This window comes from Sinohyriopsis cumingii, chromosome 1, assembly GCF_028554795.1.
Source record: "Sinohyriopsis cumingii isolate HCF-2022 chromosome 1, ASM2855479v2, whole genome shotgun sequence".
NCBI classification, from domain to species: domain Eukaryota; kingdom Metazoa; phylum Mollusca; class Bivalvia; order Unionida; family Unionidae; genus Sinohyriopsis; species Sinohyriopsis cumingii.
Window position 1 is genome coordinate 21,373,063 of NC_142961.1, and position 72,089 is coordinate 21,445,151.

General features: G+C 37.5%; 2 protein-coding genes across 2 annotated transcripts; one reads left to right on the plus strand and one right to left on the minus strand.

The window, feature by feature from the left end:
* Positions 1–9,739: 9,739 nt before the first annotated feature.
* LOC149806530 (uncharacterized) lies at positions 9,740–22,054 on the minus strand. Its single transcript, XM_089975494.1, has 3 exons — positions 21,610–22,054; positions 12,361–12,496; positions 9,740–10,191 (listed from the first exon to the last, which is right to left on the minus strand). The coding sequence occupies exons 1-2, from the start codon at positions 21,836–21,838 to the stop codon at positions 12,399–12,401; spliced, it is 327 nt and encodes a 108-aa protein (XP_089831620.1). The 5' UTR covers positions 21,839–22,054; the 3' UTR covers positions 9,740–10,191; positions 12,361–12,398.
* A 34,528-nt stretch (positions 22,055–56,582) lies between these two features.
* Positions 56,583–68,394, plus strand: LOC149806531 (uncharacterized). The gene is made up of 2 exons (XM_089979901.1): positions 56,583–57,861; positions 68,339–68,394. Exons 1-2 carry the CDS (start codon positions 56,583–56,585, stop codon positions 68,392–68,394), a joined length of 1,335 nt encoding a protein of 444 aa, XP_089836027.1.
* Positions 68,395–72,089: the final 3,695 nt, after the last annotated feature.

The window sequence follows — 72,089 nt, forward strand, 5'->3', positions numbered from 1 at the left end:
GACTCTCTCTCTTTTTGAAGCAATTTCCGAATCTCCTGGACTATGGAAATTCGATAGGTAGCAACCTAATTATTCTTGGAGATTTCAGCTTTCACTTTGACTGTCCCGGAAACTCAAATACATCAAAACTCATAGATTCCATTAATGTTTTCAACCTCAAACAGTCAGTCCACCAACCCACCCATAAACATGGTCACATTTTAGACTGGATTCTTCATATACCTGATGATAACATTCTACGGTCCTCCCTGGTATCCCATGACCTTGCATCAGATCACCTCTGCATTATATGCCATCTTGACGTATCAGTCCCTAACCCTGCACCTTTATCTACTACTAAGAGAAACCTCCGTATGATAAATAGAACCAAACTAATGCACGACATCCAAGCTAACCTAACAACTTGCTTTCCTCCTACCGCAGAATAACTCGATAACTGTCTGCGTTCATTACTTGACAAACATGCCCCAGCTACCAAGTGCAGAGTATCAGTTCAAAAGTGTTCTCCATGGTATAGCAGTGTTAGGGACCAGCTTCGCACTGCTAAAAGAGACCGCCGTAAAGCTGAGAGGCTCTGGCTTTCCACCAAACTCACTATTCATAAGCAAATCTATGAAGTCGCTAAAAAGAATGTCACAAATATAGTCCATGCAGCGAAATCAACCCACTACACTTCTAAGATCATGGAAAGTTCCAGCTGCAAAGAGCTCTTCGAGATTACTAACAAGCTAATGTCACGGAACAAATCAACACCACTTCCAACTACCTTCTCTCTCTTCTCTAAAGGATATATAATAATAATAATAGTAATAATAATAATAATAATAATAATGAGGACTTTGTATAGCGCCTAATCTTTAGAAGCTCTAAGCGCTTTACAACATTAGACAACACCTGTAAGATAAAAAACATAATAATATTATTACAAAAACAAACAACACCAAATTAGAAAAACATTAAAAAATAAAAAACATGCTGAGAATATTTCAGGTAGGAAACATTATTAGGTCTTTAGGTTTGTTCTTGCAGTCGAAATAAGTGAGTTTTGAGAGCCCTCTTGAATGTAATCACTGTGTCTTTGTGTCTAAGTTCAGTGGGCAATTCATTCCACGTTGCTGGGCCCTGGTATGCAAAAGAACGCTGTCCATATGACTTTGTTTTCGTAAAGGGAATAATGAGTATACGATTGTCAGAAGAGGAGCGTAAGTATCTTGCTGGTGTGTACACATGGGTGAGGTCGGATAGGTATGTTGGACTAGAGTCCGACAGTGAAACGTAGCACAGAGAACAAATTTTGTGTTTGATTCTGGATCGAATGGATAGCCAGTGTAGGGTACAGAGCAGCGAGGAGGTGTGCTCTGGTCGTGGTACTCTAAGTATGATCCGAGCAGCTGTGTTTTGAACTTTTTGAAGTTTCTGATATTTATTGTTTGAGGTAAAGGATATGAATGAGAAAGTCTTTTTGTTGTGATCAGAATGGCCTCAGTTTTATCATCATCCATCTGCAGCTTGTTACATGTCATCCATGATTTCACATAAGAAATGCACCTCTCTACACCTTGGATGGTAGCATCAACTTCAGTTGGGTGGGTAGATTTGTATATTTGGGTGTCATCAGCGTACAATTGGTGAGACACTGGATGATGATCTATGACAATTGAGAGCGACTGAGTGTACAGAATGAAGAGAACAGGTCCAAGAACAGAGCCCTGTGGAACACCACAACATAGATCAACTAGGCTGGAGTGTATTCCATTTGCAGATACAATTTGTGTCCAGTTGACCAGGTAGGACTTGAACCACAAAAAGGCTGTATCATGAATGCCAAATACATGCTGGAGACGGTGAAGTAATATATCATGGTCTATTGTGTCAAATGCTGCAGACAAATCAAAGAGGGTGAGAACTGTAATCTTTCCGCTATCCAACGCAGAGAGAATTTCATTAACTACTTTTAGAAGAGTAGTTTCAGTACTGTGGCAAGGGCGATATGCAGATTGTACTTTGCTAAAAAGACTGTTTGAATTTAGATGAGATACAAGCTGGGATAGAACAACCTTTTCTAAGATTTTTTATATGAATGGGAGATTAGAAACAGGGTGGTAGTTCTTTAAATCGTTATGGTCTAGTGTTGGTTTCATCAGCAGAGGCTTTACAATGGCAGTTTTGAAAAATGATGGGAATTCCCCGGATGAGAGAGAGGTATTAATAACATCAGTTAGTGAAGGCAATACTGGATCTAAGCACTCAAGCAGCAGTGATTTTGGAATTGGATCAAGTTCACATAACTTTGGTGCACTCTTCATCACGATTGTACGTGCGAAATCCAAATAAGCTCTTAACTACTCAAAATATATTAAGATTTCTGGGAATAACAGGACTCAAAAATAAGATATAATCAATAATCAACAGCTTAATTAAATAATCATTCAAAACCGATATCAAACTTATGTAAATAATTATGACGGCCGACTAGGTCTCGTGGGTTGTTGTTGTTGTTGTTTTGGGATTTAACGCCATTTTTCAGCACACGATAGGCTATGCATGGTGTCCAGTAGCAATGGTGGAGTAAGAACCCGGGAAAACCCCGGGAAGAACCACCGACCCACGAGAAGCTACTGGCAAGTTTTCTCACATACCTACATTGGCTGAATCCTAGACTCGAACCCACGCAGAAAGAGGTGAGATAGCAGTGATCCGTAACTGAGAGCGCTTTAGACCAATCGGCCACTCGGGGTCCCGGTCTCGTGGGTTCACAACCCGACACAGCCGTTCACATCACACGTACACTGATCTTCACATGGGTTCATTGAAGAGCACTCCACTTCATATGGGTTCATTTCAATCGCCCACTCAAACGAATCTAGTAACAAAAACACCAAAAGTAATATTCAAATTTAAGAATGTAGAAAAAAATAATCCCTAACAGACTCTCTTAACCCCATTCTATATCCTTCCTTCTATTTATTAATTATAAAAAAAAACAGCACAGGATATTATCCTTTTCATCTTTGGCAACAATAATTATCCAAATTCAACCATCAACCTGGATCCAGTGGACACCGCCAAGGAGAGCAAATGATAGCCTCCCTGCGGTTTTCCTCTCTTGCCACGTTTGGACACCAAAAATAAATTTCCGATATATTAACATAAACTGAGTGAGTGCAGGTAAATTCCCACTCAAGCAAACAGCTAAACGGAAATATTCTATTAGTATCATGAGTGAATGGGTCCATTCCCTCTCATGAATCAGCCCTTCAGTCAGACCGCAATGGGTCCAAAACAAAGGTTCCGCGGTTGAAGGCTAAAATTATCAGTGCACCGTATGCACATAATCGTCTGGGGGATGAGGCTCTCATTCCTTCTCCCATGAACAATTATCAGGGCGCCGTGCGATCAGAATCTAGTGGCACATGCACATATGTGCGAAAGCCACTTAAATCCAATATAAGTAAGTAAGTAAGGATTGAAATTTTCAATCACGCGGACGTGATTGAAAACATGGGTAATTGGAGCGCTTTAGCTAGCTCATCTTTTAGGTGGCTTTTCCAGTGTTTTTATAGAGTAATTTACTATTATAGAGGAACCTGTAATTAATGGTTGTTTGTTAGAATAATTTTTTGTTTTGTCTTATTGGGTTTTCAGAGTATGTTCTAATTTTTCCTTGTTGATTTTCTGTCTCAAAGAGTTTTCTTGTTATTCCTTGTTGGGTTTCTATCTTTCTGTCTCTTTTCTTCTTGTTGAGTGTTTTCTTTTTCTATCCTTTTTATGGTTTGTTTTCTTGGACTCGATTGTGGTGTATGAAAGACCGGTTCATTAAAGAGGGAGATTGTATGGTCATGCAACTCGGTTTCTTCGCTTGAATCTTGGTTCGTTCGTTCTAGAGGTTCGTTTAGCATTGATATTATCATATCAGTTCTGGTTTTTCAATCATTTCCTTGATCTTCTTTATGGTAGAGGATTCTGTTCGCTCTACTGTGGGTATTTTCTTGAAATCTGTGTTCTGTGGTGAATTTGCTTTTCTTTTGTTTTTGTCCCCTTTTTTTCTTGCTCGAATTCATGACTGCTTCTGTGTTGTTTGTTTTGGTGCTGTCGTCAATTTCCATGTCACTTAATTGCTGTGTTTGTTCTTTGGGTGTATTACTAGCCTGTGGTGTTTGTTGTTGTGGTGTGGTGTTGCGTTAATCTGGTTCCTGTTCATCTTGTGTGTGGTTTTGTATAGGTGTTGTATCTTGTTCTTGTATGTGTTCGGTTGGTGTTGGTTTCGTAGCTGCTGTCTGAGCATGTGAGGTGTTTGGTTTGTTTGGTTTTCTTGTTCCTAGCTCTTGTTGTTTTTTGTTCATGTCTGCACATTTTCGTCTGTCATGCCCTGTTTTTCCACAACCGCTACACGGGTGCACCATGTACAGTTGTAGAACCAAATTTGCGTAAGGAGTCCGTACACTTTACATAATTCAGGAATTTGGGTGCGTCTTTAATGTCAATTTTGGCTATTATTTTCCCTGTTTTTAGCCCTGGCATTTGTTGTGTATGTGTCATATCTGATACTATGTATTTTAACGCCTGTGCGTTTCTCAAACCCTTTTTGGAACACGGTTAGGGGTACCTCCTTTGGAAATCTAGAGATATATGTATCTGCGAACTTTGTTGAATTAATTTGGTGATGGGGAGGGGGCGCCGTCACCTTGGACACCCTCTCACATGTTGTGATGTTGCCATTTGGTAGTAGATTTTCATTCCTTTTGGGATATATAAGATATATCCCTCTTCCTTTGTTGGTAAAAATGTCCATGCTTCGGGCATTAATCCCTCTTGCAGCTAAAGCTGCAAGTATTTCTATTGCATTGGGTCTATCTTGATCTTGAATTTCCGAGAAATCAAATGCTTGGGCCCATGGGCCACTGTAAGCCCTATGGAGTCTTCCATTTTCAATGTTTTCTTCGTCGGTTTGAAAAAATTGTTTGAGGAAAATTTCTCCATCTATGTGTTCAGTATCACTTGTTTCCATTTCCTCTTTAGGTTGTTAGCTTTTAAAAGGGCTTTGATAACAGAAAATTTAAATAAAACATGGCTACAGCTAAATCAGTGTTATTTGTTTTGTCAAGTGTAAAAACACTAATTTGTTGTAAGCATGAATGTGATAGTAAATGAGAATACCTCTCCTTGGGTGTAACGTAAGCTGCTATTCCAAAAATGGCGAGATAAAATATGTCAGAATATCTTTATAGTTGCTCCACGCGTGAATCAAAAGTCGATAACTCAACTGATTTTATGGAGAGATCAAAACAAGCCAAATTTACCCTACTTTACAACAAAGACTCTCTTGTGGACTCTAACAAACATTTGACAATTTGTATTCTCTATTCATAATTTTTTTTAAAAATTACAAAACGGATTCCAATCAATATTGAATGCTTCAATGAATTCTTATTATTTGGCACACAATAGTCAAGTTTTCACAATAGTCATTGTTACAAAACAGCTTCACAACCATCATAGACTCGTCGCTTCATGGACTAGGCATGGTAAGAATTACAGGTGTATTATTCATGGACTTCACAAAGGCTTTTGTCTTAGTTGATCATGGTGTGTTACTTAAAAAATAAAAATATTATACATTTTATACGAATACGAAGCTGGTTTTCAGCATGTATGTCTCACAGAACACAAAGTGTTCCTAATGAATACCATCCATTTTAGCACACATGAAATAAAAGTGTTAATTAAGAGCTCTCTATCAGAGCTATTATTCAGAGTACACAAAGATATATTCATTTTCAGATGATGAAGCAATACAATCTACAGTTAATGATGTAATAAATATTGTGAAGGCTCGACTGAACCTGAGTCAAAAATACTAAAATGTTTTCTAAACAATATTAAATGGTTGTACATGAGCCAAAACTAAACTGCACGGTGTTTCGGATATCTGTATTATACATTAATTACTAAAATAGTTGTATCGTAGATATTGTTCTAATGACGTTTAAATTTTAATTTTTAATATTCAGTGGCTGGCTTGTGTAATGGTAAAATAAAAATAAAATACATGTAGAAGTTCATTCATAAATAAAGGCAAAGTGCCAAGGTGAAGCCAACAACTATTTCAATCACGTATGCCACTCATTAATTTGAAGGGAGGTCCGAAACCTCACATAATAGTAACAATGCATTTGTAGTGTAGAGATAGCATGCACGCCCTAATGCTGATTGGCTCAATAATTTCTGAAGATCCGAACATGACTGTAACGTAGTTCACACCTCAAGGATTTAAATGTTCGAGAATCTTTTCAGAGATTCAGATTTTGTTGATTTGGTGTGGACATATAGACTAGATACCGCAATTAAATAGGCACTGTTTCCTTTCTCAGTTCATATGCCAGGTTTATTTTAAACGCATTTATCTAAATATTATATCCTAAAACATCCTGATTTCAGTTAAGCGTTTACCTGAAATTTCCTACCTGAACTAGGGCCCCCGAGTGGCCGAGTTGGTTAAAGCGTTCTCCGTTACGGATCACTGCCACCTCATCTCTGTCTGCAAGTGTTCGACACTCGGATTCGGCCAATGTGGGTATGTGAGAACGCTTGCCAGTAGTTTCTCGTGTGTTGTTGGGTCGGTGGCTCTTTATGGGGTTTTCCCGGGTTCTTCCTCCACCATTTATACTGGCCGCAATGTATACAATGTATTGTGCTGAAAAAATGGCGTTAAAACCCTTCAACAAGAACTACACGAACTTAATATCTTGATTCACATTATCTATATACTGGTAATTTGATGAAACAAGATCTCGACATTTTCCTCAGTATTACCTTTGACTTTTATATTACCAAAATATCCCTTGCAATGATGTTGTACAAAACGCCTCTCGCTACAAGCCCAGATAACCCCGTGTAAACATGATGCATATTCAAGATAACGAACTATATTGCTCAGCTCTGAGTATTACAATTTAAGTGTATGCAATTAACTTTATATAACAGGTATAATATTGTTTAAAGTATTGTTTAAATTAAAAATTAGCTGTTGATAAACCATCGTGCTAACAATCAAATCTGCGAAAGAAATCAATGATTTCATTGGTAAATACAAACACTAACCAAAATACATTACGGACTTTCTGCAATATATTGTAAGATTTGAATATTGCAACAAAGAATACAAAAACTAAAGGCTCTGAACAGATATGGCACAATTTGTCTGTCTGCTGAATGCAGGAAAGACTTTTCTGTATTCATCGTTCATTTTTTTCTGAAGTTTTCCACGTATTTATTCAAATTATTTTAAGTCTTAAACTCCATTCTTCCAGACTCTATCTAGCTTTATAAATATTTATTTAACCTTATCTAGTTTCTCAATTAGACTCTGTATTGCTTATTTTAAATCTGCAGTTTGTTTGAAAGTATGCTGTATGCATTCGCTGTTATTGTTTGTATATTATCTCTAACCTTTAGCTACACATTGCTGAATCTTTTCTCAATTTGTTTTCCAATGGATTTCAGTGACTTGAGTTAATTTATGATTTTAGGATATCTGCTACTCGTATTACTACTCGATAAATTAAATATTTATCTCGTAGTGATAGGACACTAAACGCACTTTTGATGCATCCTAATTATTTAGGTAGGAAAGAAAGCGAATACTCAAAATCTAGAAACAAGATGCACTTAAACGTAGCCCCATGGCACTTATATATATCTACATATATGCTACTAACAAGGTTCTTTAAGTACTGTTAACAAACCCGTAAAACCATGAAATGCATCAATGAAATGGCGTTTGAATTCAGATGTAAAATGTTTGCATTCACTAGTAATTCTAATGAGTATGAGATGCCGTTTTTCTTCAGATCGGGATCGGTAACCTTTATAATGTGATTATATCTTTGTTGTCGTTAATGCAGATGCCAATGTTTTTGAGAAATATTTTGCAGGCGTATGAAGCTATTACTTAAGCTCTTGTCCCTTATACCACACTTGTTATATTTACTTTCTATCCTTTCCTATGAAACATAGTATTGCTCATTCATAAACAATTTCACTGCCAATTATTCCACGTGTATTTTACCCCATCGTTTGTTGCGTTTTAAATTTTTGGCTCGTCCTTCTTCCATTAATCTTCAAAAATGAATGAATTCGAAACATTGTCATTTCACTCACAATGATATGATGCCCTCAATTTCCCATGTAACTCAATGTAATGCTTACATCCTAATTCATAGATGAAAATAAAGTTGTTTTGTTGCCGTGGAATTATTTTGAACTACAAATACCATCACTTAAGTCATTCATATTTTTGACTGCCTTCATGTTCGTGCCACACACTCTGAATCCTTCAAATATATCGGAAATACAGCGATCCATCGATTGCTTTGTTTATAGTGTTCAGTCAACAACTCTTTTATTATGCATTTCACTGTAAATCTAAACATCATGTTTCCGTTAATTTTATGACAGGTAAAACTGAGGAAACGTATGTCCCCAAGAATAAATGTTAAAGTTGATAGATTGAAAAGTCAACCGCGTTCTGTTTAGCTTTGCATTATATGCTTATGAGGTTAAAATTGCATGGGATATCTTTAGACTTAAACATCGACCTTAATAGGACATGACCGCTGTTCATAAATCCATAATTGTTAGTCATAAGGCGTTTTCATTTCTTAATAGGAACAGTTGTCTCACATGTTTTATACTCCAACAAACTGAGATTTTCTATTAGATAGAAGTATTCTACGAATCCAAGTTATTTTCAGAGCTATTATAAGTTTATAAATGTCTATCACTGTCAAGCCACCATTAGAAAAAGTATGATGTATATCACTGTCAAGCCTCCATTAGAAAAAGTATGATGCATAACCTCTTTTATTTTTGTTCACTTCTGACTGTCACATAACGATTAAAAACAGTTCATTTAATTTGACCTAAACACTGAGTTACATGCGTTATTATGCTTGGGAATGCAGGGCCCTTTTATCGGCAAAATGAGCCAATAATTTGGAGATCAACATAAAAATCTCACTGTCCAAGTGTACCAATCCTGAATTAAGAATTTACAAGACGGCATGTATTGTATTGATCAAGGAAATATCATGCTAATGGGACCCGCTTCTTTAGTATATAATAATTTAAACTCTTCTGAAAGACATAATATTACATTTGGCAACATTAGTGACGTGTTTCACGTTCCTCATGTTAGTCAAATTGTGACAACTAAAACCCCATGCTCTTTATAGCCATACACATTCATGTAAATCAACAGAATGAAAAACAATAGATACCTAAGGAGTGGATAACACAAAGAAAAGAACAGAATAAATTAGCAAAAGTTTAGATTTCTTGTTAGGTTTAATTGTTGTCAACTATACTACAGAGGAAACTAGTAACTCCTTAAACGTTGTCATGTGAGGTGTCAGCGCTTCAACAGAGATGAACCATACGAACCAATAATGAACATTGTTGAGTTCAGCAAATGTAATTAAACTTATTTATGTAAAATGTCTAAAGGTTACTTGCGCCTGGAGATGAAGTATAAAAAATTTATATTTATTTTAAACTTGAGTCTTGTTTCGACTTACACCATCGATTCTGCTAAACGATCCCAATCAACCGTTTCCTTTAGATAAAATAGGAAGGAAATACATTGCTCCAGAGCTGAATTTGTTTTATCAAAACAAAAACGCACTGCGACTTCCATCTGGACTGATGCACCCACACCTTTATTCAAAGCACACTGAATTCATTCTAGGATTTAAAAAATCAACTTTATTCATATACAGGCTTATATTTTAAAAAAGGAAGTTTTGTTAAAATATACAGATACATTTGCAAACGTAGCATTGATTGGCGCATTAAAAATTTACATTCATATTTTGTACAGCAAAGATATCATTTCACTAATCCTGATCAATACAAAAAGTACCAATTAGATGCTAAGAAGAAACGACAGCAGCAAACAGAATATTTTCTGGTATTGATTAATACCTACTAAATCTTTATGACGATTTTACGCCATTTAGACAAGATAATTTGATACATTAATATATCACAGTCGTAGAAATATTTATATCAATTCAACAAATAATTGCTGTGTATTGAGAATTGCATTCAGGAATAACGTCATCTGTTTCAATTGCTCCGCAAATCCCACTGCTGCCACCAAACATTGGTATCGTAGACTGTCTCCACAGCAATCTAAGAAATGCAATAAATAATTGAAAATTAATTTATATTTCGTTGTTTGCAAACAAGAATCTATTCCAAATACGTCAGTTTATAAACTGAGAATGATGAATGTTCAGCGTGTAAAATGTATCATGAATAATACAGCGAATCTAATGCAAAAGGGACCATTGCGCGCTATTGATTGTATCCAAAACACTGTCTCTAATACAAACCTGCCCTTTAGACTCTAGCTATGATCAGACAGAGAAAAGGAGAAAATAGGAATATACGAACTCGGTCAGATTTCTGCATAGAGTGGATCTTGACAATAAAATAATGTGTCACTTAATTAGAGTTTCCATGTTTGGTTTTCGTCGAAGAAATTTCACTACCTAATTTTTGCCACAAACGTCTGAAAGAACGTTGAGGAGTGAGATAATTGTATATAATATGCATCCATAATCTGCCTAAATTTTCCATTCTCAACCTGTCATAAACATCTCAGCTTCATAATTCCAGGATTCGTATGTTAACCCCACCCTCTACAGTAAATGTAGAACGTCGTACCTAGCAACAGAAAGCTAACATTAATTTAATATTCCTACTCACTGTAACTGCAGACTTTCTGTGATAAATGAATCGGTCAAGTTGTTTAAGTACAGATGCTTTAACACTAACATTTAATAAAACGGGATGAGGTCTGTTTGGAGACCATAAAAGTAATTAATCGATTAAATTTTCTTCACTATTTTAGGTACTAGCTCTAATTTGATGCACTCGACTCATATTGATAAAATCTTTTCGCTCAGGAATGTGAGAAAAATAAATTACACAAGTTACACGGCGAATAAAATTAATTAATATATGCTCATTTATTTATCCGTTCACTTTGCATTGTCAGAATCGTTCAGGATTTTACAATATTTAACTCGCGCGCACTTCATGTTGCACTCGTAAAGTAAATACTTTCTATTGTAAATCAACAATGGACGCAGACGCCAGCACTTTTGATTTGTAAACAAATGATGTACACTCACATAGTAGGCGCTTTAGATTTTGGTTTATTTAATTTGTTTGCGAATGAACAAAAGCAGATGTTTCGTGGACTGCCACATACCAGCTGCTTTTCTACATTCTACATTCCGCGTTACCTTTTTGTTACAATGTCTCGGATTTAGGCGGGCAATATACGCCAGATTTCATACAATTGCTGGGTACCTGCAAAAAACATGCAAGTGACAAGGCATAAACTGTCTTCTTTAGCTGGTGATAAGACTATCCAAAAATATGCTTAGTTTTACATCCTGAATTTCCTCAAAATGTACTTTCTTAGTTCTGCTATTACTAATTACATGAGCCATCTCTTGGGTTCTCAAGCTTGATTACACATTTCGAAATTGTACTGTAATTTTGACTATATTCCAAGTGCAATTAAATCCTTCTTACTGTACTCAAAATTAAATGAACATTAAATTACATAGCTTCCTTTGATAATTGCAATTGAAAGACTTCATATTTTTTTCATCATAATTTCAAACATACCATGACAGAACAGAAACACACTTGCAGATGTCAACACGGTTTTCCTTCGCTGCTTCAATCCGATGTATTTCATGTAGAATTGACACAGATATATCCAGTCCATAATCACGAAATTGCATAGAATCGACTAATATAAAAAAAACTATTCATTCCAGATCGAATGGAAAAGTTATTACAATGCGCATTCATTCACAATGTGACTCTAAATTTCATTTTTAAGGAGACCAAAACGCCATTTTCTTTCGAAAGTTACGTCTATCGCGCGACTTAGTTCAAATTTATCTGGACGGAGTTCTGTGCGCATTAATAATGTTTTTATCGTGTACTGATGAATCTGCGGTTGTGTATTTAGTTTGGAATACGGCTTACATTCAGTTGCTTTGTTTCTTGTAGTGTATTTTGCCTACATAATAAGGCCTTAGGCAGAATAAGATAATGAGCATATAATAAAAAGGTTACTGCATTTGTATGGAAAAATATAAACTCTTTTTGTCGGACGGATGTACTGCACTCCCATTGCCATGCAGTATTTCCATCCGAAAAAAAACTCGTTCATATTTTCCCATACAAATGCAGTAACTTATAAATATGTGTCAAATATGGTGGCATTGGTTAGCATTAAACCTCGATCGGCACGCATCACGTAAATACACGCACCTGTGCTTGATATACAAAAATTAGTGTTGTTAATCTCTTTACTCTTCGGTCTGCGCCTGTAAACTATTGTCTTTTACTGCCTGTTCCATTTCTTCCACATCTTCCACTTGCGTTAGTTCAGATTCGCCTTCATCCACTAAAATATACAATTAGAATGTACGGTACAAGCATAATTAGTTGGGGGGTTTTCTTATGGGGGCAAAGGTGAAATATTGAAGAATAGAATCCGAAGAAACAATACTAAATCTGAACTTGGTATGAATGAGAACATTAACAGACGAAATTTATTCCAACCTATGTATTTGATGGACTGGAAGACTGTGTGCCTATAGCAAAGTGTTAAGATAACTCATCCGGTGGTGAGAGTTCAAAATAACCACAGGATTACAAGTTTTGCTTGTAGTGAAGGTGGCCGGGGTGGATACGCGATCTCTCTAGTATTCCTTTACACATCCCTAATTATTTTAGATCGATTTTTAATAACGAAGTGATGTATAGCCTATCAGAATCTGAATCAATCACGCCTTCTTTGAGACTTTCCAATAAAAAGGATCTTGCACATTCTCGGATTCCTGTATGTTTCCCACTTTAGAACATTGGTGGAACATACCTATTTTTATCACGTAGCTGCTGTCTTTCATCACCTTTAAGTGAAAGCTCAATGTCAAAACCTCACCGACTTTCATTATCACTTGAACATTCATTTCAACTTCTTTACGTATTAAAACGAGCAGTTTTAGCTGTGCATCTCGGAGTGTAAATTACTGAAATGAAATGACTCAAATTTCCATGTTTCTGAGTACTCTCTTTTATATGATTCTTAAGATCCGCAATATTTTTAGATTAAACAAGAGGTACAATCTCGAGATCTCAATCCTTTCTGAAAGAAATTATTCTGTGTACGAGAGGCAAATATTCTATTTAAATAGTTCTGTCTCTCAAAAATTTACAAAATTACATTATCAAGATCTTCTTTCAGCCAATAATGAAGATCTAATCTTCATTTCTAATTTTTTTTCTTTGAAGTTCAACGAGAAACTAACCAAGAGGATTTAATCGAATGGAGCATATAACACTCGTATGTATCGTCTATAAATTTTCTTTCTGGTCTTACTCTACGTTCGTTTAGTCTGTATATATTTATATAAACACAAACGGTGTGCAGGTTGTAACCCCAGCATGTCTCGAGAGAAATATTTATGATGGATCAATAATTCAAAATTCGGAATTATAACTTGGTAGTTTTTTCTTTTCCTAGAAGCTTGTACATATACCATGAAATTGCCTTTTAATCCGGTGAAGGCTATATTTATGTAATCAAACACATGTCTCATCTGTTACAAGTGTACACTGTATTAATGTTTATTGTGAGTACGAGCTATTTTATGCAAGAGTGACTTTGAATATATTTTCGAATATAATTCATCGATTTTGATGCGGATTTGAATTTCACAAGAACGACTATTCAATAACTGGGCACACCATATAAGAAGAATATCGTATTCAGTTTCACATGGGGGTCACCGTCATATCAAATAAAAGATCTCCTTTATAAAAAAAAATAGTCACAAGTTCCTCTCCAATACATGCTTCAATATTTCAAACTTGTGTTGCATTTTAATTCTGAATAATATAAAACGTAAAATATTGTTTTAATTATATACTTTTAACAGCAAATTGTTTGAATTAATACACGTAAAAGAAGGCCAATGTTGGTGCAGTTAAGATGGGCCTGATGAACTTCTTTGAAACAAGAAGTACGTGCTAAGATCAAAACTAAAATAGGTTTCATTTCTTGACAGCTAAGTTAAAAGTTCTACTGAGGCCAAGCTTCACATAATATCAACATTTCTTGTAAAACATATTACAAAGACATCATCATATCGTGCGATTTTCTGAGTCTTGCGCCATCGATTATGACGGTCAAAAATATCTCATGAATTTTCCTTATAATCTGTTGCCATCATTAAAGTTCCATCAATATGACTGCTTTCAAATCAGTGTGTGATTGATTTTGGTCGGATTATGGCTGACGTAACTGACAATAGACAGCATTACAAACACTACCTGGAAAATCGATATTGAACCGTAAACCCCTATGCAAGTCGCCTCCATTCCTCACCCCACATCACACAAAGGTAACAAAGTGTCCAAGTCATCGTACATCCTTCTTAATAAATAAAAGCCATTCATATAAGACCGTATGTATAAGACGAAAAAGTGACTTTGAAAAACGGTAGTATAAAATAAAATACAGCGGTCATAGATTTCTCTTATAAAATGACCATTTAGTTAATTAAAAACTTAAGAACCAGATTCCATTAAGAATCAGAACAAAACCCAAAAATTTCAATAACTTTGACTTTGTAAATATGACCTTAACTGAATCTATAATATGTACACACACACACACAGATATATATATATATATATATATATATATATATATATATATATATATATATATATATATATATATATATATATATATATATAAGAAACTTAAAACCCGTTTGTGCCTTTAAACGGTAATGTTCTACTGGTCGGTGTGTTCTGAAATTAGAAATACACAGTGGCCCGACTTCTGCCAAAAATATTGATCTTCGGGCTGCCAGCTCTACATTAACAATTAATGAAAGACATGGTATCATGTTGTAGTGGTTATTGCTGCAAAACAATCGATTCTTCATTCAGATTTAACTTTCGCAATCACGAAGTAAGTGTTCTCTTCAAATAAAGGCAATCTAGCTATTGAATTAATTCGATGGGAGTATTGGATGTAAACAATGGTATAACTTTCGGAAAACGCGTCTACATATTCTGTCGTATACCCTCGCTTAAAAGTCGTGTCCAACTGTAAACAACCTATTCACTGATTTGCCGTCGCATGGAGCGATATCAGATCGGGACCGCGTTGTTTGTTCTACTGATTAGTCCTAACGAACTACAAAGACCCATATATGCCAGCGTAGTATGCTACGGTAGATCTTGGACTTTGCTTTTGCAGTTGGAATCGACTCAGAAGGACGGTAAATTTCCCGAAACCAAACTATTGGTAATCCACTACGGATTGGCAAATAGTACGAACCAAACGATTTCAGGAATAATAAAAATGCCCGGTTGTGTAGGATTCTTCTGAGGCAGTCTCTTGTAATTTCAATTTATGGGAAGGTTATATTCTTAGTTTATTACAGCATATATTTATTCCTGACAGTGATAAAAAATGCTGAAGAATACTTTTTTATATGTCTGCAAATCCCTCCCTCCCTCCCTCTATCTATCTATCTATCTATCTATCTATCTATCTATCTATCTATCTATCTATCTATCTACCTACCTACCTACCTACCTATCTATCTATCTATCTACCTACCTACCTACCTATCTATCTATCTATCTGTCTATCTGTTTGTCTGTCTGTCTGTCTATCTATCTATCTATCTATCTATCTATCTATCTTTGTTGTATCATGAACATGTGTACATTTGCTACGTTGATACACATTTACTTATGTTTGAAAGTGCGCCCCTCATAACGGTATCGAGCTTGAGGTGCTTGACAATCAAAAACTAACTGCCAGGCCGTTATTCACAAAGTGTATAGCATTGTGCACATTTTGCTTGCTTAACGGCATGCAAACATCGTTTACTACCATTGGAGTGAGAAATAACGTTCATTTAGGACTCAGCGATACGAATTTGTTTGACGTTAAAACTGTCCGAGTTAAGTTTCCGGTTGACTCTATCACATTCATTGTGTCGGGGTCAAGAGGGTTAATCTCGTAAAAGACCCTCTGGATGATGTATGATATATAAAGAACTCAAGTCAAGATTTAAACAAACAGGATAAATACAAGAGTTTATTTGCTATAGCTATTAACAATGATAATCTCCTTATCTTGAATTTCAAACCAGGCTGTCCTATGGGTCCGAGTAGGATTTTGAAGAAAACGTCATGACGTTAAAATATGTTTAGTTGACGATTATTTACTTTGACATAATTTTAAAATCTATAACACAATAGAGAAAGGTAGCATGATAGATGAATAGGTTAAACATAATAGTACTTTATTTAAGCTATAGTGTATATACCACACTCCAGCAATTTGTTTCAAGGTGTTGTTTGCTTTAAATAATTAGTGATGTATTTTTTGTTTTTTTTTAGGAATTCCGGTATGGATTGAAGCGTATAGATAGACATCGAAATTTGTCATTAACTCTTAAGAAATGAATAAATAATTTAGTCTGTGCGTGTGTTTGTGTTTGTTTGTTTGTGTGTGTGTTTGTATGTGTGTGTAATATAAAGTAATGTTAAACCTTTAACACGTTTCAAATTTAGAAAAACATTACTTTTCAATCAATATAATAATTTAGGTGGTAAGTTCGTAAAAAAGATGATAAATATATACTTCAAGAACTGATAAATGGTTTATACATTCATTGGATAATTTTAACACCATTTGTACATTAAAACTCTATTCAATGATCCTAGCTGATAGAGTATGATTCGAATCAGTGATTGCAGATTGTAACACTCTTTGTTTTATGAGTGTGACACTCCTTGATGAAAGAGTGTGACACTCCTGATTAAAGAGTGTATAACTCCTTGCTTAAACAGTGTAACACTCCTTGATTAAAGGGTGTAACACTCCTTGATTAAGAATGTAACACTCATTGATTAAAGAATGTAACACTACTGGGCTAAAGCGTGTAACACTCCTTGATTAAAGAGCGTAACACTGCTTGATTTGGGAGTTTAACGCTTCCTGATTTAAGAGTGTAACACTCCTTGATTCGAGTGTAACATTACTTGATTAAAGAGTGTACCACTCCTTTATTAAAGAATGTAACACTACTGGACTAAAGCGTGTAACACTTCTTGATTAAAGAGTATAACACTCCTTGATTAAAAGTGTAACACTCCTTGATTAAAGAATGTAACACTCCTTAATTAAAGAGTGTAATACTCCTTGAATAAAGAATGTAACACTCCTTGATGAAAGAGTGCGACACTCTTGATTAAAGAGTGTAACACTCCCTGATAAAAAGAGTGTGACACTCTTGAATAAAGAGTGTAATACTCCTTGATTAAAGAGTGTAACACTCCTTGATTAAAGAGTGTATTACTCCTTGTTTATACAGTGTAACACGCCTTGATTAAAGGGTGTAACACTCCTTGATTAAAGAATAGAACACTCGTTGATTAAAGAACGTAACGATCCTTGATTAAAGAGTGTAACACTATTTGATTTGGGAGTGTAACGCTTCTTGTTTCAAGAATGTAACACTCCTTGATTCGAGTGTAATATTTCTTGATTAAAGAGTTTACCACTACCTTATTAAAGAATGTAACACTACTGTACTAAAGCGTGTAAAAACCCTTGATTTAAGAGTATAACACTCCTTGATTAAAAGTGCAACACTCCTTGATTAAAGAGTGTAACACTTCTTGATTAAAGGGTTTAACACTCCTTGATTAAAGAATGTAGCTCTCCTTGATTAAAGAATGTAACACTCCTGGAATAAAGAATGTAACACTCCTTGATGAAAGAGTGCGACACTCTTTGATTAAATAATGTAACACTCCTTGATTAAAGAATGTAAAACACCTTGATTAAAGAGTGTAACACAAGTTTATTTGGGAGTATAACGCTTATTGATTCAAAAGTGTAACACTCACTGATTCGAATGTTACATTTCTTGATTAAAGAGTGTACCACTCCTTTATTAAAGAATGTAACACTACTGGACTAGAGCGTGTAACACTCCTTGATTAAAGAGTATAAGACTCCTTGATTAAATTGTGTAACACTCCTTTATTAAAATGTGTAACACTCCTTGATTAAAGAGTGTAACACTCCTTGATTAAAGAATGTAACACTCCTTGATTAAAGAGTGTAACACTACTCTATTAAAGAGTGTAACACATCTTGATTTGGGAGTGTAAAACTTCTTGATTCAAGAGTGTAACACTCCTTGATTCGAGTGTAACATTGCTTGATTAAAGAGTGTACCGCTCCTTTATTAAAGAATGTAACATTCCTTGACTAACGAGCGTTCTACTTGATTAACAAGTATAACACTCCTAAATAGAGAGTGTAAGACTCCTTGATTAATGAATGTAACACTCCTTGATTAACGAGTCTACGACTCCTGATTAAATAGTGTAACACTACTTGTCTGAAGAATTTAACACTCATTGGTTAAAAGAGTGATGCTATGTATTTTAAACCTCACTCATCAGTTCGATCGATTTTACTTTACTTATTAAATACACATGATGAACATAATCTTATTCCGAACTAGACATTGTGTTTTTAAACAAGAATCTCTCGAGGGGAATGACGCTCTAATGAGGTAAACAGTTCTAGGAATTCGAGATTTCTTCATTTGAAATGCTAATTGTTGACACTATATCTGATATTCCTGCGCCATAACACAATTTTCTAATTAGCGGTTGTGATGGACGCATTGCACATTTGGAAATATTTGCACATTTCATTTAGGACGAATTAGAAATCATAAGATATCCTTTTGGTGAAAACCTCACGTCAGCGTGACCATTCATTCACGAGGAAGAGTGACAGTAAGATCTTTAACAAAGCCAGCGTTACAGCCATATTATATGACCAGTTCGTACCATTTTCATTCACGGCATCTAGTTATTATAAGTATATTTGTGAGAAACCCGTGTTGGCATACCCATCCATTTTTGGAAGAAAGTCCAGATTATTTTTTCAAGATGGCAACACCGATGGTCTTATTGATGATCAGTTTATATCATTTTTCTTTAGGACCATCTATATACCATAGGAACTCTTCTAATCACCATTCATGTCAAAATGACTTCCACTTTAATACTTTAGTGATAAAAATGTTTCAAGATAACCACCATAGTAGCCATATTGAAACATATCATCACCATTTTAATCTAAGACCAACCATACAATATAAGAAGTCCTCTGGTCAAAACCCATATTGGTGAAACGTTCAGTTTTCAAGGGGTAACAATAGCACGATTTTTAAGACGGCTGCCATGTTGGCTATAATGGATATCAGATCTTCTCCATTTCTATTTAGGATCAACTCGAAATCATGCGAAGACTTCTGGTGACAATTTAATGTCGATATGACCAGCCATCCTAACTAAAACCCAGCCATATTAAGATTTTCAGCATGGTCATTGTGACAGCAATATTGGAGGTCAAATTGGTTTCATTTTCATTTATGAGAAATAGGCCATCATATAAAGACTTTCAGTGAAATTCCCATGCTGATATGAACATTCATGCAGAAGAAGTAGTAAAAACGATTTTCAAGAAGGTTAATTTGGCGGCCAAAATGGATCTCTGATGGGCACAATTTTCGATAAGGACCAATTTGAAATCATAAGATTTTTTAATTAAAAAAAACCTCATGTTCATGGGACCATTCATTCAGGACAAGTAGCGAAAGTTCGATTTTCAAGATTCCCATTATGGCAGCCGTATTAGGACCAATCAAATATCATAATAGGTCTTCTGGCGAAAACCCCTTGTCAATATCATTTTTCATTAAGTTGTAGGAACATCAACATTTGCAAAATGGCTGTTATTGCGGTAATATTGAATCTCACATGGGCACGGGTACCATTCTCATTTAGGACGTGATATGAAGTATTTTAGTGAAAATCCCATGTTGATATGACCATATATTATGGTTCAGAAGCGCTATCAAAATTTTCAACATGGCCGCTATGCCGGCCATATTAGACATCAGGTCATGACCAATTTCATCTGAGACCAACCAGACATCGAAGAAAATCTTCTAGATAAAAACTCTCTAACAATATGGCTTTCCGTTCCGGAGACATAACGATAACTAGATTTTCAAGATGGCCGTCCTATTGAATGCCAGATCGACATTTTTCATTTAGGATCAACTAGACATCATAAGGTGCCTTTTTTTAACCACATGCTGATGTGACCATTTATTCAGGAGGTTTAGTGATAACAAGAGTTTCAAGATCGCCGCTGCGGCAGCCATAATTGATATCACAGCGGTACCATTTTCGTTTCGAAGTAACAACAACAAAAATGTTGAACAAAAAGTTTGTTGTTTGTTATTTATAATCACGTAGCGAAACATTATACATGTTTAAAATAGAACAGTCTTAATAAATGAGACTTGAACATTTCTATTTTAAGAGTCTAATATAATGCCAGACATTTATTGACATACATTGAATTACAAAACGTGACGTGCTACCTGTCTGTATATACCAAGGCAGTTTGGTAGATGGAAGAAATGCGAGGCTGATGGATGGGTTTGTTGGTTTATTGGTGGATGTCTGTCGTTGGATAATAAAGATTTTGGAACATAATTAAGTACTCTATATAAAGCAGGTTACTCTGTCGCACCGAACGATCTTAAAGTATGAAGATTTCATTAAAATATTACATTTAAGGTGTATATGCGTGCTAAAAAATATTGGACAATAATTGTTGAGCAAAGGACAGATTCCAATATTCAGCTTTCCTTCCATGCCGAATTTCATATATGAATTAGCAGCTATTCTGTATTAAAGTTTAATTTGAATTCTTTACTTTATTTTAAACGTTTTAACAGATACATGTAAATTCTGTATTAAAGTTTAATTTGAATTCTTTACTTTATTTTAAACATTTTTCGTCGAACAGTAAAAATCTAGAATATTTGAATCAAGAATATTATTTACTGCACATACTAGCTTACAAGTAGAGTGCCACTGCAAATAACATAGATTCAAATCTGCTATATGATAATGCACGGGCTGATAAGGGTCTATATTTTTTGTTCAACTGACTACCCTAAAACAAACTGCAAAGCCTGTGCAACATGCAACTGCATATCTGTTGACTTTGCAGCTTGCAGGTGGACTTTTTGATCTTGTAAACGGTACTAGCTCTTTACCTTTCCTACTTGATATGTAGAGTACAATTATCCCTCATTACCATTCATGTTTCTGTGTCGACTCAATTTAACACTAATTCTCGAACACCATAAAGAGCATGAAAATAAGCCTAATCGCATTTAGTTTATTAGAAACTAACGAAAAATTGATTTGTCTCCGTTAAGCCCACAAATCAATTTTACAGGCAAAAAAATAAACGATCGTCTCAAGTTTAGCGGATATCAAATATCTTGACAATGACCACTTCGGAAAGGCAAACAAAAACAGTTCAAGATACTAAATAAACTTCTCTTTGAACGTTCTCAAATAAATACATACCGTTCGTCGTTTCTGTGTGTTCTTTATTCTTATTTTCTGGTTCTGTGTTTTTTTCGGACGTCTTTTCTTGGTCCTGCTGTTCATTTGTGGCGTTATTTTGTCCTGTTTTGTCATCTGCTGTCATCGAATGTTCTGTCTTATCATCAGGGTTCTGAGAATGATTCTTTGGGTGTTCTCCACCATAGTTTGCAGTATTTGTGCTCTTACTGCCGTTACATCCCATGATCATGCGGACAGTTAAAGTTGTCGAGTTTTCAACTCCTAGAGTGTGTGCCTATCTTAGTGCAAATGTATCTTTGAGTGTCAGTCGTAGTTGCAAGCGTCCTCTGGTTTCTGATTATAAATTATTCTTGAAGGCTTTCTTGTCCCTCGTAGTTGTTGATTCCACTGTTTTGCAGTCGTTATGGCGACCCCTTCTGCTGTCTCAAGCGTGTGTAAACTCATCAACCGGTGCTATCAATGGCATGGATTTATTTATTCCAATCAAGCTATTTATTGGTGTGTTTTTATTGTAGCTATCAGTCACACATTCAAGGTATGTGACAAGTGGGAGGATTTTGAATTTTTAAAAGGGTGTTGTAGCTTGAATTTTACAAGGGCGCTTGAAAATGTGAAGGACGGAATTCCAATGACATGAAAAAGTAATGAATATTTTTATCAATATTCAATAACTAAACATCTTCCGTCACCATTTTTATCCCAAAGTAGGTGCATAATTTTGTTTAAGTAATCGGATGCTTCAAAAATAATCATTTGCATATATTGCGGTACAAACAAAGAAATATGATATCCAACTGATATAAATACTATTTTAGCAAGGAAATTAACATCTTACAGAAAGATAATATTTGTCACAAAGCAACGTTATTAATTTTCTTCAGTATTGACCTTGTTTTTTTTTTGTTTGTTGTTTTTTGGTTTATTTTTTGTTGTTGGGGTTGAGTGAGTCAAAAGAGGTCGTTTTTTTAGTATTAAATAACGATCAGTTTTGAGATACGTATTCCTATCTACTGAATGATTAGAAGTTTGGGCTGATTATTGTTGACACCTTGCATTGTTTTTCTTTGTGAATATTGTGGGGAATTGTTGTTGTTGTTGTTTTGGGGGTTAACGCCATTTTTCAGCACACGATAGGCTATACATGGCGGCCAGTATTATTGGCGGAGGAAGAACCCGGGAAAACCCCGGAAAGAACCACCGACCCACGAGAAGCTACTGGCAAGCTTTCTCACATACCCACATTGGCTGAATCCTAGACTCGAACCGCCGCAGACAGAGGTGAGATGGCAGTGATCCATAACGGAGAGCGCTTTAGACCACTTGTGGGGAATAAAATTGGGTATGTTGGTGGGCTTAAATCCTAATTATGGAAGTGTGTGTGTGCAAAAGATGAAAAAAGAAAGCTAAACCTAAATTGACAATTACGAAGATTGTTTTGATGACAACGAGGATCATATCTAATATTAGGGAATACGTTTATGGAGATAAATGTGATAAGATTAACTGACGTCAAAGATATTTCAGTCATTGTTTAAGTAATATCTTAAAACACTGTTACTAACAAAAGTTCATCAAGTATGATGCTGGTCAGAAAAGTTTAAGATCGACCCTATTCCCACCCCACATGTGTCTAGTAAATCTATGAGACTCCTAGTATTGTGTTCATCATCGGTGTGGGATTCATTTTTATGAATTTTGCAATAAATACAAACCAATATTCTGAAATATAGGTGAATAACACAATGAAACCTTGTCTAACTTGGCGATTTTGAACGTGTCAAACAGCGTCCGAAATGGTAACAGCCTATCAAAGAATTAGTTTTATCAGTGAATAATTCAAAACAGACAAAATGTTACAATGAAAATGAACAGTAATGTGTATCAGTATTCTTATTAAAAATTAATTACATCTGTACAATTGTATGGTTCCATGTGATCAAAATGTTGATACTTTTGAAACATTAGAGCTAGTATCGAATATTTTCCTGGATATTTATTTACTTTATTGACACTGCCGAACCATTCCAGCCAATATCTACATGTATTTGCAGATATTTATATACCTTATTGACACTTTTGAACTATTCGAACAGGTATCAAATGAGGGGAGTGGTCTAGATGGGTATATGCTCTGCATTTTTAGCACTTATATTAGGAAGAATGAAAACCTAAAAATATAAAGCCTTACAAACTATTTAACCGTTATAAGCAATAAACGCATTTCCTTTTCTCACAGATACAACGATTAAGTTTGTCATTTTCTCCCTTTGAACAGTGAAAACGAGCAATGGTTTAAACTAACGTGTCTGGTACTTAGTGTCGTTGTTATACTTGATGTTTTATCTGAATGCAATTAAAATAAATAACAGGTGTATACAAACGAGTTCTTGCTTGGGACCCATGAAAAATCTTTACATGTTTGTTCATAACAGCTACTTGAAATAGCCAGTACCAAGTTGTTTACTTTGTCTGCAAGAAATAACATCCCACTGTAGGTTAAGCATACTTGTAACACTTCATGTGCATGACGTCAGCACGTTTACTGTTATAATACCGAATTATTGACTGATGTATTATTTTCCCCAAGCTACCAAAATTGCTTGGCTCATGGAATGTAAGCTTAACCTCAGTAACATCTCTCTCTTTCTCTCTCTCTCTCTCTTTCTCTCTCTCTCTCTCTCTCTCTCTCTCGTATATGCATATTCTAGTTTTTTTTTCTCGTTCAATCAGTCGTTTTAAATAACACCCATCCAACTTTAAGTACCGTCTCTGACTGACAGCGTAAGAGTTTTATTTTATAAAAAATTAAATTCCGGAACACAGGTTAAATAAAGTGCATCCATTCAAAATCTTAGTCGGGTAATCTATCAGCATTTTAAAACAGAACATTGTATTAAACAATTCCCACCGCTCTGGTGGCCCAATGGTTAGAGCGTCCGCCCTGGATGCGAGAGGTCGTGGGTTTGAATCCCAGCCGAGTCATACCAAAGACTTATAAAAATGGTACTAACAGCAGCCTCGCTAGGCGCTCAGCATTAAGAGGTTAGTGTTAGGATGGGTCGGCCTAGTGTCAGGATAATGTGACTGGGTGGGACATCATGCTACGTGTCTGCGGCATGATGCCCCAGTGCTAGACATCAATTTAAATTACCACACTACAGACATCGTAGCATTATGACTGGAAAATTGTGAAAGCTACGTTAAAAATCTTATTTGTGCTGTGTCCTTAGTATGTAATGCCAACTAACCGATATTGTGGTGCATTGTAGATCCGCCGAAAATGGTGGAGACAAATGACCTAAATAAGGATAAAAGGATACTTAGTAGATTAATATGGAAAGTAAGACTATCTACCAGAAGGAAGCCATTACTTGTCTATTTCAGTTAAATGTGTTTGTGCAATTACGGACCGGCAGTTGAAAATTACTTATTTATCAGTCCATTCAAATTGTGTTCAACCCTTGTCTCGATCATGTACGAACAGTGCTCAAATTGGAACAATTTAATTTGTATTAGATGCGGAGGCTCGCCGCCACATCCAATAAATTTAACAGATCCGAAGCACATAAATATCTCCTCGGTACGCCAAGGTGTAGACAGTGTTACCACATCGGAACCATGGAAAGCAAAGATGGTAGCTCTCGTGAAAGATTACTATGTTTTCACAACAGTTAAGTTTGGTTTCTGGTAGAGCAATAACCTTTACGGCAATTGGGCGACAAGACTTTGAACGAGTGTACTTACTGAAAAGACTTTGTTCATACAGCACTTGAAATTCGTCGATAAATCTAAGTTTGCAAGACTATTACACCTCAGAGGGACTAGACTGTAAAAAAAGATCTATCCAATTCTATCGCAGGGCTGGACATATTGGAACATAAATTTCCATAAACAATTTAAGTAAACAACCTAAATATCACAAGTGGCAACATTGTATCAACAAATTGACGTAAGCTCGGTGTTCATGATATATAAAATAATATGAAAAATATCTGTTTTATATAACAAACAACTAGAACTAAAATCGTCAAACTTGACAGTCGCCTAATCAAACAGTGCTGTTACGAAAGTTCGCTGCAGTTGGTCTTGTGTAAATCTCAGACTCACACAGGATAAAAAACTTAACCTTACTGCTCGTAACGATCTCCCAGACACAGCTTAAATATAATTTTATGATACAATAAAACGAAATTCGAAAATAGCTTATCATGGTTTTCTGAGGCAAAGTTTATTATAAGAAGCATAAGTGAAAAATTCCTCTTTCTATTTCAATTTTGGAGCACAAAAAAATCAAGCGAAGTTTTACTTGTAATTAATTTCGTCTGCATGAAAAATCAGATTATGAAATTACTGATCTAGATTTGCCATGGGTTATTCTGTTTAATACGCATATGTCAGACTTGAATTATGGTGTGACTGCCAATGTGGGTAGATGGGGTGGGTGTCTATCGCCATTGGTGTTGCGACACGATAAGCATATATATATATATATATATATATATATATATATATATATATATATATATATGCGCGCACGCAAATACATACATAATCTATACTGAGTGTCAAATAATAAAGAATGAATGTCTTCGATTTCATGCTCTTCCGCTAATATGCCTTCATCAGACTGAAATCAATTTGGTTACCATTCCTTTTATTCCTTATTCCCGATTCAAATATTTTCATATACATTTGAATACTTATTCCTTATTCACACCGAGACTTTTATTTTTTCATTATTCCCAATTTAGTATGTAATTGGTCAGCTCAGTTAATGCAGATGAAAGCGTTTTAGGGCATGCATTGGTGCAATCCTAACCTGACTGGAGAGTGCTATATGAAGCTAATTATAGACAGATCACGGAATATATGTAGGAATGGTTTAAGAGATTGATAGGAATACGCGTTTAGTAACCTGATGCATGATCAATTATTTGTGTTTGGCATTTAGGTCATGTCTTGTGATGCATGACGTGAAGTATTAGTATTCGGGTTTGAAAAGCTTACTAATGACTCAAGTAAAAGAGAAACCACAAAAAACATACAAGTGTGAAATTGGAGATTTGTCTTGTGTAGTCGTCATGTCCTTAGAGGAGAATTATGTGGAGTATTTACGAGTTTAACAAGTCTTCAGTTGACTTTGAATATTGTCTTGAAGTCCTTGTAAATGGGGAACTTGGCATACTTGTAACCGATTTCCAGAAATGTGGGTTACATAAAGGGGAGTGGAGGGCAGTTAAAGCACATGTCGCAAGAAGATTATATCTTACTAATACAGTTTGGTCGTTAGGTATCACCTTTAAACAGCTTTGACAAGGACCATTCTTGACATGTTATCTCTAGAGGATAGTATAGTCACGAAAGAAGTCATGAGGAGTTTCGTGAGCCGATTTCGAGAAATCAGCTAGATGACGGATGGTCTCGTACAACACATGCGGTAAAAAGAATATAACACAGACCCTTCTTTGACATTTCATCTCAAGAGGACAGAGGTCCATCCGCGAAAAATGTCCTGTCGAATTTCGTCGAGAGGAAAACAGCGAAATAAGGGACGCACTATGGATACTTGGTATTAACCCCCCTCGAAAAAACCCCAACAAAAACAACAACACGCAAAGTTAATAGATTGTATCAATAGTTTGTACTAATTGAGCACCTGCTAAGAGGATTTTGATTTCATCGACTCTTGCATAGTGTTTTACTAGGTACACGTTCTAACAGTAGCAAAAGTATCTAAAAGAATTCGTCAAGGCGATTTCTAGAAATTTACAGCTAGAGGGAGGTTGCGTAAGATACATGCCGTAAGAACATTATATCTTTACACAGTTTTGACATGGAACCTTCTTTGATATTTTATCTCTAGGGGATAGAGCAAACTCTCGAGGGAATTTCTGACGAATTTCGTCGATAGCAAATCGCGATATATAAGGGGCGTCCGATGGGTACCGGGTATGAAAAACACGCAAAGATTAATATGCTGAATCAAGAGTTTGTGCTAACTGAACCTCTAATTAAAGGATTTTGATTTCAACGCCTGTTGGACAGTACCTGGTTAGGCACACATGTGCTTGACGCGAGCATCATGTTGAGAAAACAAAAACAATAATCTGAAGGGTAAAAATCATAGAGTGACAAAAATACCTTAGATTACCCATGACCCGTTCTGACATAGGACCATCTCCATTATACTATATAAGAGAGAAGGCACGTAAGTTCCAAATACACAAACATAAAATACTTTTTATATTGTTTGGGGGAAATGGGCGGCATCTGTCTGGTGCCCTCCAAAAAGTAACTTCCAAATACTTCGTTCCACCCATGACCCTCATTTTCCTTCTGCTATTTCCGTCTTTAAATGCACACGACCATACTCTATGGCTTGTTTTACTCCTGAGATAATTTCCTATTCGAAACGTGCGATTGTTGCAAATTTGTACTGCTGAGACAAGCCCGAGCTCATGTGACAATAAGTGTAACCTTTTGAGCCAATCATATTTCGGCGCTGACGTATGCGCCGCATAGTTTACCTATTTTGAAAATAGAGTCGCTTGTATACGATGTATGTGCAGTGAGGAAGACAATATCTAATTCTTCCAATGAACAGGATTTCTAAAGTTGAATCGGGTAATGGTAAGTAAAAACTTACTTTTGCATTTACCACTGTGCTGTAGTTGAATAAGGGATGTATCGTAGAGTCGCAAACATGGTACATATAGCTCTTTTCACCGGTTGTCACATGTACTCAGACTTGTCTCAGCAGTAAATGCGCGAAAATCGCACGTTTCGGAGCCGGTAACATCAGTTTGGTACGTGTGGTAAGAGCGAAATAAGAAGTGTCCGACGGGTACCGTGTGTGAAAAGCACTCAAATATTCATAGGTTGTATCCATAGTTTGTACTAATGGAAACCCCCATTAAGAGGATTTTGATTTAAACACCTCTTATATATTATCTAGCTAGGGACCCATTCTAACAGCAGAAAAATAAAGAAAAAAATAGGTCGAGCTAAATTTGAGAAATTCAAGACTAGATAATGGAGATCGAGTATAACACATGACATAAGATTATATCTTACGTTACATTTGGGACACTACGTCACCTTTCCATTGAATTTTGACACAGCCACTTCTTTGATAGTTTATATCTCGAGGATAGGGACCACCCACAATGGAAGTCCTGATGAATTTCGTCGAAAAGAAACAGCGAAGTAAGGGTCACCCTGTGGGTATCTGGTATGAAATGCACGCAAAAATAAAAGATTGTACCGCTAGTTTGTACTGATTAGAAGATTTTGATTTCAACGCCTCTCGGACAGTATTTACATAAGAACCCGTTCTTACTATAGGAAGGTGTAAAGAAACCTTTTCCAGCCAATTTCGAGAAATCAGTAAATGGAGAAAAAGGGTCGAGTACAACACATGCCGTCAGAAGATGACGTCATACCTAATCAGTTGGGCCATTATGTCCCATCTTAAGAGTTTTGACATGGACCCGTCTTTGATATTTTATCTCTAGGGGATAGATCCATCAACGATGGCGGTCGTGACGAATTTCGTCAAGAGGAAACGGTGTTCGGTGGGTATCGGGTACGAAAACCATGCAAATTGAACCGATTGTAACACTAGTTTGCACTGATTGTTCTCCAACTTACGGGATTTGTATCTCAACGCCTCTCATACGATATCTAATTACCGACCTGTTCTAACAATAATCAAGGTTTGAAGAAAATTCTTAAAGCCGATTTCGAGAAACTAGTGTTTATATAAAGGAAGCAGAGCAGAACATATCATGTAAGCAGGGGCGGATTAAGGCTCACTGGTGCCCTAAGCACTGACAAATCTTGGTGCCCCCCCCCCCCCCCCTTTCCACGTACACCTTGGAAGATAACCCTAGGGTGCACCATGATCAAGAAACAGAACATTATGATCAATTTGCACTAGTTTTATCGATTTTTTTTTTTTTACAAATCTTCATTCGTTTTTTTTCTTTTCACCCTTTTCTCAACTTTGTGGTGCCCCCTTTGGCCCTGGTGCCCTAAGCACGTGCTTAGTCTGCTTAATGGTTAATACGCCCCTGGCTGTAAGGTTATATCTTAAGTTTACATTTAGACCATTACATGACCTTTTCATTGAGTTTTGATATGGACCCTTGTTTGACATTTTACATCTAGGTAACAGAAAGCACCAGCGACGGAAGTCATGATGTATTTTGCTGAGAGGAAACTGCGCAATAAGGGACGCCTATATGTCCTGTGTATAAAATACAAACAAATGTTAATAGATTGTATCACTAGTTTGTACTAAGAGTACTACAACTTAGATGATTTCGATTTCAACGTGTCTTGATCATACCGTTCTAACAGTAGGAAAAGTGTGAAGAAAATTCGTGGAGCCAATTTTGAGAAAATTTCGGCTAGATAAGGAACGTCGAGTACAACGCTTGCCGTCAGAAGATGAGATCATATATATTGTTGGGTCATTACGTACCCTCTTAAGATTTTTGACATTGACCTTTCTTTGATATTTGATCCCTAGGGGTTAGAGACCATACAAGAAGGGAGTCCTAACGAATTCGTAAAGAGATAGGAACGAAATAAGGGGCGAAATGTAAGTACCTGGATATCAAAAGCACGCAAATGTTAATAGATTGTATCGCTAGTTTGTGCTGATTGTACTCCAACTTAGAGCATGTTGATTTCATCGCCTCTTGGGCAGTATCAAATTAATAACCCGTTCTAACAGTTGGAAAGTAGTAAAGACAATTCGTCGCGCCGATTTTGAGAAAATGAGCGGTTATATAAAAGAAGACCAGACCACGTGCCTTAAGATTATATCTTACATTTACTATTGGGCCATTTCATCGCTTCTTTGTACTGTTTTGACATGACCCCTTCTTTTAATATTCTATTTGTATGGGATAGAGTCTACCTACGAAGGATTTCTTGATGAATTTCGTAGAGGAGAAACAGCGAAATAAATGGCGCCTTATGTGTCCCGAGTATGAGGACCTTACGTGTCCCGAGTATGAAAACCAGGCAAATGTTAATAGATCGTATCTATAGTCTTACTAATTGTACTCCAACTTAGAGGATTTTGATTTCAACTGCCCATGGACAGTGATCCTTTATAAAAAAAGTAAAAATTAGAAGATATTTCGTCGAGCATAATTTCGAGAAATTCGCGACTAGATGAAGGAGGTCGAGTACAATACATGCTGTAAGAAGATAGCTGACGTATTTAGATGGGCTATTACGTACCCTTTTAAGAGCTTGGACATGGGCCCTTTGTTCGGTGTGTTATCTCTAAGGGATAGAGTCCATCCACGATGGAAGTTCGGACGAATTTCGTTAAGAGAAAACATGGAAATAAGGGGCGTCCTATGGGTTACTGTGTATGAAGAAAAACTCATATCATAATATATGTGTATTAATATTTTGTACTAATTGAGTTTCTACTTAGAGGCTTTTGATTTTAACGCCTCTTTGACATTATCTAATTAGGGACCCGTTCCTAAAGTACGAAAAATTTGATGAAAATGTGTCGAGCCCATATAGAGCAATTTGCGACCAGGCTAGATGACACGTACCCTAAGAAGATTTTATCTTATGAGCACAGTTGGGCCATTACGTCCCCTCTTTAGAGTTTTGACATGGATCCTTCTATAATATGCTGTCTCTAGGGAATATAGTACATCTACAAGGGAGTCCTGACGAATTTCGTCGAGAGGAGTCAGCGATATACGGTGGAGTAGGCTATACGAACCTTGTATGCAGAAAAAAAACGCAAAGGTTAATTGATTGTATCAATAGTATAATAAATGTACTCCAATTTTGAGGATTTTGATTTCAACGTCTCTTGTACAGTATCTAAATCGGAACCCGGTCTAACAGCATGAAATGTTTGAAGATAAGTCTTCGAGGCAATTTCGAGATTTGGTGGCTAGAGAGAGGAGTTCGAGCGATATGTTGTCTCTAGAGGATACAGTCCACCAAAGAATATCGTCGACAAGAAAGAGCGATATCAGGGGTTCCCAATCAGTGTCGAGTATGAAAAACACGAACATATTAATTGATTGTTTCAGTAATTTGCACTAATTATACTTCAGCATCTCTTGGACAGTATCTAAATAGGTTCCCCTCCTAGCAGTATGAAAACGTTCATCAAGATTCCTAGAGACGATTTCGATATATCAGCGACTAGATGAAGAAGATATGGTTCAATAAATGCCGTAAGAAAATTATTTGATTTATAAGTCTTTGGTATGACTCGACCGGGGATCGAACCCACGGCCTGCCGCACTAGAGGCGGACGCACTAACCACTAAGCCACCGGAATCAAATATTGACTGATGTACATAATTAACTGGACTTGAAGAGTGACTGACTGGGTTCAGAATGATTTCGACTGGTAGTTTGTAATGAGTACATATAGTGTTGCCCATATCGATGCTGGATAAGGACAGAGATGCTGAAACTATCAAAAATGGAACTTAACTGCGCTGAGGAATTCCGCAATACTTTGACATAACCCTGGATAGTTTTGCTAACTATCAGAATTCCGCATGACAATGCACATAAAGACAACCTATATATATATATATATATATATATATATATATATATATATATATATATATATATATATATATATATATATATATATATATATATATATATATATATATATATATGTGTGTGTGTGTGTGTGTGTGTGTGTGTGTGTGTGTGTGTGTGTATATCCCGAGACATTGCACATAAACGACAACATAGATTTGATATTCACATACCCTGAGACATTGCATATCAACACAACATAGATATGATATTTATCCAAATACTTTGAGATTGAACATAAACAGTACATTGATATGATATCTATCCAAATACCCTGAGACATTGCACATAAATACAACATATATATATATATATATATATATATATATATATATATATATATATATATATATATATATATATATATATCCTGAAACATTGCACATACATACAACATAGATAGGATATTTATTCAAGTGCCCCGAGACATTGCACGTACGCCCTGAGTAGTTATGCTAATTAGGGGAATTCCGCATGATATTGCACATAAACACACACACACACACACACACACACACATATATATATATATATATATATATATATATATATATATATATATATATATATGAGACATTGCACATAAACACAACATGCATATGATATATAGCCAAATAACCTAAGACATTGCACAGAAACACAACATAGATATGATATTTATTCAACTACCCTGGGACATTGCACATGAACCCTGAGTAGTCATGCTAAGTATCAGAATTCCGCAACAACATTGCACATAAACACAACATAGATACATTGCACATAAGCTCGGCATATATATGATATATATCAACATACCCTGAGACATTGCACATAAACACAACCAGATATGATATTTATCCAAATACCCTTAGGCATTGCACATAAACTCTACATATAAATGATATATATGATATATATCCAAATACCCCAAGACATTTCACATAAACACAACATAATGGTTAGAGCGTCCGCCTCGGATGCGGGAGGTCGTGGGTTCGATCCCCGGCCTAGTCATACTTAAGACTTACAAAAATGGTACTAACAACTGCCTCGCTTGGCGCTCAACATTATGAGGTTAGTGTTAGGACTGGTCGGCCTGGTGTCAGGATAATGTGACTGGGTGGGACATCATGCTACAAGTCTGCGACATGATGCCCCAGTGCTAGACATCACTATAAACTGCCACACTGCAGATATCGTAGCGATATGACTGAAAAATTGTTAAAGCTACTTTAAAATCCAAGTCACACACCCCCCCCACAATAGATATAATATATATAGATATGATATTTATCCACATACTCTGAGACACTGCACATAAACACTACATGTATATATTTATTCACATACCCTGATACATCGCACATAAACACTACATATATATACTATTTATCCACCTACCCCGAGATATTTATTGCACATAAACCCAACATAGATATGACTTTGATCAAATTGCCGAGACATTGCATATAAACACAACATACATGTGACATTTATTCAAATACCCTGAGACATTACACATGAACACAACATATATATGATATTTATCGAAATACCTTGAGATATTGCACATAAACACAACATAGATTGTTGTTGTTGTTGTTGTTGTAGGGTTTAACGCTATTTTTCAGCAGACGATAAGCTTTACATGGCGGCCAACATTATTGGTGGAGGAAGAACCCGGGAAAACCCAGGAAAGAACCACCGACCCATGAGAAGCTACTGGCAAGCTTTCTCACATACCCACATTAGCCGGATCCGAGACTCGAACCCACGCAGACAGAGGTGAGATGGCAGTGATCCGTAAAGGAGAGCGCTTTAGACCACTCGGCCACTCGGGGCCCCCAACATAGACATGAATAGACATGATATATATATATATATATATATATATATATATATATATATATATATATATATATATATATATATATATATATATATATATATATATATATATATATATATATATATATATATATATATATATATATATATATATATATATATATATTCTGAGACATTGCACATAAGCACAACATAGATATTATATTTCTATAAATACCCTGAGACTAATTGAATCTATGTTGGGGTTTGCACAGAAACAAGGAAATCCCGCTCGCGGGGTTGCATTATATGTCTTCCCCCTCTGCTTTACCCGAACGTAGATTCTTTATCTCGCCCAAACATTTCTTTCAAAGTAAAAATGAACTTCTCACTTGTGCAATGTAGTTCACGCGCAAATGTTCACATGAGGTGCATGAATACAAATATGTTTATGACGACTGTGGCGTGACCGTGCAATCCGAAGTACACCGTTTCTATGCGTGAACCAAAACAAAAAACAACATAAAGCGTTGCATAGTATTGATGTATTATCACGTTTAACATAAGGATGTTATATCAAATTAACAGAAAATAGTTAATATTTTTTACAACAGAAAGTTTCATTTTCATCAGTTCCAATTTTAGAAAATTATATTGTAAAGAATGGAACGATACTGGGCCCACACCTCTATTATTAAAACGAAAAGTTACATGTAGCATGAATGTCCGTGCTTCGGTTATTCACGGGTAATTAGAGATCCGAGTCACTATCGTATATAACTCTCCTTCTCTTTAGGGGTGGTGAAACTGTTTGTGGCATACTTGTGTTGTAATTAATACTGATTGTAAAATTACCACCCTGTATGAAAGACCCTCCAAATACAAAACCTAGCTGATATCCATGTGATGAAGTTTCAAGCTCATGATTTCTTGGAAAATGTATTTTTTCTATCTTGGAAATATGGCAAGTGTTCCTACTAGTAGTGCAAGGATCTGCTACAGGGAAATTTGTTTTTGGAATAACGTGTGGATGGATAAATGATTCCCTCTGGCTGGTAAGTGCATTATTTGTCCTCAAAGATTGCATACACATGTTTAATTCAACTGGAGCACAATGGTGATGTTTAAAAAAATTAGACGAAAGGATGCTAGTAGTAAGGTGGGCCACTATACGTACAATGGAAATTAGCATTACGGAGACCCCTGGGCCACTATACGTACAATGGAAATTTAACATGGCGAAAAATCGTGGGTCAATATACGTACAAGGGGATTTAACATGGCGAAAAATCGTGGGTTAATATATGTACAAGGGGAATTAACATGAGAAAAAAATTGTGGGCCGATATACGTACAAGGGGAATTTAACATGGGGGAATAGAGTTTGGGGATTGTTTAGGGACAAAGGGGAATTGAATATGGGATTTTTTTTTTTTTAAATTTTTTTTTAAAAAAGGGGTAGGCAATGGAAAGGCTATCTCTTTTCGAGAAATATGGCTGGCCCTGAAAAGGGCCTTTGGGTTTTCTTCTGCTTCTAGTTTCTTCTTTTTCTCCACCAAGTTCTTATTTTATCTCCAACACTCTTTCTCTTCTTTTCTTTCTTTTTTTTCTCCTGCTCTTCTTTCTTCTTCTCTTCCTCCTCTTCTTTCTTCCTCTTCTCATTTTCTTCTTCTTTTTCAATCTTTTCGTTCCATTTCATTATTCTTATTCTTTCCTCTTCATCCTCCTTCTCCTCCTTTATCTCTTTCATGACACCACTAATCTTGTCCTTTACCTTTTTTAAGTTATTAATTTCCATCTTTACACGATGGGGACTATAGGAATAATGGTCTTCAACCAGTCTTATCAACATCTGCTCCATCATTCCTAAGTTGTCTAAAACGTCTTGTAATGTTTGTATTTTGTCCATTTGGTTAGAAGCCATCTTCTTTTTTATTCTTTGCAGAATGGTTTGAACGACGAATACTGTGGGTTCTTATACTTAAGGCGCGTACGTGAAGGAAAACATCCCCCTAAAACGTAAAATTGATCTTACCTAGATCATGACCAAACAACGCGCGGACGTGAAGGAAAACATCCCCTACTTTTTCATTTCATATAATAAAACCCAAACTATACTCTCCACATACGCTAAGAAACAATAAACAAATCCATAATCTACTATCCACACATTCGTACGTGAGCGGGTACAAACACAAACACACAAACACATACGCTAAGAAACAATAAACAAAATCCATAATCTACTATCCTCGCAATCGTACGTGAGCGCTTACAAAACCCAAACTATACTCTCCACATACGCTAAGAAACAATAAACAAATCCATAATCTACTATCCACACAATCGTACGTGAGCGGGTACAAACACAAACACACAAACACAAACACACAAACACATACGCTAAGAAACAATAAACAAATCCATAATCTACTATCCACACAATCGTACGTGAGCGGGTACAAACACAAACACACAAACACAAACACACAAACACATACGCTAAGAAACAATAAACAAATCCATAATCTACTATCCACACAATCGTACGTGAGCGGGTACAAAACACAAACACACAAACACAAACACACAAACACATACGCTAAGAAACAATAAACAAATCCATAATCTACTATCCACACAATCGTACGTGAGCGGGTACAAACACAAACACACAAACACAAACACACAAACACATACGCTAAGAAACAATAAACAAAATCCATAATCTACTATCCACACAATCGTACGTGAACGCTTACAAAACCCAAACTATACTCTTCACATACGCTAAGAACAATAAACAAATCCATAATCTACTATTCACACAATCGTACGTGAGCGGGTACAAGCACAAACACACAAACACATACCCTCACACTATCTTAAAAAAGAGTTAGTGTTTATATTCACACTACTCTACCTACACATTGGCAAATTGATGGTTATTTCTTTTCTAGAGTATTGGGTAGCCCTGAAAAGGGCTGTTTTTTTTTTGGAACTTCATGGACACCTGGTTAATGGTGGCACCTTCCAGGCCTGGCGCCACATACACATCTTATCCCCCAGTTACTTTTTACTTTTTTGGGGGAGAGAGCAGAGGCAGGATATGTCGCTTCAGAATCCCAATTTTCGCTCTCTGAGATTCTGAAATTTATTCTTCTTCTCTTCTTTTCCTTCTCCTCCTCCTCTTCTTTGTTTCTTCTCTCCTCCTCTTTGTATCTTCTTTCCTCTTCTTCTTCTTCTTTATATCTTCTCTCCTCCTCTTCTTTTTTTCTTCTTTCCTCCTCCTCTCTTATCCTTCCCTCCTCCACAATGGCTTCCGCGGCCAGTTCATTCAACAGGCGCCTGGCATATTCCAGATGCACATGAAGTTCCAACAGTTTAGACAGTCTCGTGTTCATTTTTGGTGTTGATCAATCAACAAGGGTAGCTAGACTTCCCAGCGAGTTTCAATTTATAGTGAAAGCGCGGACGTGAAGGAAAACATCCCCCTAAAAAACATAAAATTGATGTTACCTACATCATGACCAAAAACAACAACGCGTGGAACTAAAAGAAACACTCACTTTTTTATGCTACCCATCACTATTTTAAAATTTTTTATAAATCACTTCAATAGACTATCCACATACGTAAAGCAATCCAATCTAACCTCAAATCTACACCTCAAACACCAAATAAAGACATCATTTTAATCTACTATCTACACCAATGTACTTGATCACTTACAAACACACAAACTCACAAACGCATACCCTCACATTTTATTAAAAAGAGTTAGTGTTTATTTTCACACTACTCTACCTACACACATTGGCAAATCGATCGTTATTTCTTTTCTAGAGTATTGGGGGGTAGCCCTGAAAAGGGCTGTTTTTTTGTTTGCTATGGCATTTTTTTAGTTTCTAAGAATGCGATGTCCTCTGAGGATAGACTTTCTGGCGATAGGTCTGCTTCTTCGGAAAGAGAAGAAGAACTCTTTGGTGTCGATACGACAATCGACAAAGCCTCTGTCAACTTCAGGTTGCTGCTGCTGTTGTTGTTGTTGTTGTTGCTGCTGTTGCTGCTGTCTCTGAAGTCTGTACTTCTCTGTCCATTCTTCTTTGTCCCTGTTGATTTCTTCTCTGAAGAGCTCTTCTATCAGGTCTTCAGTGATTTTTAACATTCTCACATTCTCTATTTCTTCTGGCTTCGGTATCAGACTGTGTCTGACCCTATGCAAATTCACGTAGGCTTCGTTGAGTTTAGCTAGTTTGGAGCACATCTTCTTAGGAGGATGAGTCGACAATGGATGGTTAGACTGGAAACAACCTCGGTTCTTAAAGTCAAAGCGCGGACGTGAAGGAAAACATCCCCCCCACGGTTTTTGAGTCGCAACGTTTAGTGAGTGTCATGAGAGGGATAGTAAGAAATGAAAGAGCATCAATCCAACATTCTTATAGCTAAACAAAAGACAAAGGCATTTTTTTCAAAACACAACATTTTTTATTCAAAAACCACTTAACACTAAACAACAACTCTAACATTTTTAACAATAATCCAACAATATAACATCAAACAATTTTTTCAAAACACAACATTTTTTATTCAAAAATCACTTAACACTAAACAACAAGAACTCTAACATTTTTTAACAACAATGCAACACTAAAAGTTTCTCCACTAGGCAAAGAGGGATAACAGTCTTCCATGGTTTCTAGTAATCTAGGATGACTTCTCTCAAACTGTTGATTTCTATCGTATTATCGAATTCTGCATACAGGATGACGTTCACCGTTTCATCAGGGTCTCGGTCTTTAAACTGAATTTCCACACGAATCTGGCCGGATTTTATAGGGTGGAAATGTCCCTCGTCGCTGCCTTGGTCTGGAGTGAAATCGAAAGCCCACAAAGCGTAGCCTCCTGCATAATCCTCGTACGTAATACCGTGACTGGTATTGGTTCCTAACTGTCCGGTGGCTTCGTACAGGGACAAGTACGATCTCAAGTAATTCTTCTTGGTAAAGTCAGGTTCGAAAGGTCGGGTACACAAGGTCTTGCCATCGCGACTGACTTCGATTTTGGACACGCCAAAGTGTTGAAAGTAGAAAGGATTTTTTTCGGCAGCTCCGTTGAAGGCTGTATTCTCGACGATACCAACGATCAAACGTTTGGGTAACTGTCCTTGGAACAGATGATCTTCGATCATGGATCGCTGTCCCTTGGGAATGGTGAAGGTTTTCACTTCCACGCGTCGTATGGGATACTTGGGGGTCGTTCTGCTCAACGTCTGACTGATGTCGTTTCCCACTTTAGGTAACACTTCCACACGGCGTACGTAGAGTCTGGCTTCTAGGATTTTGGTTTTGTAACCGTCACTATCAGCCATCAAATGGAAAGCGGCACTGCTACGATTCAGTCTCAGACGGACATCCACCCCGTTCAGCAAATACTTTTCTTGCAACCACATGTCCAAATGCAAACGATCCATCAGTTCTAAACTTGTGTCGGCTCCCGTGATTCTCTTTCTTCGTTCTACAAATCCATCATTGTTGTCTTTCTTTTCATCAGTTTCCAATATTTCAAACTTGGTAGGTTCGTCAGCTTCCCATACCACACAGGCATTGAGATGAGTGTTCTTGGCATCTATTCCGTACGTCAAGAGATTTTCCAGGTAGGCACGATAAGGGTAAGTATCCATGCTGCTACTGACCAGTTTGTTATTCAAGTACAAGTCCACTCCACTGAACAAGGAATGCATGAAATTGTTGACGGGAGCTACTGCGTCATCGTCTATAGCACCTCCAGTCTTATCTAGAATTTTGACTTTCAGGTACAAGTAACTGCTATTCAGATCGATGTAATCTTCGGGCTGTCCTTTGATTTCAAACTCGATGGGAGCGGAATCGGTCAGTGAGGAGACGGGGTGAAATTCCACCCACTGGGATTCTTGCATCGTCATCATCGTGGGGGGCATGGCAAACAGGTCCAGTTCCGTCTTGGAACAAGCGCAAGATTCTCGGTGCATCATTTTTTTGTCTCTTTTCTCAATAATCGAAAACGTCTAAGTCTCGAACGGTTCTTCTTTTCTTGGCCTTTCTCGCTTGAAGTCTGGTGAAAGGGTGTTTTCTTCGTCGTCTCTTTCTGCCTTGTCCTTGCTGAATGCCTGACTCGGTAGCGTGCAGGGCATTTATAGGTGTTTCTCGTTGGCCTAAAATGTCTTTGCCCGTTTGCAGCAAGACATTTTTGCCTGCCCTCATGAAGGCTTCTTTAGGGTTTTGTTTGTCGATGATGACATTTTGGAGAAATTCTTTGCCTTGCGTCAGTGCCGCATCTTTCAAGGCGTGCAATCCACGTGTCACCATCGGTTTCAACACCGGGGCCACCGAACGAAAGGCCGATTTTAACATATCTCCTAAGCCGTGTCCTCGCTGTCGAGCAACCCCTCGGTACACTGGATACATGACTTACTTACGAGTCGTGAGAGAACCGTTTTCGAAAATGGAGTTTCACCGTGACTTTTCCTTTGGTGAATGGAATATTTTGTCCCAGATCTCCTTTTATAGCAATGTTGACCGTGTCCAAATACGACTTACTGACAGGCAAATAGTGAGGATGTACAAATTCGCGGTGGACGTGGTAAGTGTTTCCACCTTCCTCGTCAGCGCCCGTGGCAGAATCTACTTTGAAAGGAATGACACGCAGTAACGGTACGGAGGTGTGTCCCACCACGTTATACTCCACCACATCGGAGTACACAAACATCAAATTCAGTCCTTGGTTCAGTTCTACCGGGGCACGAAATAACTTGCTAAAAGACTCGTTGTCGTAAACGATGGGTAATTCGTTTTTCTTGATCATGGTCTTTCTCATGTCCATGTCTCCGCCCAACATGTCAAACAATTCAGGACAAAATAAAATGGACATGATTTTACTCCGTTCAAATTTCATCAAGAAGCGACGAGCTGCTTTGTGGTACTCCATGGTGACACTTTTGTTGACATGCTCCAAAGCTTTCAGAAACACGACATTAAACCTGGAGGTTATGGTGCTGACCAAATGTTGACCACTAAAATAATAGCCTGGGGGAATGAACAAGTGATAGGTGGTGTACTTTTGATTTTGTGTACGGGTTTTCTTGTCATATTTGACATTGCTATCCATCCACTGTTGCATTTGCTCGTCATGAACTTCCACATCAAAAAAATTTTGATTGGGAAGGACATTGAGGACTTGGGTCGGGTGAATCATTTCTACTAAAGCCACTTCCCAATGGGCTTCGTGATCTAACTGGATGGCTTGAGGTAATTTGGCCGTGTAACAGCACAACGTGTTCTTGGGAAACACCTCCATGGAACTGTCACTGGGTAAGGTTAAGTAAAATTGGTTTTGGTGACTCATAATTCCAGAGTTCTGTGGCTGTCCGAGGGGATATTACTGGACGTCAGAAGCGTGTCTCCGTCTAAAATGGGGTTCTGGTTGTGGTTGAAGTGGTGACTGGCACTGGCACTGGACACAAGGTTCCCGGGGTTCCCGTTCGAGGTGAATTTCAGGGAGGGATTAGGAAGCAGGTAACCGATGCAACTGCTCAATAAAATGGTCCACAATTGTTTGTCTCCTTGTTGCAAACTCAAATTGGCGATGGCTGCCCCGATGACACAATACACCACGAAGATTTGGCAGAAAAAGACGATTTGCGTTTTAGGCACACGTTCTCCACACGACACCCACAAGGGTTGTTTTCGTAAATCTTGCACAGAAGAACTGGGTGAAGGAGGAGTGGTCGACGTAGCTGCGTCTGCTGTGTGAAAGGGCATGATGGTCACTTCTTTTTATAGTCGATGACTTGCGAAGCGTCGATCCAAGAATCGAAACTGGGTGGATATCCTTTCCAACGTACTTTGACTTCTTTGACACGTCGTTTGCCCACTTTACGGGTTCTCCGTTCGAGAATGCTTTCGATGTCGTACACGTCGTCTTCTTTTTTGGTGACACGTTGTAACTCGGGCAAGTAAAACGTTCCTTTGAGCACTTCTCCGTTCATGTCTTCCAATTTATAGACGGCAGGATGACGGCCATGCACTCGTCCAGTGACGCGAAACAATTCGGTCGTCCAGTTAGGTAAGTAACCTTTGTCGAAAGTGCGTTTGGTTTTGCCAATGCGCACCCAATCTCCTACGGCCAACATTCCACTTTTCTCGGGGACAGCCCTCGTCGGGGACGTACCAAACAGACGCTCAAACACCAACACTTCGTTGTCGGGAGTCACGTCTTGCGGGACACGTCCGATGCTTCGATGGTAAGATTGGTTGTACGCTTGCACCAGGTGCGGTAAGATGTCGATGTACTTCAGAGTGTGGTGATGCGTAAAATATTTCCACATGCGTTCTTTCAAAGTGCGTTGAAAACGTTCCACGATGCTGGCTTTGGTTTCGGGATTCTCGGTGGTAAAAAAATGAATGCCACGTTTCTTTAATTCTTTTTGGAAAGCTTGGTTCAGAAATTCGGTGCCTTTGTCCGTTTGCCATCGAAGAGGGTGACGACCGCTTTGTTTCAACACCCGTTGCAGGGCTCGCACTAACTCGCTGCTCGATTTCGAAGTCAAGGGCACGACCCAGGCTAATTTGGAAAAGACGTCGATGACACAAAACAAATATTTGTAGCCACGATTGTAGCTGGCCAAATGAGAGACATCGGCTAAATCGGCTTGCCATTGATGATCGATGCCTTCCACTCGGGTGCGACTTCTGGCAAACTTGCGTCGAATGGGTTTGTGTAAAGTGTAGGTAGCTTGTTCTTGTAACCATCGTTGCACTTGAGGTAAACGGAGACTTTTCAGTCGCGTTTTGGCAGCACGATACAATTTTTGAACTCCTGCGTAACCTGCAGGATGGGAGGGATCGTAGTAAATGCTGGCTAAGACTTTTTCCATTTTTTTTTTGTTGATTGGTGTGTTAATAAGACACCCACTCTTGGAGGATGCTACTCTTTTTCTCTTGGGGTATTTTCTTGGATTGCAATGCTTTGCGTGTGCGGCCAGCAATAGGTGTCGAAGAGGAGAAGGATGTCTGAGCGGGGGATATCGGTTCTTGTTTCACTTCTGTCTTCACTTCTGTCTTCACTTTCTTTTTCTCTTGTGAGGAAGAAGGGGTGGCCATCATCTTTTTAATCCATCCAATTCTGGAGGTAGGTGGTGTTGTTAACTTGCGTACTTTTTCTGGTGGAGTTTGAAACCCTTCCTCTTCTTCTCCTTTTTCTGTCTTGGTCACGGGTACTGGTGGTACTGGTACTGGTACTGGTACTGGTGATGGTGATGGTGCTGGACTTTTCATCAAGGTCTTAAAATCTTTCAGAGTGGGTAGAGCTGTTTCGTCTAAAGCTTTCTGGTGAAAGAGTTGCAGTCGTTGCAAGAGTTGACCGTACTTTTGCGATTTTTCTGTTTCGGACAAATCTTGGCGATCCATCAAGGACTGCAATTCGTGTTGTAACTGGGACATCTCGCTCAAATGGGGATTGGGAGGTAAATGCGGGGTGTGTTGTTCTTGCCACCGATGGTATTCCATCCATCGTTTGTAAGGTACTAAAGCTAGTTTTCGTCTTTCCATGGGGTTGTCAGGGGTCGATTCTGAGATCTTGGAACTTCCGAGGCCTTTTTATCTTGCTCCCACCAGTCCTCCCAACATGGTTCCCAAGACTCCTTTCAGTATGGGGCCTAACAAGAGAGGTAAAATACCTCCACGTTGCACTAACATCTTTTTTGACGAATGGGAATTTTCTTTTGAACCATTTGGCGAAGAACGTGACGATGTTTGCCTAAGCATTGTTTCTGGTGTTTGGACAAAGGGATCGTGCCTTTCAAAACGTTCAAACAACATTCGCACACGGTATCGATGACCTCTTTGGAGGCTGTTTGAATGAGTTTGTTTCGTAGGGGTGGAGAAGCTTTGGACAGGACAGATAACATGTCCCCATGTTTGGCTAAACGTGGTGGCAGTCCTTTCGTTTTCTTTCCTTGGGGTTTTCTGGAGGGTGACATCTTTGAGTCTTCAGGAGCACCAAAAAAACACTGATACCCGACTTGGTCACAGGCCTTTTTTATACTGGAACGCGTCGCCACTGATTGTCTTTACGTCGTATTAGTTTGAGGACAGGCATGACACGTCGTGCAGGGGTACGTAACGGACTAAATCGAGCCAGTTCTTGCTTGGACAAATCCAGCAAACTTTGTAACATGCCCGATCTTTCTTGAACTTTGATTTTGGGAGAAGGTACTTTGTGAGCAGCAGCCACTGCCACTAAATTGGAAGGTCCTGCCACTGGGGAAGTTCTTTTGGGGGTCATCAACGGAGAAGTTCTTGGTGTGATCAACGTCTCCAAGTGCTCTTCAGTTCTGGGTGTCATTAACGGAGAAGTGGACAAACGTGAAGCTGCCGGAGACGCAGTCACCGCCGTGGCAGGTCGTGGTTTGCGAGTGTAAGGTTGCGTCCTGGCCGAAGTGCCTCTCTTGCGACTAGTTTTCTGTGGACTTTTCTTTTTCTGGGGGCTTCTTTTCTTTTTCCGGGGTGGTGGTGGTGTCTGGTCAGAGGAGGGTCCTGCCACTGGAGAAGTTCTCGTTGGGGACCTGGTCTTTTTCTTCTTGGGGCTTCGTTGGACTTTTGTCTTGGGGATAACTTTGAGGGCATTAGGACCCCATCTTAAGAGTGAGCGAATGATGACCCCTCCTAGAGTACCGCTCCCTCCAGGTTTCAAAATGATTTGTTTTTTGGTTTGAGTGTCGATGCGGGGATCGGCCAGTTGGACCAAAGCGACTTTGTTTCGATCGAAAAAGCGTTTGGTTTGATGAGGAATCTGAATGATTCCTTGGAGTAATTGACGTGCCGTCACCGTGAACCATCGTAAGACTTCTTTGAGACTAGCTTCTAAGACACGAGCTCGTGTTTGTGGATCTTTTTCTCGACTGATGCCATACAAGGCACGAATCAATTTGACGGGAAGATGCGACTGAAGGGACGTCATGTTCGCACTGAGAGTGAGACAGACGAAAAAGTGTCTGAGGTTTTTATAGATTTTTTATGGGGAGTGAAATGAAGTCGAGGACGGAGACGTGTACAGGACAGGCCCTCCGTCTTGGCACCAGTGGTGAAACAAGTGGGTACGAAATCGCAAATCCTCGGGAGTCGTAGGTTTCAAATCGACGAGTAAATAGGCATGTGGAGTTTGAGTGGCATCGTCGTACGCCTGAGTCAACCAAGGCGTTCCTAACTGTTTGGCTAAGACTTGCACTTGCGATTTATCTCGAGGGCTTTTAAACAAGACCACGTAATGCGCATTGAGACTGATGGTGCGATGGGCTTTACTTTGTTGAAACAAATTTTGGGTGATGTAAACGACACTGGCATTACGGTGATGCCCTTTGCGCGTGAACCACAGTTTAATTTCTTCTTCGTCTTCTCCTAACATGTCGTCGAAAATGACCAAATGGGTTAGACGGGAGTCAGAGACGATGCCATCGTCTTCTTTAGGAATGCCTTCCACAAACACGATGGAATCGCCTTGACTTTCTCGCAAGAGGCTGTACGCCGATTGCCACTCTTTGTAACACCACACGATTCGTTGAGGGGGTCGATCGATCAAATGATGTTTATGTTCGATCAAACGTTTGACGAATTCGGTTTTGCCTGAACCGCTAGGTCCAGCAATGAGCATGTTAAAGGGATGGCGAAGATACAAAGCCTCCCAACTGGCACGATCTAAGTGTTCGTCGATGACTTTGACAGTAGAGGAAGAGGGAGCAGAGACAGCAGAGGTAGCCATGGTATGAGAAATGTCACTTGTGACACGAAAAACAAACAAGACAAGAGTTTATATACTTTTTCAGAACACGTTTATTGAATGTTTTTTTTTCAAACATGAATACGAAAGACAAAAAATACATAAAAGCCAAAAGCTTAAGTACAAGAATAAAGGGCACATGATAACCATGAACGTGGAATAAACACAAGTGTCTGTACAACATGTTTTGGGTAAAGTTCTAACCAGTTCTATAGTAGGGGTAAGGTCACACAAGTGTCCTCCCGAAAGGGTCTTTCAGGCCTGTCCACGACAGTCCTGTCCTGTGTGACGGGTTCTTCTGGCACCGTCACTAACACAGTTTGAAAAGTAACTTTTTTCCTTGAATAACTCTCGTGCATACTGGGCCACCTCTTGTTTCCAAGCCTCAAAACCCTGGTCTCGGTGATGTCCAACATTTGACTCCTAACCAATCTGGTTTCTTCTTCGTCAACGACATGGTAAGTTACTTCAATGAACAATGAACTATCGATCTTGCCTAGGGTTCCTTTTTATATACAGACCAATACCGACGTGACCGTACGGTAAGGTGAAGTGATTGGGAAGTCGCACTCGCTTCTGGTATACAATTTGATAGACTTTTTCCAAGGGTCGACTGACGATGTGGTGAGTGGGTAAACGTACAATCTTGTTCGGTTGATAGGTGGTCACTTTAAAGTTTCCATCCTCTCCCGATTGCAAGGCTTCTTTCAATACCCCAAAGTTGACCACTCGACTGGTACGATGATTCAGAGTCAGTCCTTTCACTTTGCACGTCGTGTGCACTTCTCCTTGTTTGTCCCGGTATTCGTAGCCGTAATTTTTGGGACCACCACTGACGAAACTTAGAATCTTGTCGTCGGGATGCTCGTCTGTCCAGGCTCCTAAACGGTCTCCTTCGATGTCAGGGTGCTGTTGACTCGGGTGATGGATGTAAATGCAACTGTCCGTGTCAAAGTACAGGACGCGTTCTTCTAACAGTTCTAAAGCTTCGTACAATTTTAAGCGAGCATGAGCTGTCACGTAAGCCGCAATGATGACATTTCCAAAAGGGTCGTCTTGTACAAAGTCCAGATCTTCTTCGTAATTGACCAAGATCAAATCCTCTCGAACGACGTCCACGTGTTTCATGTATTTGGTTTTGTCGTGAATCATCTGGAAGTAGCGGGAAGGTTCTGTCAAATATTCCGTCTTGGGTAAACACGGTCGTTGTGCCATTTTACCCCACAAGCAATTTAACATCACTTTGGCAAACGATCGCCTGCCTTCGTTTTTTTCGATGTGGTCTAAAGAGATGCCTTCTTGTGCGTAGTATTTCTCTTTGAATTGTATTTGGTCTTCGGGAGTGTGACACCAGGAAGGATAGCCTCTGGCTTCTTGTTTCAGTTTCAAAAAGGCATCCTCGTAGTCGGCGAAAATGCCTTTCTGAGTAGGGTCACCCTTGTTGTACTGTTGTGTCTTGGGAAAGTGGCAAATTTCGTACACTTCTAACAGTTGGTATCCCATGTCCAGAGCTTTGAACAATTCCACGCTGACCCAGGTTCCCGTCAAGGCACGTTCTTCCTGGCTGTGATGGCAAGGTTGGTCCTGGTTGCACGTTTCAGCACAAGTACGGCACAAGGGAAACATCAGTTTGCCTTGACAATGGTGAGGTAAGACGGGATGGTATAGGTTCGTGGGAGGCAAAACTTTACACTTGATCAAGCCTTCGTATTGTCGAATGTTTTTCAGGTCGATGTGTTCCGTGAACAATTGCGGGTGCCCTACAGGAAAGCGACAATATTTGCACACGTAGGGATACAGCGAACACACGTCCAAGTATTTGATTTCTTCTCCTTTCTCTTCGTCGGCTTGGTACAGCAAACAGGTGGCATTGGTCCTTCCTCCGTACAAACTATCCCTCGGGTTCAGCGGGTCCATGAACTGGTAACTTTCCACAAGGCGTTTAAACTCGGGATCGGTTTTCAAACGGTGATCGTACTCGTGTTCCCACATTTCCACCACTTGGTATCCTTGCTGTTCTAGCTTTAGGCGTCGCTGACAAGTGTCCTGGTACAGGTCTTCCATGGTCCGTTGTAAAAACTGATTTTTAGTGTCACGGTCAGGGTAGCAGACGGGACATCCGTGAAATAAGCAACCGTTAAACTCGTACACGATCTTGGGGTTTTCTAAGTCCCAGCCATCTACCGAATACGTTCCGATGGTCTTTTCGCCTCCTCCGTTGCGGGCATGCTGAATCCATTTGTCTTCCTTGTCGCACAAGTAATGTAACCAACGTAGGGCTTTGACCGAGTATTGACGCTTGACATAGTGGGTCGTTTGAGGACTGATGACAGCCACGGTGTTTTCAGGCATGAATCGTTGGCGGTACACTAAGGAACACGCTTTGGCAATGGTGCAAGCTTCTTTCAAAGGATCGACCCCTCCGTGTTCCATGAACAGTTCTCGAAATTTTCCACAGCAACGCCGTAAAATGTCCACGTCGGAACGACAATACTTTAGCATTTCTTCCTGAAAGTCGAAAGGGTCCGAGGCGTGAGCTTGGTACCAAGCGTAGAAAGCTTCTCGTTGTTCGGTACGCATGTTGTCGGGGTCGTAATAGTGAGCCTCAGGCAAATGGGGTAGAACAGCATGTTGATTGGCTTCCGTATTGAAAAAGTGTGGAAAGTACCCTTTAGCCATTTCTGTCATTCCAAACGTTTTAGGCATTCGGCTCAAAGGCATGGCCAAGTAACTCATCGAATCTTTAAACTGTACTTGTGCCACTTGCATGAAAATGATTTTGGCTCCGTTCAAAGTCACTTTAGGACGTTCGGTGCCTTGTTCCGCATAGTACCTCAAAAGAAACTGTCCATCGTATCCGGAGAAATTGTGAGCCATCACCGTGGCATGACGATGACAATCTCCGTAACGTTCGATGTCCTCTTGGCTCCACGTCTTGTCGACGGGGTCTAAGACCCATTGGGCAAAATCGGCTAACGTGTTTGGTCCCCGAAAGATTTTTTCACGTCCTCCAGGAATCTTGCTGCAGTGAGGGCAATGACTGAAGATAGGTTCTTGAATGCACTTCTCGCACGCTCGATGAGCCACGCAGAAATTAGGAATGTGAATGCCGGTCTCTTGCATGCATTCGAAATCGAAAAAGATGAAATTGCCTTTCTTCTTGTGACCGTGCTCTTTCTCTGGTGGGGGTTGGTATTTTTGCACGTAACATTCGTGTTCCAAGTCCACGATGTGGTGACAAATGTGACATTTTTTCTTTCCCCGACATACGTGTGCCTTGGCATTGTTGGTACGTATGCCTTGTCTACACGTAGGGCACAATCTCAGGAGTTGACAAGCACATTTCTTCTGTGAACCTTGTGTTTTCAAATGTTGTTGGTAACAGGTAGGGCTGACAAACGTGCGCAGACAAGTCGAACAAGGCACTGGTTCTTCGCTCAGACAGGGTGGAGAGGCCAAACATCCTGGGCATTTCCATCCACAATGCTTGTGTTGCTCTCGATTATTATAACCATAGTCACATTTCTCACAGTAATATCTGTATCCCAGGAATCCGGTGATACTGGTAATGGTATCGAAATGGTCATCGTGATGATAAACATGAATGTATTTTCCGTCCTTAAAGTCTTGGCCTCGAAACAACAGAGACCCGCGCATTTCTTGAGGGTGCACTTTCAAGGTGTAGCGTGGAGCTAGGGCATCTTGCAATTTTTGCATCTCAGGAATGCCACAGGGTGTGTCTTTGGACAGGCCAGCTTGTTGCAACAGGAGTTCTGCTTCGTTTCGTTGTTTGGCTCGATCGGATCGTTGAATAGTGTTCCAGGTTCTTTTCCATTCTGTCGTGTCGTTCTTGTTGGCATAGGTTCGTCCCACCACGATGGCACGGACTAAACACATCTGGTCATGAGGATTGTGAATTTGGACAAGACTACGCTTAATGCTGCGAAGCTCGTTCACCAATAACATCTTTTTGCGTCCTGTCCCTTGAGGAAGAGAGACGTGGGCCATTTTCAGTGTGGCTTTACCATCGGTGATGTCAAACTGGTCATTAGATTGTTGTACGTGTTGAATCTTGTCCATGATTTTGGAAGGGGTTAGTTCTGCAGGTCTGCTAAACTCGATCCAAACAGGGGATTTCAAACCGTCGTGATCTATGGATAGTGTCAAGCGATCGTCTTCTTTGGGTTGACATTGTCGCTTGAGTGCGGTGAGCAAAGAATCCCACATCTCGGTGATAAACCCTTCTGCTTTCTCCAAGGGTACGTCGGCCTTGAAATCTTTAAACTTCACCGTGTAGGTGTAAGCCGTGGTTCTAAATTTTCTAGAGGAGCGCTTTTCCGTCTCTCGAATGGAATAGTATTTTTCAGGGTTGACTAAGGGTGACGAACTTGGTTTTGAGGTTTCAAATTCTGGTTCACTCATGTCCTCTTCAAAATCACTGGCATGAATTTGTGCCAAGATTTCAGCCCTGGTACGAGGCGATAGATCACGTTTCTGCCTCTTACTTTCTTCTTCTTCTTTCTTCTCGAATGAATGGGATCGTTTCATCTTGAGTGCAAAACGTCAAATGACTCAAGTTTAAACACCACAGACTAATTTATAGTCTTGGCAAACCAGCGTATATAAAAAGGGTGTGTGTCTTGTCCTTTCACTATTCATTTCACTCTCAAGCCGAGCACAACGATGGAAGAGACTACCCAGATGGAACGTTTCGTCAGAGCTTTGCGAGGGGTCATTAGAAAATTCTCTTCAGACCAGCCGACGGACTACTCTCCTTCCTTTCGAGATAAAAGTCAAGATACTTGCTATATCTGTCAGAAGAAAGGGCATTGGTCTTCAGAGTGTCCAGACCATCAAAAAAGAACAAAAACAGGGACTAAAAGAGACAAAAGTCAAGATACCTGTTATTATTGTAAAGAAAAAGGACATTGGTCTCCAGATTGCCCAAAAAAGAAACAAGAGGAGTCAGAAGAAAAGAAGGATTCTTCAGAAGAAGAGAGGGATTCTTCGGAAGAAGAGAGGGATTCTTCAGAGGAAGAAGAGGAAGAAAGAAGACAATTCTATTTAAAAGAAGCAAAGAAACAGGAGAAGAAAAGAAGAAGGGAGGAAAATGAGGAAAAAACGGTGAAGATATTCAAAAAACAGAGAGACTAAACAAGGAGAAAGAAGAAGTCAATGAACTTTTAATTAAAGTGTTCTGTGGTGAATTGTGAATTGGATTGTAAAAAAAATGGATAAAAGAATACATGAATGATATAAGGTAAGTGTCTTTGAGTTTTGATTTTAAAATAAGAAGCTACACTCACGCACTCATTCACAGACACGTACTATAAGGGTAAAATGGGTGGGGTTTATTTTTGAGTTATTGGCAAATTGAAATTGTATTTCTTTTCGAGAAATGTGGGTGGCCCTGAAAAGGGCCTTTTTATTTTGGTGTAGGGGTGAGTTTAACCAATCAACTTTAACTGCCTTAAGCCTTTGCCACGGCCAAGGCCTACTTCTGATGATTGGGTTGAAATCACTAAGGGTGGTACGACAGGCTTGGTCACAGGGTTGGCGTGTTTAGCTCGGGAAGGTCGTATTCTCTTCGGTCGTGATAAAGAAGTCTGATACATTTGTTTCAGACTTCTTAACTCCGCTAAAATGTCCAACAGTACCGTAGCCGTTTGATTTTCACCCTCTTGTTTCTTTGCTGCTACTTCTTCTTGCTGTTGTTGCTGTTGTTTTTTTCTTACCTCTTCTTGTTGCTGTTGCTGTTGCTGTAGGAGAAAAGCTTGTTCCGCTTCCTTTTGTCGTTGCATAAATTTCTCCAATTCTTCTTTCTGTCTCTGTCTAAAATTCTCCACTTGCGGTAATGAAGAAGGTAACGAAGGTTCCGGAACAAATTCTTGCGAGGTAAGAAAATCCACAAAATCCCAATGTACCTCTTCTGAAAGTAAGTCCGGGTTCCCTTGGGCAGTCTCCCCTGCTGGTGCACCCCAATGGATCGTTTTCTGAGTTTCCGTCATGTTGAATCACTGTCGCATAGAGTGACTGCACACAAGCGCTAACGAATCTATATAGACCACGTGACGTCACAGACTGCTCTCTTCGGATTGGATGCGAGCTGACTGAATTTTGTAACGCGTGTTCGGATTGGTGAATGAATTCAATCCGTTTCAATCCTTCCTGTACCTATAAATAAGCGCAGTTCACTGCATTGATTCACTTGTTCTCGTCGCTTCAAGATGTGGACCGATGTGCAATCTTCTACGCTTGTGTCTTCCATGATGTTCCGGACGGACATGCTAATGTATGTCCGATCCAAGTGGACCGTTGTCCACAGGACAAACACCAGCCTGTGGATATGTAGGATCTACGTTGAAAGACAAGGATGCCTGAAAAGAGTGCTGATTTACGGACCAACAGTGAGACGTAGCCTAAGGACAAGAAGAAGACCAATGCGGTACCATTTATGTTAATGAATACATTAACATAAACCCAAAAGCCCTTTTCAGGGCCAGTCATATTTCTCGAAAAGAGATAGCCTTTCCATTGCCTACCCCTTTTTTAAAAAAAAATTTAAAAAAAAAAAAAATCCCATATTCAATTCCCCTTTGTCCCTAAACAATCCCCAAACTCTATTCCCCCATGTTAAATTCCCCTTGTACGTATATCGGCCCACAATTTTTTTCCCATGTTAATTCCCCTTGTACGTATATTAACCCACGATTTTTCGCCATGTTAAATCCCCTTGTACGTATATTGACCCACGATTTTTCGCCATGTTAAATTTCCATTGTACGTATAGTGGCCCAGGGGTCTCCGTAATGCTAATTTCCATTGTACGTATAGTGGCCCACCTTACTACTGATGCTTGACATAACACATTTCTGGCTATTACTAAGTTTTCTGTAGTTGTTAAGAGAGTATGGACTTTTGTGGCCAGTGGTGTGTATAGCCTGAGTGTCTGGAACATTGTTTTCTATTAGTTTTTGACATAGATATTTTCTCAAGCTAGCGTTTGTAATGCGTTTAAAAGCCAAATCGGGCAAGTTTAATTTCATAGTAATTTTTTTCATTAGCGAGTTTAGCTTTCGGGCACCAACTGGTACACGTAAAAACCATTGCTCATTTGGCCCAGGTGCATGCACGTAAGTTACAGGGGCAAGGTAAAATGGCTGGTCATGGTTACAAAAATCACTTGGACGTGTGTTCATAAAAAATTTGTCGATAGTTACCGGACGTATATCTGGAAATAGAGGGTTAGCGTACATCCTTGGTTTTTCATTTCTCGTGTATTTTATGTCCTCCCCTGTTCTCGTCTGCGCATGTCCCTCGTTAAACTCTAAATATTCTAGTTTAAGTTCTCAATCTTGCTTTAATGATATGTCTCCCCACTTTATGTTTCTGTGTTCTTCTCCCCCTTCCCGTACCACAAAGTACAAAGTATTATTAAATCATAAAGTGTTCAGTCAACTTGACGGTGTGCTGGGACCCAAAAGTGAGTATTCATACAAATTTTTATGTCAACATCAGTTGCGGCATCAGCAGTTTTGGGTTTGTTTCCTTTTCCTTTCTTCTTCAAATCTTTGTTTACTTTTTAGGGCCTCTCTTGCTTGATAAAATTCAGGGCCACAAACCAAGCTGCAATTGTATCTGTTTCGTCTCAGATATCGTTCAAAATTTCCCATCATACCGATAATAAATAATAATTATTTATAAAAAGCAATGTACCGAGGGTAACAAATCTCTCTCTCTCTCTCTCTCTCTCTCTCTCTCTCTCTGTTTTTATCCGTTGTCATCCATGTTGGCGAGGGTCTAAATTGCTTTATCAGTAGAGTTCTTTAATTTGTAAGGCAATTTACTTTTTAAAATTATGAATACAATTCTTGTTCATTACATAATATTTTTGAAATTGTATAAGTTGTGCTATGCATCATTTTATTTGCTCATATAATATTCTTTAAACTCATTTGTGTGTGAACAGTCAATATGTATGCCATTTGTAACCTCTCAATGTTGTCGGCTCGTATTCACTTCCATCATTCTGACGAATTGAAAGGAAACATCTTGAGAGAATACTCTTCAGGGCAGATGCCGGCACTTGATGTATAGGGCGCGTCTCATTGTTTTTCTCAAGATATTCTTCTAGTAGTTGTATGTGTCCCCATGTCTGGCATTTTGTATTCACATTTTCATGCTGTAAAACAAAACTTGTGACAAATTGTTGGTCCACATCGTAAATCTGCTCTCTTTGACCGTTTCAGTGTTTTTTATTTCCACTCCTGATTTTGTTATTTTCTCCGACGAAAGTTGATTCGGTTTCAGAGACATTTTTATTTTATTTGTTTCCCAGTCATCAGAAAGAAAGGAAAGATCCTCTGACTCATGTTTTGTGAATTTTCTGAAATTACTAGTTCATATTTAGCATAGTGCACGAAACTTCCATTGTCCAAAAAGCGTACCGTAAACATGGAATAGGTACCCAGTGGGTGGTAAATGGAATAGGTACCCAGTGGGTGGTAAATGGAATAGGTACCCAGTGGGTGGTAAATGGAATAGGTACCCAGTGGGTGGTAAATGGAATAGGTACCCAGTGGGTGGTAAATGGAATAGGTACCCAGTGGGTGGTAAATGGAATAGGTACCCAGTGCGTGGTAAATGGAATAGGTACCCAGTGCGTGGTAAATGGAATAGGTACCCAGTGCGTGGTAAATATTTGCGATGTTTGCTCTCCTACCTTTAAGAGTCAAGCTGTTTCCTAGCTTGTAGTCCATTTTCCTTTTGTCTTATCTTTATCGTTCTCTTTTTAAATCTTCTTTTTGAAAGTTATTTTTTCTCTCTTCTCCAAAAAATTATTTTGTTAAATGTCCCGAATTGTTAGCGTTTGTTTGATCCGAAAATAACTCCATCAGGCCAAGCATAAGACAACAACGGTTGCATCCCTTGATAAAGTAGTCCGTAGCGCGTGGACGCCTTGACTAAGACGACGGTCTGATATAACTAGACTGAGACAAAAAAAGTAAGGTTAGCAAAACAGCTAGATTTCTGTGTCGCATGGGCGAGAAAAGGCACATAAACACAATATAGATATCACATTTATCCAAATATCATGAGACATTGCACATAAACACAATACCCTCAGACACTGCACGTAAACACAACATAGCTATTATATTTATCCACATACCCTGAGACATTACACATAAACACAACATAGATACGGTATTTATCCAAATATCACGAGACGCTGCACATAAACACACGATAGATTTGATATGTATCAACATACCCTGAGAAATTGCACATGAACACAACATAGATATGATATATATCCAAATACCCTGAGACATTGCAAATGAACACGCGCTATATATGGTATTTATCCAAATACCCTGAGACATTGCACATAAACGCAATATAGATATTATATATATCCAAAATATCATGAGATAGTGCACATAAACACAACATAGATATGAGATTTATCCACATACCCTGAGACATTGCCCATAAACACAACTTAGATATGATATTCATCCAAATGCCCTGAGACATTGCACATAAACACAACGTAGATATTGTAATAAAAGTTGGAGTATGCGCATTTGGTTATAGCGTCCCGTTTTAAGGAATTCTTAGATTTGTGTGATTACTTGTGTGATTATTGGAATTCGGAGCAAAGAAATTATCCTTAGCCCGAAACAATTAGCCAGTTACTAGGAGCAAACGTCACGGAGTGAAGTGTTAGTGAGTTTCCATGATGCCATGGTTCACTATTAGTGAATTCAGCCAAAACCGAATGAATGAATACGATAGTCCATATTAAAATCTAGTGGTGTACATTGGTGGTGTGACTTCAGTGGCAGTATTTACGGTAGGAAACCGGTAAATTTCACAAAGGAATCAATAAGAAGGGACTCGGCAGATATCGTTTATGTCGCCATGCTGGCAAATGTGGTGCAGTTATATTGGCGAAATGTGCCTGGTAAGCATACATTGACTGGCCTAAGCTGGCGCAGTTAAAATAGTTCCCAGTGTTAGGGGCATAGATGATAAAAACGTTTTTTTTTTTTTCGTTTTTTATTTTACCTCGAAAAACGCGTTTTTTTACGTTTTTTTTATTTTTTTGCGTTTTTTATATTTGGTACTTCCATTTTTTTTATCATTGGCCATACAGGCGGTCCTCTGTCATACTCTAGATAACAAATATCGATCAATAATGAATCTATGATGCTAGCCTACGATACTTTACGTAAACATGCTACAACATAGTGCTGATATCTGGTAGTGTAGGCCAGGCGTGTATACATTGGAAGATGACGCTGTGTTTAACCTTTTGCAGTCCCTTTTTTGGAACGTTTCGCATGCTATAAAGTCCAATTTTTGTACTTTTTTGAGTATTTTCTAGTCATCAGATTAGGATAAATATCGTTCACAAAATAACAATTATAGACTGAAATTGACTGTAAGCTATGCCTAAACAATTTTCATATACTTTATAGGTCTAGTTGACTACGAAAACATCTTTTAGAAACTTTTCAGTCGATATTCCACATAATAGTCGTAGTGTTTCGTTGGAAAATCGATTTTCCCACTGCGACAGCTCGGTGCGTAGGCCGAGCTGCCTGGGCTACAGAAAGATACTGGCTCGTGCTGAAGCCTTACATACACAACTAACGGACCAGTAGCGGTTAAGATTGTCGGATAGTAAATTACGAAATTAAAATAAATACCTCTTGTGTATAGCCGTTAAAATGCCGAAAGAAAAAAGTGAAGAATGGAAACATGTTTTAGTACTAGATGAAAAAGATAACGTCACTTTCAGCAAAGTTAGTTGCATTTACTGTAATAAAGAATTTCACGGTGGTGTTGTACGTATAAGAGGTCACCTACTTGGAGATCCAAAGTGTGGCATCAGGAAATGTTCAAAAGTTCCATGTGAAGTGCAGCAGGCCTTACAGAAGCAGCAGTCAGTGAGACTAGAAGCGGGAGCGAAAAAACGGAAACTCGACGCACTGGATAAAGCCACAAAAGCCGCTAGTAGTGAGGCGAGTGAGAAGCAGATGTCGTTACCCTCTATGTTCGCGAGTGCTACGAAAAAGGATGCAGACAAAGCTGTCGCTCGTTTGTTTTGTACCAGCGGCATACCTTTCGCTATTGCCGACAGTACTTATTTTAAGGCTGCAATAGCTGCCGTGGCAAAATGTGGTCCTCACTATAAAGCACCAAGCAGAATCAAAATTTCAACTGAAATGCTAGCTGAGGAAGTACATCAAGTGGAACAGTCTATGGCCTCTTTTAAGGAAGAGGCCGTCAAGCACGGAGTTACGTTTATGTCTGATGGTTGGACAAATGTGCAGAACAAGCCCATTGTTAACTTTCTTGCAGCTACTGGTGACGGCTGTATTTTTCTCAATGCTTTGAATACTTCCGGCGAAATCAAAGATGGATCGTTTATTGCTGGTGAGATATCAAAGTGCATTGTATCGTATGGCATGGAAAGTGTTGTACAAGTTATTACGGACAGTGCATCAAATTGTGTTGCAGCTCGTACGATGTTACAGCAGCAATATCCTAATATAGTTTTCTCGCCATGCACGACTCACTGTCTGGATCTTTTACTTGAAGACATAGGGAAGCTGCCATGGATAGATAGTGTAATTACTGATTCTAAAGATATCGTTAAATTCATCACGAATCACCAGTATTCCCAGGCATGTTTTCGCAATCATTCTCATCTAGAGCTTCTAAAGCCCGCCGAAACGAGATTTGCTACTCACTTTATTATGCTCCAACGCTTGAGTACAGTTAAGGATGCTCTGCAGGAAACTGTGATAAGTCGTGAGAACAAAAAATGGCTAAATGATACAGTTATAAAGACAAAGGCGAGGCAGTCAAAGCATGATTTTGAATGGAACGTTTTGGAGCTCGGTGGAAACAAGTGTGTGAGCCGATTGTTGAGCTACTGCGACTGGCTGACAGAGAAGTACCTTGTACAGGAAAAGTATATTGGAAAATGTTCCAAATCGATCAGTTTGTGGAAGCTGCTGATTTACCACCAGCACGAAAAAAAAAAAAAACAAATTCGCCAGTTCGTTATGGACAGATGGAAAATGTTGCATACAGATCTACATGCAGCCGGCTTTGTGCTAGATCCTGAGTATTCTCATTTTTTGCAACATCAAAACGAAGAAGTCGTCTCAGGCTTTCACGCGATGATAGAAAGAATATAAAGTGACGACGTTCAGTCGCAGGTGAAAGCCGTGCAAGAGCACGCCGTGTATCGTGCAGGACAAGGATTATTTGCTTGACCGATGGCGGTTGCAGCTGCTAAAGAAATGCCAGCATACAGGTGGTGGATGTCATTCGGAGCTCACGTTCCGGAGCTGCAACAAGTTGCGGTTAGTGTCTTAGCACAGGTGACGTCCGCCTCCGCCTGCGAGAGAAACTGGTCAACATTTGACTTCATTCACACGAAAAAGCGAAACCGTATGCAGTGCAAGAGAGTGCGAGATTTAGTGTTTGTGCATGCAAATCTTCGCCTAAAGGAAAAGCTGGACAATATAAATTATATGGAGGAAACCATAGAGTGGTCAGATCAGTCAGATGGTGATAACGGCATTGAGTGAAAAAAAATCAATGTTATGTGGACTACGGTTTAAAACTTTTGACATTTTTTCATATTTGTATTACTGAAACTTTAAAACTGGTATATATAGTGTAAATAAGTAAAATATTGAATTTTGTGTTGCCTAAAAACTACTGGAACGTTTTGTTTCGTTTTTTATTTATTGAGAAAAAAATGCGTTTTTTACGTTTTTTATTTTAATTTTAACGTTTTTAACATCTATGGTTAGGGGATACTCGTATAGTTTCTACGGCGTGAACGGCTTGCGGTACAGAAACCTAATGAAGAAAATCATGCAGATGTGCGGTTGATAGATATTTGGCAGGTTGTTTTATCTGTGGTCATGCATTGATTGGAGTGAAATTTCAGTATAGAATGGACACGTCGGGCTTTCTAATTTACAACTGAAGTTGTATAGAAGTCTTTGGAAATTTGGGGTAAACTTTTGACTTCTAACTGGAATCGCGCCAGGGTTTGACAACTACTCGGTCAAGTAAAGACACCTGGCTTGTAACAATATGATATATATCCAAATACCCTGAGACATTGCACATAAACACACGATAGATTTAATATTTATCTAAATTCCCTGAGACATTGCACACAAACACTACATATGTATGATATTTATCTAAATACCCAGAGACATTGCACATAAACACAACATAGATATGATTTTGATCCAATTACCCTAAGGCATTGCACATGAACAACACATAGATGTGATATTTATTCAAATACCCTGAGACATTACATATGAACACAACATGGATATGATATTTATCCAAATACCTTGACATTGCACATAAACATAACATAGAAATGATATATATTCAAATAACCTGAGACATTGCACATAAAAACAACATATATTTGATATTTATCCAAATACCCTGAGACATTGCACATAAACACAACATAGATATGATATATATCCAAATACCCTGAGACACAGCAATTGAACACGCGATAGATATGAGATTTATCCACATACCCTGAGACATTGCACATAACCACAACATATATATGATATATATCCAAATACCCTGAGGCATTGCCCATAATCAGAACGTAGTTATGCTATTTATCAGAAGAAAATATATTAAGCTTTGAAGTTAAAAATCGTAAAAAGATACTACAACTGTCAATTTTCTTTTAAGTATATACAATAATTTTGTGAAATACATTACTGTCCTGCGGAATGATTTAAAACGTTCTTGAAATTTCGGGTAAATTCTTTACTTTTCGTGGAAAGTATTGTTTCTGATTTACATACGTGGAGAGACTATCCTTGATTTGAATAGGAAAAGGCTTCAGACTCCGCTATGATTGGCATTGTTTTAGCAGATTTCTCACGGTTCTTGTCATCAAGTACAACTTTGTCGACAGCCTGCCGGCAAGGGATTTCGGCGACACATCCTCGACGCGTACTCTTTAGAAACAGCAGTTACGCTTGTCATTCGTTTCCTCACGCGTGTTAATAAGTTGGGTATGCCCAAAGCAATGCTGGTTTCTCACATTTTGCAGACTAGTTAATGAGGTAGGAGCGTATTAGTGTCAACACTGCTTATTTGAGTCAGAGGGATTTCATCCAGATGTTGTCGCTTTTGTCATTGAAGATACGTGTTTTTTTCAAGTGATAATGACGAAACAACCTAGCAAAGATAGGAACGATGACACATAATGCACTAAACTTTTGTTTAGAACCGAACAAAATAGTTATTCAATATAAAGTTAATGAAAATAATAATAATAATAATAATAATAATAATAATAATAATAATAATCCACAGCAGCTGGATTTGCATTCAGTCCCAGTTTCCTTTGAAAGTATTAAAGCACATCAGCTGATTACCAATATTCACCCGACTCTTATTTTAATCTAATGCACAGTTCTTCTTATCATGTCTACATTTTAAAAACTACCGTGCCTGCCTGTCTTTATTCCCTCTTGAATCAATTTGTCCGAAGGTTGCTGTTATTCGATTTGTCATCAACGGAATGTGTCGATTGTATCACATCACTACTTTAGGAGCACTCAGAAATGAATGGAATTATGAGCGACTTCGATGTTTGTTGACTGAATTAGGAGGTGGCATCTCTTAACTGAATATTTGAACATCTTTATTATTTCAAGGAACGGTTAATGTAAGGTAGCTGATTTTTATTTTAACAAATCATTTCCTTCCTTCCAAACTTCAGTTAGAGTGGAAGAATGGTGAAATCTTTGAAAAAAGACGGCATTAGGATTAAACAACAGACCTCGGAGTTCACATTAAAAGTAGATCACACTAAACGACCAGGCGGATTCCGAAGTCAGATTAAACACGATAATTGTTGAATCCATGCTACTTGAATAATCTAGGTGACGTTCAGAGGAAAGGTTACCAAATATAATATTTGAACAGCGTAAATGCATTGCAGACATAAGTATGGTTGAAAACTGATATTTCGTTAAAAAGAAGAGAGTCGTATACCTTTTTAAATTAAATGTTTACGTACAAAATGCAGCTTTAAATAATCAAGAATGAAAGAGCGAATAATTATCGTATGTCACGTGTTTAGGCTCGAATAAACAGTAACACAAGAAAGAGTGAAAACAACAAGCTTTGAAAAAATACAATAATTTATTTCCTTGGAAACATTCAGCAACAATAAGAAAATAAACTTACGGTTTTATAGAATTAAGTCCAAAAATTACTCCAAGAATAATCCACGAATACATTTAGTCCTAAAAACAAAATGTTCGACTGGTTTCAAGTTCGAATCCCGACGAATAATCAAGATGGAAGACGATGACGTATAGTGAAATCTGCAGTGTTTAATTCTACAGTTCCTTGTAGAAACAAAAATTATCACTCCGGTTTCTGATAGCGGAATGAATTTTTATTAAATAAAACTGTCCTTGTTCAACAATTTTACATGAGCACACGTATTTGCCAGGAAAATAGCAGCATATATCCTTTTGAATCCAAGTAATTCGAAATAATTTCAATGCAAGTAATTTGAAATAACTCCAAACAGCATAACATACAACTTCCATTGTAACAGCCCAGCTTCTACTGAGAATAATTTTCCAAAATAGAGGTTATATCGTCTTCTAAATGTAAGCAGGGGTTCACGTGATCATATTCGGGAAGCTTATAGAAACTAAGTACTTGTTAAAGGTCACGTACACCCAGAGTCCTGCCGAAAACCAATCATTTAATCCGAATAAATAAAATCAAATTTTTTACATCTTAAACACGAAGTCCCATTATGACCTCGACAAAACCAATCATTTTAAAATAAAGATATAACTTGTTTACGTGGTTGCGACAAATTTAAAAGAAGGTCAGGATTTAGATCAACACCTGGTGTTTATAAAACGAACAACCAAGGCCAAACTATTTTCTGAAAAAAAGTATATTCTCTAGTGAATACCTTTACATTACAATATCATGTAATGAAAAATAAAAAAAATAAAACTGACAAACAAATAAACTGAAATAAATATATATTAAATCAGATATAATTAAATCAAATATTCATAACAATTAGCATTTGGAGTCCAACGCCCTGGTAAATTTGGACCTTTGATCTATATGCTTATAACAGTAACCTTTCAGCCTGTATAAACTAGTTCTTGCTATGTTCCTCTATTCAGTAATGCAGTTTACGCGACCTCACGGAGAGAGCAAAGGAAGTTGTGTATGTATGTATGCAGGGGCGGATTAAGGCTCACTGGTGCCCTAAGCACTGACAAATCTTGGTGCCCCCCCCCCCCCTTTCCACGCTGACCCAGTCCATTTTAGTTGTTAACCCTAGGGTGCACCATGATCAAGAAACAGAACATTATGATCAATTTGCACTAGTTTTATCAATTTTTTTACAAATCTTCATTCGTTTTTTTTTTTTCCACCCTTTTATCAACTTTGTGGTGCCCCCTTTGGCCCTGGTGCCCTATGTACGTGCTTAGCCTGCTTAATGGTTAATACGCCCCTGTATGTATGTATGTATGTGTGTATGTATGTACGTATGTATGTATGTATGTATGTATGTATGTATGTATGTATGTATGTATGTGTGTATGTGTGAAATTAATGGATACGTGATTTATGCCATGATTCTAAGAAGTAATTGTTAGGTTTACTTGAATTTGAGTTGAAATCCTGGATATGTTTACAAGTATATGTGTTTTTCTGTAGAACATTCTGTTGTGTCTTAGGTTAAATGAAATTAGTATATATTTATGATTTGAAAACAATTATTCATTCGGCTTTTATGCTCAGTGTGTGGAATCACTTATAGTTGTTTCAGTTATAATTTTAGAGGAATTATTTATATAAATTTTTCATTGGAATAAAAAAGTGCTCATTGACTTTTTGGACTAAAACACTATCTTGGGATTATCGAGGATTTATTTAAAGACATTTTAGATTGTATCATTGTGATACATCAAGACATTTAACACTATCGGAAGTCATTCGGAACATTCTATGCTTTCGGACATTTTGGATTTAATTCACAGTACTGTAAGTTCCTCTTAAATTTTCACTTTATAACTTAGAGAAATAAATTGTTCGCTGAATTTACTAAAATTTTCGATCTTATTTCCTTTCTGCTACATAGGTTAAGACCAAAGATTCCTAGCACAATATGACAGTTGTATTTGTAGACATTCTAGCGAAATAAGTTAACAGGGGTTTACGTGCAATATATTAGGAAATGTTTTAATGAGGCAAACCTCCGTTGTTGATAGAGTCAGGTTTCTTTCCTTGTATATTTTTACCATATTATATTTTATATACAAGTATCTATGTGCTGGATGCTATATAGTGTTGATTTGTATTATTATCCTCGTCAACAACAACATAACAGCAACGCCTTCCAAAAATCAGAATGAAATTACACTGATTCTAGGTCAGCAAAAACGAACATGAGAAACATCCAATCAATAGCTCTTCAACCTCGTACTTTTTACCTCTGTGAAACGTCACACAGAGTTATCAGTTTCTAAAAACAGCCATTCGGACAAGGCGAACCGGCATAATGGAATTCAGTCTTCTCTTCCGTGTTATTGTTCTTATTATTGTTCTTACTGAAAACCATGTACCAGGTGTTAAATTTTTTCATCTGAATATAGATATGCATTCAAATATTTAGTTACAGTAGTGCTTAAGCCGGCAGACTGTATAAATCATATAACCAAATTTGACGAACATTTCAAAAAACATTATAATATACAAAGTACTTGCATTTCATCACCGATAGATATCAACTGAATATTTTGAGATGGAAATTCCAAGGGAACTGCCAGCCCTCCGCCCTTAAATAATTTCTATGAAGTATCCTTATATGTTATTCATGTTTTAACATATAAATATGGAAGGATGTAAGTAGGAACGTGATTATTTCTTATATTTTGTTTAGCGCGTAAAACTACACTCTGATTAGTTGATGTGATATTATGCGTGTAGAATCTAGAAATGGTGCGTGTAGAATCTAGAAATGGTGCATATATATTCCATAAGTATAAACATAATGTTTCAGTATTTTTTTTTTCTTTTTTCTTTTGTTTTGTATTATGCATTGGTGATTTTATTAACCTTTTCTGATTCTGATGTGTCAAACGGTAACAAAGTTAAGGAAAGAGGAGAGAAAATTTATATGTTTATTTCAATGTCTGTTTTACAAACAAATCATAATTTTGAATGAGAATTTAGAACATATAAGAATGCATTATGTTCATTAGAGTTGGGGTGTTGATAAGAGTAGCACTGGTTGATTATATTTATACTATGTGGATAATACATTTCCTTAATTAAAAGATATATACAATTACATTTTGTCGGGATGTATAATTGTATGCATGCATTGATGAAAAAAGCAATACAAAAACTGCTGTCTCTAATGACGACAGCCACCCTTAAAATGATACACATTTTACACACAAAACCATCTGAAAAGGAAACAAAGTAGATATAAATGAATAAAACTGGTTTCAGCACACACACACGGACACACACACACACACACACACACACACACACACACACACAGGCTATCGACTAAAGTTGATTATTGAACTTGTTTACTTCAATGATATATTATTCCCATGCAAACACAGCTTTTGTCATATTTAAGATGAAAAGATACTACAAAATCATACACCCCAAGTCATATTCGAAGGGCTGTCCTCTGTTTAGTAAAATCTAAATAGGTCTTCCGTCAGTCTTTTGAAATACTGTTATAAACAGTGCTTGAAGCTCCCGATTACTACAAATGTATTACAATGAACAGAGTAAGTGGTTTTTAGGGACAGCACTGCCATAAATGATAGCAAAACAATCATGGCTAAATTTAAATTAAATTTACCAAAGAACACCACCAAAGGTATGTTTTAACATACCTTTTACAGAAAATATAGCTTAAAACATAAAATAGGTAGTAAACATAATGTCTCCTTTCTTAAATTTTTCATCAAATCCTAAAGTGTAAACATTCAGATATTTTTCGCACTGGTTTATTTTTAAAAGGCGACATTTCGATTAAGAATAGTACTCTCTACCAATTGAGTTACCTCGGTCCCAGCCTTTGTGTTGAACTAAAATTTCAAGAGAGTCACTACCTACATTTTTTGACGTCATTGCGAATCTTACAATTGTATTCCGATTATTTGCTTAATTTAAATGAATATCTTGTAGGAAAGAAAACAAACATTCTTATTGGTGAGGCTGTTTATATTGATTTTTGCGAGATAACGCAAAATTTAGATAACATCTCATCAATATGTAAACGGTGAGATAGCTTACCATTATAATTATTTTTGACGGATAAATACAGAGCTTATATGTTTTCTTGACTTTATTTTATACCCATCATCCTTAGTTACAATTATCATTGATGACTGATAGAGGACTCATTCGAGCATGGATGGTGAAAAAAGGATTACCTAGCACGAATGAAATGATAATCACAAATATCTCTTTCACTGTACGTGATATTGAATTTATTTCTGTTTTCCTTAGCTTTCTATAATTTTCCAGATGCAGCTGCTGCTGCTGATGATATCAAATATGAAAAAAAGATGCAAATTATTCAGTCTTTTCTCCATGCATGTTGATCTGATTTTTTATACAATGTTTCAATTATCTATTAAACAAAGGGCGCTAATTCGAATCCCGCTAATTCGAATCCAGTCATCCGATCAGCCAGGGTTGTCTTCCATTGGGTGTCTCACAGCCATATAGTATTCAGGCAAAACTTCGTAACCATATAGCCTTCAGGTAATGATGTGCCGTAAACGCTATAAAAATAACTAACCACAAACCATCAATTACACGCTAATCATATCAATCGTACTTCTTACAACTTTGTATGTGTAGATTTTATATCATCGATGTTGACGAGTTCATGCGGAATTAACTTCAATACAAGGTATGTTGAACGGTTTTTATATTCATGTTTGAAACTTATCACAGACAATGGTATAGTCTCTGTATCATAAGAAAAATATACGTAGGAAACAATGTATCCCGCTGCATTAAGTTTCAACAAACCAAAGCCAGCAAAGAACTCACTGAATTTATTGAGATCTCCGATGGGGTTTCCTAATTATTTGAAAAAAGAACATGATTGTTAGACCAGACGCTTTTGCCGTCTCAAAAATCATTTGTCGTTCCTCGGCAACATTTGTTAATAACATTGTTTACATAAAGTTTGCAACGTGGATAATGTAGTGTGTTCTTCATCTTTGTAGTGCCTGCGAACATATTCAATTTTATTTTATAAATTTTATTTACTTTAGCGATCTTGTCTAATACACTTACAATGACCACATAATATGCAGACATTTGATAACATGACAATTTGAGACAGAAAGAGAATATTTATAACAGAATCTTTTGATATTGAATAATTAGGAAATTAATGTTATGGATTGTATGATGGTGGCGTTTATGAGTGTTAAAAAGTTTATGATGATAAAGTAGTTATTATGAAATATTACAAATCTGCGCTTGAACGGTTCATGTTAGGGATCTAAGGATGTTTTTGATAGATCTTTCGGCCCAGGTCAATTGGCATTAAAACACAAGAATGAGTTACATCTAATTATTTTCAATTATCAATAACATAATACAGTCAAAATGTATTGACTGCCAGTTTCTCCAAACATCAAATATTTCGTCTCTAATTGAATTTATTTTTGTTTTCATTTGCTTTTGTTGGGTTTAACGACATTTGTAACATTCTAGGCTACATCATGCTATGCAAATGGAAGCTAAGTGTCTTACACAAAAACGCGCTGAATCATTCATCGAGTGTTGGTTTGGGCGGGTATCATACTAGCTAACCTTGGATTACGAGTCCAACGCTCTACCAACTGCGTTAACGTGGCTGTCATTGCACGTTTAAAAATCTGTCTTATTGCCTTATTTAGAACACTTACTTTTTTCGCTGGAGAGTGAGCATATATTTGAATAAAAACCTATGCTGAAACTATATGATAGCATTCCACAATGGAAAAATAACAAAAATAAATAAAAAGCATACTAGCGGTTTACAGAATTAGAAAGAAACAATCACATAGATATGCTAATTGGATTAGAAATTATTATTATTGTGGAATAAAGGATTTGTTTGTCCAATTTTTAGTATAATCTCAAGTATGCAAAAGACACCTTTGCAATACGTTTGCAGGAAGTGCGTATATTATTATTATTCGCAAATATAGTGTACGAAAAAAATGATTATACAATATTAAATTCAGCGTCATAAAAGGATAACTAGAAAAAGGCCATTGTCGTAAAACGTTAACACTACCATCACCAGCTAAAATATCATGTTTATGTGTATTGCAATTTCTAAATTATTATTGAGCCAGTAAAGAACTATAAAGAAAACTAGAATAATGGACAATAGTCTGAAAGTAAGTAACAGAAAATATCGAAATCTAACAAGTTTTGTAAAATTCAACAAATAATTTATTTCCCTGTGATACTAAATGAAATTTAAAACGAACGTACAATATTGTGAATTACATTCCAAATGGTCCTAAAAGTTCTATTACAAGTTCAAATGTATGAAGTTCCAATAGAATTTCAGTGATATTCCAAATAAATTGCGATATTAAATGTTTTGATTTGCCTGTATTCTCGAACGTGCTAATATATCATTGACCTATAGTTAGGCGATGTGCTAACAGCCTTTTGATGTATCACTTTAATATAGTTCAAAATATTCTTGTCTGGATTCGCTCTGAATCCAATTTAGTGTTCCAGTCCAAGAATATTATCGAACACTGTAATTCCAGTGAAAAATAATAAATAATTTGAATAAATAAATCCGACCTTATGACAAAAAATGAATACATCATTAAGACTGATTTCGCTTCAGATGTTAAAGCAAGAAGAGTATTTTTTAAAAATAATAAACAACATTATATAAAAAAAACTAAAACACAATAACAAAGCCAGAATGTAGGTCAGTTTTCTATCTAAAACATTCAAAGCTGTGAACAAGTTTAGGAATTTCCAAGTGAAAAACTACTATCCTACATTCAGATAGAAGTATATACGTTTATTGACATTGACAATGATCTGAATATTTAATCCACTATGACAGAGAAATATAAAGATACGTATTTATTATTGTAGAATAAATGTTGCTGTTCCGGTACACCATGAACCTGATTTTGGACAAGGTCAAGTACAAAACAGAGTTGTACCTAACATATACTCATTAAGAAAAGCCAACAGATAATACAATGAAGAATACATAACAATAGGTTTTGCGGACTCATTTGCGTATGGATGGTAAAATAAGGATTACATAGCTCGAATGATAACATAATCGCAAACATCTCATTCACTGTATTTAATACTGAATTTCTTATTTTAGCCTTACGCAATTTTCCAGATGTTGCTGCTGATGATGATGACGAAAATGTCCAGTAAAGCAAGTTATTTACTCCCTTTTCCGTTAATGATTATCTTGATTTTGTACTATGATCTTTTAATTATCGAGGAAGTATCAGGCACACTGTTAAGGGGCCCCCGGGTGGCATTTTGGTCCAAAGCGATCGCCCTTATCGATCACTGCCATCTCGTCTCTATCCGCGTAGGTTCAAGTCTCGAGCTCGGCCAGTTTGGGTATGTGAGAAAGTTTGACAATCGCTAATAGGCGCTTCCACGTGTTCCTCCTCCACCAGTTATAATGGCCGCCATGTATAGCCCTATCCTGGGCTAAAAAATGTCGTTAAAACTAAAACAATAACAACAAGAACGAAGGGTGCTGGTTGAAATTCCGTCATGACATCAGCCAGGGTCGGTAACCATTACACGTCCTTCGCGATAAACTTCAGGTAATGATGTGCCGTAAATCGGCTAATCCTATATCCTGAACAGTCTTTTACGTGTTTATCACTCCAATCATACTTCTTACGCCATTGTATGTGTAGATTTTATACAGCGATGTCGACGAGTTCGAGCGGAATCGCCTACAATACAAGGTATGTTGCATTCATATTTGAAACGTATCACAGAAAATATCTTCACTGTTTCTTAAGAAAAACAGATATATGTTGGAAACAATATATCATGCAGCATTAAGTTTCGACAAAAACAAAGCTAGCAAAGAACTCAAGGAATTTATCGAGATCTCCGATAGGGTCATCTGTTTGATTGAAAAGCTTGATCGATTGATTATTAGACCGTACGCATTGTCCAGTCTCGAAAATCATTTTTTTGCTTGTCTTCAACATCTGTTAATAACATTGTTTTCATGTTTGCAAAGTGGATAATCCAATGTGTTCGTATCTTCGTGGTGCCTGCAAACATATTTTCAATTTTATTTTGTAATCTTTTTCTTCTTTTTCTTCTTCAATGTAAAAGCGGAGACAGCTTAATAGAGATGTAATAACGAGGAAGTTTTAAAAAAGATGACAGTATTTATAAATACATTTTTCAGTTCAAACATGTTTTATTTGATGCATTTATAATTGGCGATTACAAGAGGTACAATATACATGTTACTGATTGGAGAGAAAGTTAATGGCTTATTATGTTCTTCTCCTTTTACAATACAAAAATTGGAAATATATATAAATAAGAATATAAGTTGGATGATTTAAAAATTTTATCAACAAAAAGCTAAAACTGTTCATAGTCAAGGTGAAAAGGCTCTTGGTGAAATGTTAGCATATAGCCAGGGTATATAACACAGGAAGATGAACAATTAAGGAGTAGATGAAACACGATGGTAAAAAATAAGAAGTTACAATGAGAAAATACAAAGTAAAATATGTAAAACATTGTGTAGAAATTTTAAAAAATAGGGATAAAATAAAAGGGACAATAAATGATAAGCATTACTAAAATGAACAGTGCTTCATTGTGGCGGCGGCGAATGATTGGAAAAATAGGGGAAATTACTGTTTGAAGCTGTTCATGACGAAGTGAAATGCATGGGTGATAGTAACATGTGCGCTTAAGTTATCTTTGTAAATCTTTCTAAATAAATGTTGATAAAATAACCTGCAGTTTGATTGTTTTTAAAGTCGCAATTAAGAATTAGAAATTAATTTCTACTTCCATGAAAGTATCTTGGACCACAAATGTCTCGAGAATTTAATGCGATTTTAATGTTGTTAACTGACCTTTTTGGACGACTTTCAGTAGACAATATATTCCATCCTCGTTTGGTTGAAGGAAGAAACGAGTTGTAATAAAGACTTGTTCTAGACTGTACAAATTGAAACTTATTTACATTACGTAAGTCATAACGAGTAACATCACTAACAATTGGTGGAAAGAGAGATATGAGATAGGGAGGGCATCATTTACCCTTTTATACAAGTGTGTAAGTGTGTGATTTTGTTGTCTTGATTCAAGACTTTCGCATCCTATTTCTTGGTGTAGTGCTTGAATTTAGACTTCGTTTGTTGTACCAGTCACAATTCTGACTGCCAAGTTTTGTATTCCTTTGAGCTCTTTTTTTTTTTCGAGTAATTTGTAGCTGTTTCAAAGCACAATATCATGTTCCAAAATTGGTCGTATATAATTTGTAAATATAAGTTTTAAAGATTTTCTGTCAAGATGGAATTTGAGCTTACACATTACGTTAAATTTTGACCATGCCTTTTTTATAAAGTCTTTTTGATGAGCAGTCATTTGAGAAAATAACTCCAATATTTTTGTGCACGTCAAATTCCTGAATTCTCTGGTTGAGCATATATAGTGGGGTGGGGTGGGGTGGAAGGGTTTATTAATTTTCCACGAAATTGACAGGGATTCAGTTTCAGAAGGGTTGAAAGATTTAAGCCAATTATTTGCTCACTGAAAAATATTTTCCAAGTCAGAGTTTAGGTTATGAGAGGTTACGAATGCATTAGAAAGAGACTTGTATCATCTGCAAATAAAAATATATTAGAGTGTATAATATATATATACATATATATATATATATATATATATATATATATATATATATATATATATATATATATATATATATATATATATATATATATATATAAAACGAATCCTCAGGGCACACCATCTCTAATACACCTCCATTCTGAAAGCACGCCGTAATTTGGACTCGTCTTTCGCCTGTGAATAGCTAGTGAGACATTAGATATGGCTTTCTGTGATACCAGTAACTTTCAATTGGTGAACGAGCCACACTCGGTTAAAAATTTACTTATGTCTCAAAATACAGCTCTAATTTCCTTGCAAAATGTATCATAAGAATTTCCTAATTGATTAATTATATAATCACCCGTAATAAAACAAGATTGGAAAGGGAGAAGAATGGTAATTAAATATAAGTTTAAAAATCAGTCCTTAGAAAACTTTGCCAGCAGTATAGTGTAGAGATATTCGTCTGTAATTACATACGATAGAAGGTTTGCCCTTTTAGAAAACTCTACAAACATATGCCACTTTCACAATGTCTGGAAAGGTTAATTTTCTAAGAGACTGATTTAAAATTGAATAAAGGAGTTCGTTCAACAGCTCACGAAGAATGCAGTTAATAGACCTCGCGACCAGAAGCCTTACCACAAAGAAGTTCTATGGAACATAGGCTTACACCGTTATGTAGAGACATATCTAGATGGTTAACATAGTTTTCAGCTAGTACAGTTTGCTTTGTAACAAGAATCTTGAAATAATTAAGTTTGATCAATTTCACCGGTAACTATCGAACCGTTAAAATGACGGTTTGGATAAAATGTGTACAGTGAGAACTGATAAACGCCTGGAAAGAAGATAACCAGTGTTTTCATGATGTAGTGTTTGAGTTCAGCTTTGTGCTAATTTTTCAGGATCTAGCTGTTTGGCCTTTCGAATCAGAGATTGTTTTGTTTCGCAGGGAAAGAAATTTAGTCCAATAAGATGATATGTTAGATTGCTCGGCTTATCGATACTCTCTCTTACCTTGCGTTTATCAGGATTATGTAGTCAGTGATACGTTTTGTCATTATCGTCACATTTCAAGTAATTACACTCGGTTGTGGATGTTTTAAGCCACGGGTGATTATGGTCGCTTTAGCCGTATATCCATCCATACATGTCTTTACGTTTTATCTAGTTCAATATCTCATAAATGGGGAAATGATATATAATCTTGGTGTAGAAAAAGATCTCCA

Excerpts from the sequence above, each read along its gene's own strand:
- LOC149806530 (XM_089975494.1), bottom strand. The coding sequence starts at position 21,838 with ATGATCATGGGATGTAACGGCAGTAAGAGCACAAATACTGCAAACTAT. Across the intron at positions 12,497-21,609 it reads ACACACAGAAACGACGAACG|TGGATGAAGGCGAATCTGAA; the intron begins GTATGTATTTAT and ends TGTATATTTTAG.
- LOC149806531 (XM_089979901.1), top strand. The coding sequence starts at position 56,583 with ATGCCGAAAGAAAAAAGTGAAGAATGGAAACATGTTTTAGTACTAGAT. Across the intron at positions 57,862-68,338 it reads AAAATGTTCCAAATCGATCA|CCTTACGCAATTTTCCAGAT; the intron begins GTTTGTGGAAGC and ends TTCTTATTTTAG.